Source organism: Prionailurus bengalensis, chromosome B4 (assembly GCF_016509475.1).
Source record: "Prionailurus bengalensis isolate Pbe53 chromosome B4, Fcat_Pben_1.1_paternal_pri, whole genome shotgun sequence".
NCBI lineage: Eukaryota > Metazoa > Chordata > Mammalia > Carnivora > Felidae > Prionailurus > Prionailurus bengalensis.
The window spans coordinates 4732576-4802544 of NC_057358.1; the positions used below are offsets into that span (position 1 = coordinate 4732576).

The 69969-nt window shown below is 55.0% G+C and overlaps 2 protein-coding genes and 2 long non-coding RNA genes across 4 annotated transcripts; 3 read left to right on the forward strand and 1 right to left on the reverse strand.

Annotated features, from left to right (window-relative positions):
- Positions 1-216: 216 nt before the first annotated feature.
- Positions 217-5991, forward strand: LOC122473167. Its single transcript, XR_006294602.1, has 3 exons — positions 217-2434; positions 2990-3149; positions 3570-5991. It is a non-coding gene; the product is annotated as an uncharacterized LOC122473167 (long non-coding RNA).
- A 4879-nt stretch (positions 5992-10870) lies between these two features.
- Positions 10871-11791, reverse strand: LOC122472667 (calmodulin-like). The gene has a single exon (XM_043562437.1). The coding sequence runs from the start codon at positions 11779-11781 to the stop codon at positions 11128-11130; it is 654 nt and encodes a 217-aa protein (XP_043418372.1). The 5' UTR covers positions 11782-11791; the 3' UTR covers positions 10871-11127.
- A 16452-nt stretch (positions 11792-28243) lies between these two features.
- Positions 28244-29544, forward strand: LOC122472197 (calmodulin-like protein 3). Its single transcript, XM_043561487.1, has one exon. It carries the CDS (start codon positions 28446-28448, stop codon positions 28893-28895), a length of 450 nt encoding a protein of 149 aa, XP_043417422.1. The 5' UTR covers positions 28244-28445; the 3' UTR covers positions 28896-29544.
- Positions 29545-36855: 7311 nt separating this feature from the next.
- On the forward strand, positions 36856-46993 carry LOC122472198. The gene is made up of 3 exons (XR_006294380.1): positions 36856-38665; positions 38974-39176; positions 44760-46993. It is a non-coding gene; the product is annotated as an uncharacterized LOC122472198 (long non-coding RNA).
- Positions 46994-69969: the final 22976 nt, after the last annotated feature.

A 69969-nucleotide genomic window follows, 5' to 3' on the forward strand; every position in this document is an offset into this window, starting at 1 on the left:
TCCGCCATTTTATGTCCTAAAGTCAACCCAGGTACCGTCAGTGGTCAGGTCCCAAAGGTTGGCCACCAGTGAATTCAAAGATCTTTGGGGTCCCTTTTCTCTGTCTCTCCCCCTCCCTACCCCCTGCCCCTCATTCCTTCCCAGCGGTTTTTTGTAACCCCCTGTGATAATCACATGCACGTAACACAATCCTCTGGTCTAAAAGTACATGCCTGAAAAGACTTTTTTTTTCTTTTTTTTTTTTTTTGCCAGCCCGCAGAACAAGGGACCAGCATTGTTTTGAGAGAGATAACGGGCTCTGTTTCCACCATTTCTCCCCGCTGGCCCTGAGAGATACCACGGTGGTTCCTGACAGGAAATCCCCTTGTGCCTCATGGAAAACCCAGAGAAGGAAGTGGAGCAGCCCCTGTGGATGGTTCAGGCTCCTCCCAAAACTGTACAAGCAAAGAAAAGTCCACCACGGCAGGTCTGGGGCCCACGGCCCACAGGCCCTGACCAGCCCCGGCAGGGACACGGAAGCGTGAGGGAAGGCACGTGCACACCACGGCTCACACCGTGTGTGAGCGGCTCCAACGTGGCCTCGACTCTAACAACTTGATAAAATCTGCAGAGAAAGAGGCATCACTACGCCCTCGTTTGCAAACAGAAAAACCAGGGCCAAGAGACTGCCCAAGATCTAACTCACGGTCAGCACCAAGGTCGGCCTACTCCCTTCCCCGCCACTGCCACCCCACACACCGTCGGCACGAAGGCTCCCCACATGTATTGCCTGTTCCTTCTAGAACTCAGAAACTGAGCTCTCCGAGGCCACTCGTGACGTCGGCCTGAGTAGCTGGAGTGGGGGAAAGGAGGGAAAACACGAAGGTGGCAGAGTCCGGTCTGTTAAAGGCAGGTCTCCTCTGCCTGGAGGCTCCCAGTCCCTCCCGGGCCTCCTGTCCTGGCCACCAGTGGCACACGCCGACCTGCGAGGAGCACGCAGCCCCACAGTGCAGCCGAGTCCCGGTTCCGGAGCAGGGCGCTCGCGGCCGGCACCACCACCCGGCCCGTCCCAGCCCACCCCTGCCCGGGGAAGGCAAGGACCTGAGGACGCTGATTGCGGCGCCAGCACTTTCTTCGGGAAGTACAGGAAGCCCCACCCCTCGCCCCGCCCCGTCTCGCGGGAAACTGGCAGGTGGAGCTGGGCTCCAAACCCCGCCTGGCCCTGCGGTGGGTCCGCATCCCCGCCCTCCGCCCAGGGCCTCCCTTCTCCCAGAGCCACCTCACAGCTCTGGGGCTTTTAAGAGCCTCCAGCCGAAGCCCTTTTTACCAAGGACCCTTGCTTCCCAAAGCGTGTTTTTACCAACCAAACTGAAATTGCTGAGCCGCGGTTCTTTCCTTTTCCGGGTGGATGTGGGGCGCCCCTCGGAACGCGCATGACTGAGCTGCACTGAAGAGCCCGTGGGAGCCCCTGCGCCCCTCTCTACTCCTCCGTGAGTAGCTGACATTGTTTCCCCACCCCCACTCCTGCTGTGACCGGTCAGCCCAAACATGGTGGCCTGAGAGCCGGGAGCTCACTCCGGCCTCTGCCCCACTTCACATGCTCCCCGCCCCCGCCCCCACCATTACAAGGTGTCCTTCCGGAGGAGGCTACAGAGGTTGTTAGAGTTCTGGGTAGGGGGGAGGGCACGCTCATTATTTCCAGTGAGACAAGGATCTTCAGACCCCGCGATGGAAACCAGAGAACCGTTCGTTGAACGTCAGAAATCTGACGGCATCATCAGTGTCCATCCAGCAAGCCCCGCAGGATGGACGAGGCCCTCCCGAATGTCTTCCCAGCCTCAGAACCTGCACCAGCACCTTGAGCAAGTGCGGAGCCCGCGTGGCCCTACTCGAGGAGCCCTGTCCTGAGGAGCCTCCGCTCTGGGCCCCGAATTGTAGCCCTGAGGCCCCACGGAGCAGGTCTGAGTCTGAGGATGTCCCTCAGGTACTCAGCGAGCTCGGTTCAGGCCTCCCCTGCTCTAGCAAGGGACACCCCCCTGCAGCCCGCCGGGGCAAACACCGCGGGGTCTTCTGGATCCTTCTTCTCTGATCTGGTCCCAGCTTGTCTCGACCCGTCGTTGAGAAGGGAGGTGCCCGGAACTGAAAAGGATGGCCGTCCGCATGCTCATCGGTCCTACAGAATGGAACCCAAATGCCAGGCTGACGACAAGGAGCAAGACAGACCCCGGCCATCATGAAGCTCCCGTCCTGGTAGAGGGGCGGGGGATGTGGGGAAGCGGACGAGGACAACATCAGACAGTGACGCTCCGCAGAGCGGAAGCAGGTCCAACGAGGCATGACCAGAGGTCAGGTGGCCTCCGTGAGGGGCTGACATTCGTGCTGAGATCCGAGTGACGAGAACAGCTGAAGCGAAGTCCCCAGTGCAGCAGCAGACCCCCTTCTCTGCCGCCTTTCGGTAAGCCTCCCCTTGCCCCGCGTCTCTGCCCTCCTGCACCACCCTGGCTCCTTGCTGGGGCAGCTCAGCAGCGTGGGGCCCACCCGCCATGGTGGCACTGGGAAGGAGGTCCATTCTCAAAGAGAAAACTTCCAGAATTTCAATGACCTTCAGCAAAGTGAATGGCGTGGCAGTTCGGGGAGCCCATCCCCCTCCCCGCAGGGAAGCATTCTGGGTGGTGGAGGGCCCTTCTCCAGGGCCTGGGTCTGCTTCCAAGAAGAAAGAGCCGGGATCCAAGAGACAGGCGGAGAAGGGGCCTGGAAGGGGGTGCTGTGCAGTGAACCCAGAGCTCTCCCCTGAGCCCACAGTGCCCTCTGCCCAGTGGTCGGCAAGGCCAGCCAGGTGCTGTGTGGCCCTGCTGAGATGGCCCGTGTTCCCATGGCAGGATCAGTCCCTAGGCCAATGTGGTGACAGCGCCCCCAGTGTCCCTGATGGGCAGTGCTGTGGGGTGGGCACTTACTTGACCACCAACACTGGTGCCTGGAATAATCCTGCTCTGCATGTGTTTGTTGACAGAAGAGGGAGAGGCGGAGGAGGAAGGACTCAGCGAGCCTCTTCCACACCCGTCCCCACAAGAGCGGGCCCCTTGAATGCTCTCTCCCTCCTCGTGTCCTAGGGCAGGTGGCTGAAGTAGCCCGGAAGTCCCCTTCCCCACACCTGAGCAGCTGGAATGGAGGTAAGACCCTCTGGCGGGGGGGCGGGGGGGGATTGCACAGGAAGCTACCTCTTGGGCCCCACAGTCCTGGCCGGAGGGCGTTTGGAGCTCTCCTCCCTCCATTTCTGGACCAGGCCATCGGGCACCGGGCAGGTCCCGGGAGCCTTATGAGCCGCACACTCTGCCCTGTTGCCCTTGGAGGCTGAGGCTCTCCGGCTCCCTGCGGTTCTGAGAACTGAACGTGTTTTCCCCATCTGATGTGGCAAGAGGCCACTCGTGTCCAGCGGTAGCCGGCCCTCCGACCGCAACAAGAACAGGGGTAACCCCCTGGGTGGAGTAGACCGGGTGGGGACCCCCCTGAGAGCCAATGACTTCTCCCTCCTGACCCACCCCCCCCCCAATCAACTTGGCTCAGCTCATCAAAGCGGCCTCCTCCTCCAGGCCCCTGGCTCCCTGCTCTGCTTCCTCCAGCATCTCGAAAGAACCTTCCCAGAGCACAGATGGGACCGTGCACCTCCCCTGATTTAAAACCTCCCTTTGATCTTCTGGGGAAAAAACGGTGCACTCAGAACACACAGATGATACTCCTTATCGAAAACAAGCTGTTCCGGGCACCACTGCCTTAGCAGAGAGCGTAACCGACTTGTCCAAGGTCACAGGGCTAGTGACTGCCTCCACTGGGATTCGAAAAGAATTCCAAACTCATGACAGTCGAGGCCAGCTGTCACGGGGCCCCTCCAGCATCTCCCCTGCCTCCCAGGGAGTGGGGATGCCCCAAAAGGCAGGGCGCGTCCCGCCATCATGCTTTTAGCCTCTGCCAAGAACGCTTTCTCACCTGTTGGAGCTTTCCCCACCTCCAGTACCCAGCACGAAGCCACCCCTCAGCGTCTCATGACCCTGGAATCCATCGACGACACACCTGCCTCCCACTGTCTTTGCATATGGTTGTTTCTGCCCACCTCTCGTCCCCCTCAGAGGGCAGAGGCTGGTGCGACATTTCCCTCCGTGTCCTCACAGACCCGCGTTAAGGTGGTGGCTCCAGGATGGGTGTCCCCACCACCACCTCCGTCTCCACTGTGCTGTCACGACCACGAGGCTCTGGACGCGGGAGAGCACGGCTCCCCCCAGAGCACGGACAGCCCCCTCCCCAACATTTGACTTCCCTCTGGGTCAGAGGTCAAGTAGGCAGAAAGGCAGCAGAAAGCCGAGTTGGGGAAGTGCCTGGCACCAGAGTCTCCGGGTGGCAGAGTGGGTCCTGGGGCTGGCAGGTCACCAAGCAGAGCACCATTTGTTCCCAAACAGAGTGACTCAGACCTGATTCGTGCCCCAGCACCTCCCACCGCGGGGACCCGTGACGACCAGTGCCTGCTTCCTGGGATTCCTGTGCACAGGCTGTGCCCGTCTGCCCCGTGGAGCAAAGGAGGGGTTGGGGGTGTGGGCACCTGGAGAGTCATGGTTTCCAGGGATGCCCTGGGGCAGTGCTCCTTACCCTTGGCTTCTCATTCTTGGCCACACGAGCACCTGGGAGCGCAAAACAGGTGGTCAAGCCTGGGCCCCCGGACCGAGTTGGGGGTCAGAACATCAGGGGACCCACGTATGGCCTTTCTCAGCAGCTCTCTGGTGCTTCAGTCGTGTGGCTGAGACAGGAATCACTGGGCTCTGGGGGCGCCTGGATGGCACATCGTGGAGCCTGCTTGGGATCCTCTCTCTCTCTGCCCCTCCCCCATCCCTCTCTCTCGCTGTCCCTCTCTCTGTCTCTCAAACAAATACATTAAAAAAATGAAATAAAATAAAAGGGATCACTGGGTCCCAGCAAAGGGCAGGCGCAGGCTGGAACGGTAGAGGTGAGATAGAAATCGGGTGCCAGTGCCCTGGGCGTGAGGACGGTCTGCAGCAGGGAAGAGGCGAGGGTGCCCCGAGGTGGTAAACAACCGCAGATGGGCAAGAAGGAGCTTGCAGAATGGGGCACCTGGGCCCTTGCCCAGATACGGTAAAGCCAGAGAGAAGGGCGGGAGGAGCAGGGGAGCTGGCATGCGGGCTGGGCGGTGGCTGGGAGGCAGGGGCAGGCCTGACTCCGGGGTGCGAGGCTGGGAGAGGCCAGCTCCCCTCCGGCTTAGAGGGTCACCGAGCAGTCCCAGTGAGTGAGGGGTATGGCAGCCATACTGTGGACCCTCAAACTCAAAATCGGGACTGGTTTACGGAGGAAATGGGACACGATGTCTTATCTAGATTTTTCCTGAGAATCTGGCCCACAGAGGCCCTGTGCCGGGGTGGCGGAGGGGATGTGCCCTGTGAAGAGCACTGATCTGAAACCCTATAAACTGGTACAATGGCATCGATGTCCCCGTCTGTCCTGTGACTCACAGGCCCTGGAAACTCCCCATTTCTACACCGAGAGCAGGCGAACTTGCGGCCGTTAGGTTTTAGCATCCACCCGGCTGGACTGAGGGACACCCAGATAGCTGATGAAACATTCTTTCTGGGTGTGTGTGAGCGGGGTTGATGGGGGGGACTGAGTCCAGCAGGTGGCTCTCCCCAGTGGGGGTGGGGCACCACCCAGTCCATCTAGGACCCAGATGGAACAAAAAGCCAGAGGAAAAGCGAATTCGATCTCTGTTCTTGAGCTGGGACACGCCTCTTCTCCCCACCTGGGGACATGGGCGTTTCTCGTTCTCGCTTTCAGACTCAGAATTTATACCCGAGCCCCTCGATCCTCAGACCCTAAGACTCAGGCTGAATGACACGGCAGATGGCGGGACTTCCGGGCCGGTTCCTATAATAAATGTCCTCTTACGTATCTCTATGCGTCCCATCGGTTCTGTTCATCTGGGGCAGCCTAATACAGGATCATTGGAGTTTTAAATCTACGCGCACTGTTCTTGTGTTTCGCGGGGGACAGGGCATGAGCGAGGTCCTCTCTCTCAGTCACATCTCCAGTCTTGTTGAGTAGACATTGCAGAGATCCCCTGTACTCCTGCGGGCATCTCTCAGGGGTAGAGGTGATGCCTCGTGGGGGAAGGAGCCCACTCAGTCACCCAGCATCTAGCGCGGATGGGGGGAGGGTTTACACTAGATCAGCCAGAGCCCTGGAGTCCTGCGCTCAAGGAGTTGACAATCTGGTGTGAATGTTGATGAGTCATATTATTATTTGGGGTTCTGAGGAAGGAGACCAGGCCTCGTTCACAAGGCCTCGTAATACAAGATGCACCTTGATGGGAATGGTATAAAGAGGGAGAGATTCATTCACTCCAAGGTGTGTATCTGCCTATCTGGAAAGCTTCCTGGAGGAGGAGCCATTTGATAGGGACCTTAAAAGAAAGGCCTGTCTGGAATAGATATAAACGAGGATTTTCAAAAATCCAGGGGCAATTCAGTGAAAAAAAAAATGTATTATTTAGTATATGGAAATTAAAATATGTTTTGACCAGAAGTTGAATAATTTGTCTGCAATCAATGTACTGATTAGTAAGATCTTGAAGGATTTGAGGGAAACTTTGCTTTAGTTCAGATTAGTTTTGTTTTCACCAAAGCTGTCTCTCCCCAGCTGGTTCCAGTAGATTTATTAGCTCAGTTCTGCTCGGCTAAATGTCAGTTTTGTGGATGAATCATGCTTCAGACACCGAGAGCCTGTACCAAATACTGCCTGAAACGCACACAAAATATCCTCTTGACGGAGACAGTTAATACATCCGTGAATTAAAAGAAGTACTAAAGCAACAGCCTATATTGAAATTCTATTAGAAGAGACTTAATTTAATCTATAATCCACAAGATCCTTGACACTGGAGACACGTACAGCTACTTAGCCTCGAAATGGCTCAGTTCTCCTTCCCCCACATGACAGGCCCGATGTACCTGAAGAAAAAGAGGGGGTGGGGAGGGCACCTGGATGGCTCAGTCGGTCGAGTGTCCGACTTCAGCTCAGGTCATGATCTCATGGTTCACGAGTTCGAGCCCCACATCCGTCCAGCTCTGTGCTGACAGCTGGGAGCCTGGAGCCTGCTCAGATTCTGGTCTCCCTCTCTGCCCCTCCCCTGCTCACACTCTGTCTCTCTCTCTCTCTCAAAAATAAACGTCAAAAAATTTTTATTAAAAAAATTCACATATATAAAAAAAACAAGAATAAAAAACAGAGAACGTTCATCTTTATCAGATTGTGGTGTGGGGTTCAGGTGAACTGATAAATAATTTCCCGAGCCAGAACACTGAACAAAGCTAAGACTTTAAACTGGATGAGAGAAACTCCAGAGAGATATTCAAAAAGTCGTCAGTCATCTCAGCCCATATGAATCTCTGCCATCCCCACAGAGTGTTTTTACCAATAATTTTTTTTTTTTTTTTTTTTTTTTTTTTTTTTTTTAGTAAATTGGGAAATACCGGCAAGTTGGCCATTTGTGGAACCAGTCTTGGCAAACGGATTTTCACAGAAGTGGCTTTCAGAGAACTGAGTTTCCTGAAGTCACTGAGAACCCTGTGGGCTCTCGGGACGCTTCTTGCCTGCTTCCAGGTCCCCCTGGAGTTCTAGGCTGGGGCGGGGCTGCTGCCTGAACCCCGGGGGTGTAACCGGACCCCACCCTCAAAGATCTTCCGGGAGATCGGCAGTCCACGCTCAAGTTGGTTCTGTGTCAGGTGCAGCCGGGAAGTCCCTAAAACCCAGAGTGCCGGCTTCCAGAAGATGCTCCCCCACCCCGTGGGTCCTGGCTGACCCTCTCCGCCAGCCCTCCAGCCCCCAGGGGTCAGTCCTCCTCGGGGCCGCCTGGGTCTCTTCTCCGGTGGAAGAAGTTCTGGGTGGGGGAGGTAGATGAGACACTGCTGGAGGGGCGGCCTCCGGGGCCCTTGAGGTGGGGGCCGCGGTCTGTCCCTCACCGGAGACCCGAAGAGTCCCTTCCTTTCCCAGACCCTCAGACTCCACGCTTGCTCTCCTGGGGCAACACATAAAGAGGGGTGCCCGCTGCTTTGTTCCTGCCTCGTGGTCCCATCGAGCCCTTTCCAGGAGCACCTAGCCCACCAGGGAGCAGCCCCCTCTCCTAGCTCCCGGGGCTGCCCCTCTACGAGCTCCGGTCTTTCGAGGGCCGTGTGCTCTGTGTTCAGTATCGTGCACCGTAGATGTGCAGAGATCTGGGGAGGGGAAGAGCCAGCGTCCCTGGAGCCACAGCCAGCGTGAGAAACACGACAGCACGGGCGCCTGGGGGGCCCCGGCCGTTAAACGTCCGACTCTCGATTTCGGCTCAGGTCGTGATCTCACAGTTCGTGGGTTCAAGCCCCGCGTCGGGCTCTGTGCTGACAGCTTGGAGCCTGGAGCCCTCTTCGGATTCTGTATCTCCTTCTCTCTTTGCCCCTTTCCTGCTCATGCTCTGTCTCTCTCTGTCTCTCAAAAATGAATAAATGTTAAAAAAAAGGAAAGAAAAGAGATTTTACACTCCACCCGCACCAGCAGTGGGCTCTCAGACATTTGGGGCCATGGGACAGTGAAATAGCAAAATTAATTTGGGGCACTGATAGGACTTTTCATTTGTCAGCGGAAGAACATGAAAAAAACATCCCACAAAACTATCATCTGCCATCACAGTGGCTTTGTGGGAGAAAGGACATTTAACACCGAAAATACAGAAAGAGCATATTCTCAGAATGTTAAAAACTGAACACACTTAAGCTGGTCAAAAAAGGTCTTCATTTCTCTTGTTTCCATACAGAGCCTGGAAACCTTCATCTCGGACCAGCTTGGTATTTAGGAGTCACTAATTTAGAAACTCAGATTTCTGTGACCTATGTGTCTAAGGGGACGGGGACTTTCTGGAAGGAAGCACACCCAGCCTGACCTCGGGGAGAACCTCTGGCTCCCCACCCCTGACCACACCAGGTCTGGCAGCTGTCTTGGCCCCACCTCCTTATCTCCACATCTTTACCTCCAGGAGATCCCAGCTTCCATCATCTTGTTCCCCCCCCTCCCCACCCGCCCCTCCCCTGCCTGCCTCAGAACCTGGTGTGGGGGGGACCTGAAACTCTTTCCCTGTCTCAGAGCCCCCAGCCCATCGGCCAATTCCCAGCCCCCACCCAGGACCTCCCCTGCTGTGTCTGACACCTGCTGTGTTGGGGGGGGGGGGTCTGGGCCATACCTGGGGACTTGTTCTGCACACAGGACTGAGAAGAAGGAGGCAGCAGCGTGTGAGAGTCACAGGAGACGGGAGTGATCCACTGAAGGTGTCAAATGGGGGGAAAAAACAAAGAAAAGCATCATCTGTGTACCAGCCCCTCCCATCCGGTGACCTGGCCCTGCCCCTCCCACGGGGGGACAAGCTGGACAGGCTCTGTCACTCACCCACCACCCACCACCCATGCTGGAGTGAGGGGCAGGCGGTAAGGGCGGGCGCCTGTATGTTGCAATAACCCCCCAGGTAAGCCGGTTCTGACTGCCCCCCCGCCCCTGCCCCCGCCTGAGCCAGAGCCACGGACCTGCTGCAGCTGAGAGAAAATAAAGTCAGTCATCACCAAAAACCAAAGAAAACCTCGTTTCACAAAGGAGAAAGGAGAAGCCCGCCGTTGAATGACGCCCAGAACAGCGCGGCTGTGTGCAGACAGTGCTGGAAAACATCGTGTGCTTCCCGAATCCTGAGTCCCCATGATCCTGACACCCCTGCTGCCCAGCCCCCCGACTTCATTCTTTTTTATTTTATTTTATTTTTTAAGTTTATTTATTTTGAGACAGAGAAAGCACAAGTAGGGTAGGGGCAGAGAGAGAGGGGGAGAGAGAATTCCAAGCAGGATCCGGGCTGTCAGCACAGAGCCCGATGTGAGGCTCGAACTCATGAACCGTGAGATCGTGACCTGAGCCGAGATCAAGAGTTGGATGCTTATCCGACTGAGCCACCCAGGCGCCCCACCCAGATTTCATTCTGAGGCCACCCTGGTCCTGTTTCCTCGAGTGCAGGGTGCCCTTGAATGAGCCATCTCTGAGGACCAGGACGAGGGAGCCGTGGGAACTCCAAGCTGAGGCGGGCAGCCTCCAGCAGGTCCAGGTGTGGGGACCACACGGCAAGGCCACGAAGCCCCGTTCGAACGGGGTTGGGGGACGGCAGAGGACAGCGGCTTCTCATGGGAGAGCGAGATGCCGTCAGCCAGGAAACGCCTTCCGCCCTGAGCCGGGCGCCCCAGGACGCGGCCGGACCCTGGCCCCACCCCAGGTGCTGCCCCCGACACACAGTGTCCAGCTGGAGCCTCTGGTCCTGCCCCGTGAGGCCCCTCGAGTGAGGTGGGTCTGATCCCCTGGTGTCCCCACCTTTGTTTTTTTCACCTGTAAGACCCTTCCTGCATCTCACGTGTAGGACACACACACACACACACACACACACACTTCTTTTTTTTTTTTTTTTTTTTTTTTATTTGAGCCTACAGAACAGTTGGCTAAATGCAAGGAGTGATGACTTTATGGTTTGTGGTGTAGACAGTGTTTCTGTCCCAGGCTCCGGGCTCCAGCCTCCGGCCTCCGGTCCTGACCAGAAGCTCAGGCAGACCCTTGAAGCAAAGAAATGTGCCTCTTCTGTCCCCTCCCAGCCCTACACGGCCGCCCGCACCTGATGTCCTCCTGGGGCATGCGGGGGAGGCCAAGGCAGACCATCTGGCCCACCCAGGTCTGCTCCCCCACTAGGCCCGAGCACAGGGCGTAGAGGCGCAGAAGAACCCCAGATGCCACCGCTCGGGGCCTTTGATTTTCCAGTTTCCAACCAGACTTGCAAGCACCGCTCTCGGAGTCCAATTGCTTTTATGTCAGCCATCACATTGCTCTGGGGTCCCTCACCGCAGCCCAGTGAGGCAGGGGGCCTCCCCGTTTCTCTACAGGAGCTGCTCCGAGGGCAGACAGGGCGGAACCCAGGCCCTCCCTCCAGTAGGTAATTTCCCACCCCCCACCCAGACTTCCCCTTTACATCTGTGCCACGGAAGCAGGGGCCCCGAAAAGGCACGAGGACCAGAATCAGGCAGGAGATGGGCCCCGGGCCGGGCCTCACTTCTGAGAGAGGATGCGCACGAACTCCTCGTAGTTCACCTGCCCGTCCTGGTCCACATCGGCGCCCTGGATCATGGCGTCCAGCTCCTCCTGGGAAAGATTCTCGCCCAGCTTGGCCATGGCCTGCTTGAGCTCGTTGACGCTGATGTGGCCGTCGCCGTCCAGGTCGAAGGCACGGAAGACTTCCCGCATCTCCGCCTTGCTGCCCGAGGACTTCATGATCTCGGCCATCTCTGCCAGGAACTCGTCGAAGCTGATATGGCCGTCGCCATCGGTGTCCACCCGGGCGATGAGCTGCTTCAGCTCGGCTTCCGACAGGTTCTCACCCAGGGCCTGCATCACGGCACCCAGCTCCTGGACGTCGATCTTTCCATCCCCGTCCTTGTCAAAACTGGTGAAGGCCTCCTTGAACTCGGCCACCTGTTCTTTAGACAGCTGCTCCGCCATGTCACGTACACCTGTCACAGAGCTTCCGAGCCGGCTGCCACTTGGCTCAAAGGGCTCACGTCGGAGACGGGGACCGGCGGCTGGGACGGGAGGCTGTGTCTGTGTGAGGGCAGAGCTCCCGTGGCAGTCTTGCCAAGGGATGGAACCCCCCTCCTTTTCTGCATTCGGAGCAAAGGGAGGAGGAAGGCTCTCCGCCCTCCCCATGTCCTTGGGCGAAATCCTCCTCCCAGGGAGGGACGCACCAGCTGCAAACCAGAAAGGCCGGAATTTGGAGCGCAGGGCCCGCCCAGGAAAGCCTGGAGGGAACCAGCATGGGGGCCGTGGGAGGCCAGCCAGCCTCTGCTAGCCCCGATGGCAGACCTGCCACTCTAGAAGCTTCTCACCCGGCTGATTCTCACAGAGACCATGGCTGGGGAGGGAAGGGGAGCCTCCCTCGGTGGACACAGCAGGTCCCGGAGGAGTGGGGGACTGTCTGGCATTTCTATTCTTTTCTTGGAACTGTTGTCAGCTCTGGCCTAACAGGACGCCCTGGTGGAGGCAGATGGGTGGCAGAAGCGAGTGGAATTCTACCAGGGCGGAACCCTGGGCATCATGAAGTTCCCAGGCCACGGAAGATGCCCCTAGGTGCCCGCAGCTTCAAGACAGCAAGAGGCCCGTGTGCGTGCAGAGCGTGATGCATACATGCCAACTGTCTATCACGTGGTCGTCCCAAGTGTGATTTCGGGGGTGAGGAAAGGTCTTCCTGTTCCCCCCGGAATACCTCTCCTCCGGCCCCGTGATTCCTCTGATCCCATTCCACTGTTAGGTTCAAGCTTCTCTATGAGGGCACGGGGGAGGAATGGGGGGTCTGCTCCGTTCACGGGTGTCCCTCCAGAGAGCCTGGGGGGCGCCATGCATGCAGCACGGGATCCAGAGCGGGCCAGCCCCTGCAGACGCTAGGGACAGAGGGGTGTGGAAAGGGGTGGCCAAGACTGTGAACGTGGCCTAGCTCGAGGGTTTACTAAGGGTCAGCCCTAAGCACAAAACCCAGTCTGGAAACTCCCCCAGTCCGGTCTCCTCTGTCTTCTGGAAGGATGTCATCTCTGCCCACTGCTCTGAGTAGCAGATTTTAGACCAAGAGCTCAGCCCTTGGGGACTCTCCCCGGGTCCCTAGCAAGTGACACCCAAGGCCCTCAATTGGACATTTGCACCAGAGTCTCCACGGTGTCTTTCTCAAGCAAATGTCCTCTTGGTCCCTACAGACTCCCAGATCCTCCACCTGCCTGTGCCTTTGTGTGTGACGCACCAACTCCTTCCCTCTCCTGAGAAACTGTATACACCCCAGCCGTCTCCGTTTCAGCCCATCAGACAGACTACGGCGTCTCTCCTCCCTAGAGGGCAGCCAGGCAGACGCGTCCCTGGGCACGGCACAGCGCACCCCGAGCCAGGGACCCAGATGTGGAGAGACACATAAAGGGAAGGTTCCAGTTGTCCAACTTCTTGCATAAAGACGTCTTGAGGGGGGCGCCTGGGCAGCTCCGTCGGTTGAGCGTCCGGCTTCAGCTCAGGTCACGATCTCACGGTTTGTGGGTTCGAACCCTGCGTCGGGTTCTGGGCTGACAGTTCGGAGCCTGGAACTTGCTTTGGATTCTGCGTCTCCCCCTCTCTCTGCCCCTCCCCCGCTCATGCTCTGTCTCTCTCTCTCAAAAATAAATAAACATTATAAAGACGTCTTGAGGAAGAATTGCTGTTTCATCTTCGTGCTGGAATAGTACAGAGACCTCAATAAATATTGAGCAATCAGTTTCTCAGTGAAACCCACAACCAGTATTGGGTGGAGAATGTGGTCCCCCTGGGGCACTGGCACAGGAAGCTACCACGTGGTCAGAAGTGACAAGGGACGGGCGGGGCTCCTGACAACAAGGATATCCTTTTAAGAATATTTGAAGATATAAATCTATAGTTTACATTTTATTTTCTTCTTACTTGATTAGCAGGGCTTGTGATTAAAAATCCAAGATGGTTAACATTTTCTTATTTCTCCCTTGGTATTAAATGATGCGTCGTAATGAGGGAGGAGCTTTTCAGACGCTATCAGGAGATGAAGCTCTTGGTTCTGGCTCCCTTGCTGGTTTGGGAACTTAACTTGGGTCTCGGTATCTACATCTACAAAATAGGATAATATGTCCACCGTCTATGATCGGGGCGCTTAAGATCAAAGATCAAAGTATCTTTGATCATCAGGAAGTGTAATTACTCTATGACGAACCTCATCTTCGGTAGCAAGCTGGTTTGTGTTTGATGTGAACCGACACGCAAGAAAAGGAGGACCTCTCTCTCAATTTTGTCGTTACACCCTTCTGATGGCACTGATAAACTCGTCTGCCGGGAGGGTAGAGTCACGTCACACAGTCCTAGATTCTGACATTAGTCAACTTTTGGACATCAGCCTTCACCGCACAGCTCTACACAGTGCAGACAGACGCTTGTATTTAGAAAGACCATCTAGTGAGTGACCTCATGGGACCGGAAGGTGATAATTATTCGTTGTCGCTCACTGCGCCCATGCACAGATGGAGTCTCAGGTGATAGAGTCCAATGCCCAAGGCCACCCAGAAATTGAGGAGAGAGCCACCCTTCTGGTAAGTCCCTCCCCACCCTTGGCCTGCCATTTTGGACCCTGCTTCCTCTCTAACACGGTGTCTTCTCTTCTTGAGAAGGAATCCGTATGGAAGTCACTCCTTTACCCCTTCCCCTTGGCCTCCTGCCTAAGCAGGTGAGCGGTCGGTCAGCCTCATGGGACCGGCATCAGGGATCGCCGCTCCCCAGTGACCAACTCCACAGACTGTCTGACAGCTGAGCTCAGTGCTGGGAAAAGCGGGGGAACATGGCACGTGTCGCCAAAGCCTCGTCCAGCTTGGTCCAGCCCCTTTCTCCCTCCAGATCCCGGCCCAGCTCTTTGGAAGGAGCAAGAAGGAACTAGAGATGCCTCACATCCACGGGTGTCTCCTTACGGGGCTGCACCTCTTGCCGGGTTCCCAGTGTGATGGGACGAGGGCGTCCATCTGGGAATGAGCCTGAGGCTGGGAGACTGGCTGGCACCTGCTGGACGCCCCACCGCGGAGCCCTGGGGCACATAAGAAGTGTGCACAGGAAGACAAGTGAGAAGACCTCCACGTTAGCCCGTGTGGCGTCCCATTCCCCGCCGCCCCCACCCCCACTGGGTGTCAGGGAGACAAGAGAGGCTGCCTGCCTGAGTGGAGGACCTACATCTGCTGAGAAGGAGCCCCTGGAACCAAGCGCAACAGAGAGGCGGAGAGGATGTGGTCCGTCAGCACAGAGACCCAGGGGTTCCCGGACAAAACCTCGGGCCCGTGGCCGTCGCCGGTTGGAGGTCAGCTCTCCCACCCAGACTCATTCCCTCTCCTGCCCCTCTCAGTTTACCTCCTGGCCCTGCTGCCGGGGATGTTGGGACTTCTCCCAGTGACGGTTCTGGAGTCCCCGAGGGCGTCCCTATGGGCAACAGGCCCCCCGCGGCCCAGGGGAGGGGGATCCCCCTCTGGGGGGACACCCCTCTGTGAGTGTGTGCGTGTGTGTGAGTGTGGGTGTTGGGCACAGGGGTGTGGGCTGGCTGTCCTCCTTCCAGGCCTTCAGACCGATGGCTGCAGCCAGCCTGGGTACCCCAGGGACAGACACACTCTGTGGGCTCTGTGGGCCGGGTCTGGTGACAAACGAGTAAGACCGGTTTAGGACCTGGCTCCTCTGACTTGCCGGAACCCACGTGTCCCTCCCCCGCTTAGCACCCCCACACCCTGCCTGCAACTCCTGCGTGGGGATCACCCTGTGCCCACGTGAGCACATCTGCACATGTTGCTGCCGGAGCCCGCCCTCCATCGGGCCACTGTGAGCCACGTGCTGCCTTCACCGAATGCCCCCCCCCCCCCGCCGAGTCCCTGCTGTGTCCCCAACCCTAAACACAAGTCACATTCCCCCACGGAGCAGCGCAGCGGGTGGTTCCATCCCTGGCCTTGGAACCAGGAAGCTGTGGGGTGTGTCCAGTCACAGGTGGTGCAGCCTGGGGCAGGTGACTTCACCGCAGAGGAGATAACACACACCTGCCTTATCAGGGCTGAGAGTGCGGGCCATTGCTATCACCCCCTCCCCCGTGGGCCCAGAGCCAGCCTTCCGCCTGGGGCAGCTTCGGGCCCGTTTCCCTCCAGGCACCTTCTCGCAGGTCCAAGGACAAACGTCCCTGAAGCGGAGCGGGTGGCTATTCTAAGTTCTCAGAAGGTCTCGGGCTGAGTTAAACACCTGACCCCACTGATGCTGGGGGCCGCGTCTCCTCTTGCTCCCTGCTTCCGCTCCTAGCGCCGCAGAGCAGGTGCTCCGGGCGTCGAGTGAACTTCCATTGGACAGGAAAATGGTCACATGTTGAAGGCGCAGAAGTTGGAGATCATCTTTGCGGTTTAGATCCTTGTCCGAGCAAAGCTGTGATTCTTGGGCCACCAACGTGTCACGTGGAAAAGGGCAGAGGCCCTGCTGTCATGGGATTGTGTTAAAAAAGCAGGGTCTGGGGCGCCTGGGTGGCTCGGTCGGTTGAGCATCTGGCTTCAACGTAGGTCATGGTCTCGCAGTTCGTGGGTTCGAGCCCCGCGTCGGGCTCTGTGCTGACGGCTCAGAGCCTGGAGCCCGCTTTGGATTCTGGGTCTTCCTCTCTCTGCCCGTCCCCTGCTCACACTCTGTCTCTCTCTCTCAAAAATAAATAAACATAAAAAAAAAAAAAAAAAGAGCAGGGTCTGTGTCTGCCCTGCGTTCAACACAGCGACCTGGCAGGGGCTGTGGGTAGTCGGTGCCCACAGTTTGCCTAGACTTGCCGGGCACCTGGCAAGGGCGGTCCTTCCCACTCTTCTTGGTCAACGACACACCCGGGAGCTTGGCAGGACGCACATCTCTCTGCGTGCACTGTCCGCACACGTATGCAGCCCCAGTGACAATGGCACTCTAGCTACCCGGCACTTTCTGCAAGAAGGGCTTTGGGTACGGTATGTTTCCGGAGTCCTGAAATGGAGGCCTTCAAACACCGAGCGTTTTAACTGTGGTGGGAACCTTTCCAAGGCGAGTCACATGTTGTATTTCCTATCGCTCGGAACAAGGGAGAGGACCCTGCTTCCCATAGTTAGAGATGGTCTTGTCATCGTGTGCCGCTGCCCACAGGGACGTGAGCAGGTGCGTGGGCCAGGCGCTAGTTTGTCTGGACTTGCTGTAATTCCTCTGGCTGGCCAGTCCCACCTCCTGTCTGTGGTCAACTGTTACATTTCCGTGGGTCCCAGGCTTCGTTTCACAGCGATTACTGACCTAACTTAAGGCAGAGCCAAAGTTTGCCAGGGGGAAAAAAAAAAGTTAATCAAACTTGTAAAGCAGCAACTTTAATTTATTAATTAATTAATTTTTAATTTTTTTTTTTAGTTTATTTATTCACTCATTCATGTAGAGACACAAAGAACAGGGGAGGGGGGAGAGAGGGAGAGAGAGAGAGAGGGAGAACCCCAAGCAGGTTCTATGCTGTCAGCGCACAGCCCCACGCAGGGCTCCAACTCGCCCACCATGAGATCATGGCCTGAGCCGAAGTCGGACACTCAGCCGACTGAGCCATCCAGACGCCTCTAGCAACTTTAATTTAAAACCAGTAATAAATCAATTGCTCTGAGGGGGCACCCGGTGCTTCTACTGTATCTCTGACCTCAGGGCGATATCCTAAAGCGTCAGGACCGCCGTTGCCTGAACAGCAGCTCAGAGCAGGTGCTCGTTTCCACGTGGGCACAGCTGCCTCACCCCCTCCTCTCTGACCTCTGCTCGGGGCACTGCTGTTCTCCCCATCTGGCAAGAAGTCGGGGAGGGAGCAGACCAGAGGAGTGACGGCGGCACACCCACGCGTCCCGATGCGCTGCTCAGAAAGGGTGAGTTAGGTCACAGTGCTCCCAAAGCAGTGGCCACGGGATCCCGTCCCTACCGGCAAGACTGAGGCCTGTGGCCTGCAGCCCCCAGCGCCCCTGCCACCAGGGAAGAAGGACCTTTTCTGTTTGCGACAGTTGGATGGCTCCGGCCGCCAGGGGAGAGAGAAAGGAGCTGGGCCGGGAGGTCGGGCACTAGGTCCCGGGAAAGATGGCTGCAAGGCCTCACGCGACGTGTCTCGGTGGCCCTGTGGCCGGCCCGCCGGGCCCGAGAAGCAGCTGCCACTGTCTGAGCTTCAGGGTTGTCTGCTGTGAGAGGAGTGAATGAGGCCTGACTCTCAGGCCTCGCAGGCCGGTCCACGGGGCTGCTGGGCACAACAGTGCACACAGATGAGCGGTCAGCCCCTCTACCCTACCCTTCCTCCCCAGGAGCTGACAGGCCCAGGCCAGCCGACCACCCGCAGGTGAATCACGCGGAGGTCTTTGTGTTTGCGACCTCCCGATCCGGGGCCTGACCCAGGAGGCTGTTTTTGACACAGAAGGTGTGTGGAAGAGGCTAGTGATTCTTGGATGTGACCGGGGACCAGGGACGAGAGAAACCTCTGTGGTCGCAGCGGACAGGACCCAGGGCACTGTCAGTGGCTGCAGGACCGTGGTCCTAAGGAAACTGAGGATGGGGACTCCGTCTCCTCTGTGCCTGTCCTGGGAGCACTGACGTGGCAGAGACGGAGGGCGGTGGCTTACACCGGGTCAGAGCGGGGTGATGTGGCCTTCTACGTGCCCAGCGCCGCACTAAGGGCTGCGACGGGTGACCTCATCCTGGTCACCGGTCACCGGACCTCGTCCGTTGATCCATCCATCCATCCATCCATCCATCCAACTGTCCATCTGTCCATCCATCTGTCCTCCTGTCCTCACTCAACAGTGTATTCCCATCTTACAGGTGCAGCAAGGGAGGCTTAGAGAAGGCGCGGAACTCGTTCGCGGAGGAGCTACTGGGCTCCCAGTGTCTGCGGACTTCAGCTGTCCTTCCCACGCCACCGAGGACCGCCGCACGCAGCTCAGGCAAGTCGCGGAGCCGGGGACAGCTGGCCGCCCCCTGGGGGGAGAAGGGCAGGAAGGCAGGTGAGGCCACGGAATGCTCCAGAAGGAGGTGGCGCTTCGGCGGGTGCCCCGCCCCTCAGCACGGCCTGGCTTCACAGCACATGGACCTGAGTGGGGTCAGTTTCGCCTTTTAAATTGGATAAGTTGGCAAATGTGCTTGGGGCGAAGACAGTCCTCGTGCGCTTCCATGAAATCCTTGGAAACGGTTTCTCGAGGAGCCATCATTCGCGGTAAGCCCACGGCATCACCTCCGCTAGCCTGTATTTACCCAGGTCCGCCATTATCCTCCTATCCTCTGGAACATTCTGGGACAAGCTGCCCTGTTTCTCACTCAACTTTCTCTCTCCCTCGGTAACCTCATCTCCGGCTACACCCATCCCTTCGCTGGGGCTTTAACTCCCCTACTTTTAGTCCAGTCTTCATCTGTGGTTCTTTTCTTTTCTTTCTTTTCTTTTCTTTTCTTTTCTTTTTTGAGAAAGAGAACAAGTGGGGGAGGGGCAGAGGGACAGAGAGACGGGGAGGGAGAGAATCCCAAGTAGGCTCCACACTCACTTGGGGATTGAACTCATGAACCTCAAGATCATGACCTGAGCCGAAATCAAGAGCCAGACGCTCACCTGACTGAGCCACCCAGGCGCCCCCTCGTCTGTGGTTTTTAATGTCCCTGCTCCTCATTAAACTTGGGGAAACAATGATTTGTTTTTTAAAGATCTCTAGACTTTAACTCCTTCCCTAAGATCTTTCTTCACATTTTTAAAAGCGTATCTGACTTGGGTGGCTCAGTCAGTTGGGCGTCCCACTTTGGCTCAGGTCATGATCTCACGGTTCGTGGGTTCGAGCCCCGCGTCGGGCTCTGTGCTGACAGCTCAGAGCCTGGAACCTGCTTTGGATTCTGTGTCTGCCTCTCTCTCTCTGCCCCTCCCATACTCACGCTCTGTCTCTCTCTCTCTCTCTCTCAGAAATAAACATTAACAATTAAAAAAAAACAAAGCATATCTGACTAGTTTCTAGCATCTTGAAAAGAGGGCACAGCTTTCTCTCCACCCCTGCTCACCCCTCTTACTAAGGTGTTAGTAACTTTCTATTTTCTCACTAGAGCCCTCCTCATGCTCCCCCTGCCCCTCCCAGCACTTGAGCTGCATTCTTCAGCCTGACTAGTCCCGTGCGCCATCAGAGAGCGCAGAAGTTTTGCTTCTACACCTTACTCTCTTTGTTCTGGTGCGTAAATGCTGCCATTTATACTGGCTCATTTCCCTTCCTCGCATGTGTTCCAGGCTGTTATTTCCAGTGAAATAAGCTCCTTGTGCAGTTGAGGTGTTCTCAGCCAGTTCTAAATATTTGGGCTCGTGGTCATTTTTGTGTGTTTGTTTCCTCAAGCTACATAGCATTTTCCCGATGATGCATTTGAAATTTCTTCCTCCAGTTATGATAGATAGATGGATAGACAAATAGATAATAGATGATGGGTAGATGATAGATAGATAGATAGATAGATAGATGCCATAATTTTTCACTTCCCATCCCACCTTGGAAAAGGGTTGCGGTGGGCGGGGCTCAGCACGCAGAGCCCCGCCCAGCCCTGCAGGTCTTGAATGTTCCATCTCCCTTCCTGTATGGAAGCGGCACCCGCCCAGCGCCCCCCTCGCGGGCCCTCCACCCTGTCAAGTCTGGGGGTCGGATGCTGCTCACACCCTGACTCTGCAGGGAGTCCAAAGCTGCCGTTCCAGGCTCCGGGAGGCAGAGGAGGACCGGCTTCCTGGTGCCACCTGGTCGCACAGAGACCGTGTAAATGCTGATCTCCGCCCGTGTCTTCGAAAACATAGCCGTTCCCCTTTCCCCTCATCTGCCGAGACCTCAGAGCGGGCACGAAGCCGAAGGAAGTGTAGGGCTCGGGGGAGGTGGGGGGTGGGAGGTCGGGCCCATGGGGCAGACCTGATGCTGGGCTCACGCCCCACCCCTGTGTGGGCCTCTCGTGCCGCCTCCTTTTCCTTTATCCATTGAGTTCCACTCCAGCTGAGCCACCCACGGAGGAAAATCTCCCAACTGAGCTCCCCTAATCCTTCCTTCCCCCGCTGACTGCAGGGGACTTCGCCCTGGGGCTTCCCACTGAGGTCCCTTGGGTCACACCATATCCGCACCCTCCACCCCTTCCTCCTCCTTTCCTCAGTCGCCCCTTCTCCGAGTCCCCGAATCTGGCCTCTTCCAGGAAGGCAACGCTTGGTCCTGGGTGAGGTTTTTTTTGGTCACCTCTGTATTCCTTTAAAGACGAGGTCAGGAGGGGTCTCTTCTCTTCCTCCGACAGACAGAATCGCCACCGGGGTCGACATCAGTGGCGCTGAGTCAGGACTGGACCTCGAGGCTCTTGGGTTTGCTCTGAGACACTTGACCCCCGTGGTCGGTGACGCCAGCGTTGCGAGCCCCCCTGCCCTGTCCTCCCTGCCCACGGGACCAGGCCTTCCCGGGAAACCTGTGCTCTGGTCAAAGCCGCCTTGGTCAAAGCCTTCCTCGTCCATTCAGAAGTTTCTCCAGTGCCCGTTCTGTGCTGGGGCTGCACTGGAATCCCAGAGTCTCCAGTGAACAAAACGCTCTCTCTGCCTTCGAGGCACTTGAGGCTGACCAGAGAGTCCCTTAGTAACTGGCAGTGCCCCTCGGGCCCCGGTCCTCGAAGCATGAAGAGCCAGGAGACCACCCCCCACGCCCCCACCCCCACCGAGGCCCATATCTTGTGGTTCACTAAGTAGTTAACCAGATCCTTCAGCCTGATGGGTTATAACGTCCTTGTCCGGAAACGAAGGGGTTTAGACGGGGGGGGGGGGGGGGGGGGGGGGGGGGGGTAACTTTCACAATCTCATTAGCAGGGGAAGCCCCTTTTCACATGAAATCTTACTTGGATGGTGAATAACAGTTAACCTTTATTAAGCTCTTACTGTCCCAGCCACCCTTCGGAACCCCCTCATGTAGGAATCTGTAGTGCCCTGTGCTATGGCTGTGCTTCAACGAGCAAGTTTAAAACCATTGGGTTGGGGCGCCTGGGTGGCTCAGTCGGTTAAGCGGCCGACTTCAGCTCAGGTCATGATCTCACGGTCCGTGACTTCGAGCCCCGCGTCGGGCTCTGTGCTGACAGCTCAGAGCCTGGAGCCTGTTTCAGATTCTGTGTCCCCCTCTCTATGACCCTCCCCTGTTCATGCTCTGTCTCTCCCTGTCTCAAAAATAAATAAAAAATTTAAAAAATAAGAAAAAAAAAAAAAAACCATTGGGTGACGGGACACCTGGGCCGCTCAGTCAGTGAAGCATCTGACTCGGTCACGATCTCACGGTCTGTGGGTTCGAGCCCCACGCTGGGCTCTGTGCTGACAGCTCTGAGCCTGGAGCCTGCTTCAGATTCTGTGTCTCCCTCTCTCTCTGCCCCTCCCCTGCTCTCTCGCTCTCTCTCTCTCAAAAATAAATAAACATTAAAAAAAAAAGAGCAACAACACTGGGGGAATGACTTCCAAAGGGAGTTGTGCACTTTGCTAAAGCACTTTGCCTCCTTCGAATCACCTCCCTGGGTACAGAGCCCATGCCCCAAACACTCCTGCTTCCTCCACTCGTCACGTGCTCCCCGGCAGGCACACATGTGCTCACGTGGACACTTGAGCCCCACGCACACACAAGCGCGCACACACACTTTCTGGACTGAATGAAAGGTTTTCATCACAATCGTAAACTTCAAAGGCTTGGAACTTGGAAGAAACACTCTTCCTGCCTCTTAGTGAGTTCCAGACCCCTCGGGGAAGTGCGTGGTTCTCTTGAAGGTAATTACCACACCCTTGTGCTTGGGGGGGGTGGGGGGCTTAAACCCACTTAGCCAATTATCAAACGTAGCCGGGTATCAGAAGATTTGTTGAATGTAGTTCTAGCCCCTCAGCAACATTACCTCATTTAATGTTTACTGTTGGTCATTTTTTTTTTCAAAACATCAAATATCAAAAAAGTAAAAACAACAACAACAAAAAGAAAAAACATCAAATATCAGATTTGAAAGGCCGGTGAGTCATACAAAGGAGCCCTTCCAGAACCAACACACTTTCCTCCCTGCTCTGCTCTCCTCTACCCTGCCTTCCCCAAGGCCAGTCCAGGACGCTTCAACCTGCCCCGAAGTTCGTGGTAGGAGCAACCAGTGAGCTTGGTGAGTTACCTGGAGAAAGTCACCAATCCTGGCAGGTGTTTTAAAAAAAAAAATCATCCTTGGGGTGCCTGGGTGGCTTCGTTGGTTAAGCATCTGACTTCGGCTCCGGTCATGACCTCACAGCTCGTGGGTTCGAGCCCCACGTCGGGCTCTGTGCTGACAGCTCGGAGCCTGGAGCCTGCTTTGGATTCTGTGTCTCCCTCTCTCTCTGCCCCTCCCCCGCTTGCATTCTGTCTCTCTCTCTCTCTCTCTGAAAAATAAACATTAAAAAAAATCATCCTTCTTGCAGGAAAACAGGAAGTTCGAGAAGACATCTTAACTTGCCTGGTTGCTTTTCTTGTGGGATTTAGGACTAATTTGCTTTCATTTGGGGTGATCATTTAATACTGATTTAATCAAAGTGGCTGTCAGTATACAGGGCACTTTGTGTCCGTCCTGCTGCCTCTTCGTAAATGCACCGAGTGAGAGGTGCTCAGCGACACCGGAGGCACGGGCCTCAGCAGGTGAGCTGCTAAGGAGCTCGACGGTACCTAAGCAGGTGGCCTTGGTGCAGGGTGGGGCACCCGTGGAGGCTGACCTCAGGCGGGCTGCCTGGTCAAAGCAGTGGGAGTGGACATGAAGACCCGTTGACCCAAGGGGATCCAGGAAACTCTCAAAACAGTCTGATTGTTTGTTTCCTCTGCAGTGGACTTCATTCTGCAGGTGAGGCCTCAACTCATAAAAGTGAGCACTCCTGCACTTTATGACCCAGCGGAAGGCCATGTATGGTGTCTCATGAGCTCTGGGAAATGCGTTCTCACATCGTGCACAAGCCTCCTAAACATGATGTCACCGGTTACTTATCAGATTTCTCAATTAAACAACTCACGCTCTGATCCAGAACCGCCTTCTCCTCCCTGAACTCAAACTCCAGCCCAGCCTAGCCCAGGACAGCCCTGGTCATAAAGACTGACCAAAAGTCACTCCAAGAGTGACTTCAGGTTCATGCCCTGAATCTGGAAGCCATCCAGTTCGTCGTATTTTGTTATAGCGACCCAAACACATTACGACAACGTGTTTATATTCATACTGGAGGGCCGGAGGTAGACGAGCAAGGGTTAGGGCTGTTAATCGAGAGAGAGAGAAAGAGAGAACTCTCATGGCCACACTCAGCCTCACCCATTCTCGAAGGGCACAGAGGTATGAGTGGTTAACGAGACTGGGGAATCCTAATCTATATCTTCATAGCACTCAGCAAGAGAGGCATATCCACGAGGGTGCTGCATGAATTCTTTTTAACAAAAACTATTATAGTGCCAATCCAGAGAGAAGAGAAATACCTTGGGTTATCTACTCTTCAGAGGAAGTTGTTGCAGCAGGCAGTCCCTTGGATGTGTGTCTAGTGAGGTCATCATTAACACCATATTTTGTAGGGTCCACACTGTCCCTGCCAAGATTCCAGCGTCCTCAGTACCTCTTACCTCCAGCCCAGGGAGTCCTACACTCAGTTCAGACATGGTTCTCAACACTCCACCGTCGTGGCCCTCCAAGTGTGTTCCAAGGATCCGTGGGAGGGGAGGGTGTCCCCAGTACCCTTTCTGAGGGTCTGGGAGGCCAAACTATTCTCCTAATAATACCAAGACATTATCTGCTGTGTTCATTGTGTTGACGTCTGGCACTGGGGCCAGAGCAGTGGAGGGCAAAATCCCTAGCCCTTTAGCATGAATCAAGGCTCCTGTATTAGCAATCATCATACACTTCACTGAACTGAAAAAAACAAAAAGCCAGTTTCACTTAAGAATGTTCTTGGAGAAGTAGTGACATTATTATTTTATTAAGTTTCAACCCTTGTAGGCACATCTTTAATATGCTGCTAAACACTGACATACAGCATTTGCCATAAGAAAGGTGCCCTTGTGAGCCCACGTGTAATGGGGAAGCTTTTGTCATGGACCGCCATCTTTATTGGAAAGAACAGCTGATATGACACCATATGGTTGCTCCAGACTTGGTATTTGGCAGACATTTTTTTTCAAAAATGGATGAAGTGAGCTTGTCACTTTAAGAAAAACAATCGATAGTCTTTGTGGTCAATGATAAAATTTGAGCTTTCAAATAAAAATTAGAATTTTGGAAATTCCATACCTGTCACTGTGAGCTTGAGACTTTCTGATACTTTCCTAATAGGATTGTTGGTGACATGAATGAATGTGATATTTTAAAAAATCTTTAATGTTTATTTATATTTGAGACAGACAGAGAGAGAGAGAGAGAGAGACAGAGCATGAGTGGGGGAAGGGCAGAGAGAGAGGGAGACACAGAATAAGAAGCAGGCTCCAGGCTCTGAGCTGTCAACACAGAGCCCAATGCAGGGCTCAAACCTGCCAGCCGTGAGATCGTGACCTGAGCTGAAGTCGGACGCTCAACCGACTGAGCCACCAGGTGCCCCATGAGATTTTTATAATTTTATCTGCAACGGGTCAACATTCAGAAGATCTACAGAACTCAGTGAACCAATATTGTCCAAAGGAACAAAGCAGAGCATGACACAATCACGAAGCCCAAGAGTGACCAATGGATTTTAATGTGACAGTACGAGAAAGATCATTGATGTGGCTTCGGATCCCACACTGCAGCTAACCTTTGAGAAACCACCACTCGTCGAATGTTGATATAGTACCGAAGAAAAATACCCGCCAATACCTGAGTCATTTAGACGTTCTCCGTTTCCAGCTGCGTATCCGTGTGAAGCTGGGTTAGTCTGTACTTCATATCGAAACATCCTCCCACAGACCATAGCAGCAGAAACAGACAATGCTTCTACAAAACCAGACACACAAAGCGATTTGCGAAGTTGTTTTTATTAGTTTTATTAATAATCAATTAATAAATAATAATTAATAAATAATTTATTAGTTTTATTAATAATTAAAATTATTATTTTTTATTTTAGAAATAGATCTCTCATAAAACTACAGTATATCTGTTAACATGCAATGAGTTTTTTTTCTCCTATTTTTTTAAGTTACAAATGAATGTAGAAAAATATAGGGGCGCCTGGGTGGCTCAGTCGGTTGAGCAGCTGACTTCGGCTCAGGTCACGATCTCACGGTCCGTGAGTTCGAGCCCTGCGTCGGGCTCTGTGCTGACGGCTCAGAGCCTGGAGCCTGTTTCTGATTCTGTGTCTCCCTCTCTCTCTGACCCTCCCCTGCTCATGCTCTGTCTCTCTCTGTCTCAAAAATAAATAAATGTAAAAAAAGAAAAAAGAAAAAAAAAGAAAAATATATCTAGATACTTGAATTTTTTTCCGGTTGTAATTTCAACTCCAGAACATACTGGTTGGTGTAGCCCACATACACAAAGGCCTTTTGGCGTTCTCGATAATTTTAAATGTTTAGATGGGTCCCAGGATCAAAAATGTATTCTCGGGGAAGGCTGCAGGGAGAGGATGGCAGAAAGCCATGAAATAAGAGCGAGGTTCCTAAGCAGTGAGGCTGCCACAGCTTAGCCCATCCCAGCACTGTCCTTTGTGAGTCATGAGTACCATTGTTTAAAATCCTTACTGAGCTCTCTTTCAACGTGCCTTTTTGAAGAACTCGCTTAGGGCGAGGGCTGGATGTTGGAGCCACAGCACCAGGATCCAGAAACCTGCAGACACCCATCGGCCACTTACCCCCTTGCGGGTGAAGTAGGCAGGAAGCGAGAACGTATGCGTCCGTCACGGGGACTATCTCACAAGCTCTCCCACGATGCTAGCCCTTGGCTCTCCAGGACACCATGTCGCTTACACGCTTGTGCCCAGTGGTTCCTCGGCCTCCTGCTACTGTCCTCGTGTTATCTCATGACTACATCCCCCTGGGGGTGCGATTTCAGCTTATGAATTCTGGGAAGAAATACTCAGACCATAACATCCAGCTCATCAATTCTTCCATGGATCACGCCTTTGGCGTCCTATGTAAACCCAGCCCAGACCCAAACTGGATGAGCTGGGTATCATTGCCAAGCCCAAGGTCACTCAGACTTTCTATGTCATCATCTGGGAGGTTTGTAGTTCTGCATTTCCCATGCGGGTCTGTGATCCATTTTGGGTTACTTTTGGGAAGGGCGTAAGGTCTGTGTCCAGATTCACTTTTTTTTTTGCACATGGACGCCCAGCTGTTCCATCACCGCTTGTTGAAAAGACTACCTTGTATTTCCTTTGCTCCTTAGTCACTTGTGTTCTGCGAGTCTATTTCTGGGCCCTCTGTCCTGTTCCATTAATCTATGTGTCCACTCTTTGGCAGTCCCACGCCATCTTGATTACTGTGGCTTTACAGGAAGTCTGGTGGTGTCGTCCTCCTTTGCTCGTCTCCCGCCGTATCATGGTGGTTCTCTGGGGGTCTCTCCCAGTTTGGGTTTCCGTGGATTCCCACAGACAGCGTGGCCTCTTGTCACTAGGTGGGTGGTCATTTCCCCAGGCTCCCTGGGGGCAGGAATGTGTGCTCGGTGAGCATCCCATTTCGCGTTCTTGAGACCATCTCCTCTTAAAAGTACCCCCTTTCTTCTGCTCTTCTCCCCCAAAACCCAGGTCCAGACTTTCAGACATGCCTTTGCCTGTCTTCCCATTCATCAGAGAATAGAACGTGACTCCCCCACCGCATCTGAGGAGGCCTCTGTGTGCCCTTCCTCATGTCCTTCTCTCCCCTCATCCATCAGGCTGCAGCCACACTGGCCACCTTTCTGTCCCTTGGCCATGCCACGCCCTCTCCCCACCCACCGCGTGGGCTTTGAGCCTGCTCAGCCTGCCTGCCGGGAAGGCACCTCCTTCCCTTCAGGTCCCCCTCCAGTGTCACCTCTGAGAGAAGCCTTCCCTGACCACCGCTGTGGAGGCGACCTGTCCGTGCTCTCCCCGCCAGCACCCCTGTGTCTTCCTTCATGGCACCTGTCACAATATCCACGAATCTCATCGTTTGGCTTACTCGCCAGCTAGCTGTCTCCGGGAGGGAATACAAGCTTCTGGAGGCCTGGGAGTTGCCTGTCTTGTCCCTGGCTCTATTCCCAGCTTCTAGAACAGTACTTGCACACAGTAGGCCCTCGATACATATCGAGGAGTGAACACGTTGGAGGAAAACCTTCTCCATTCATGTTTCTTCCGAAGGTGAGAAGACAGTCTGCTTCCACCTGAAGGAGAAAGCCTTTGTTCGTTCTCTGAAAACCCTCTTGGGAAAGCGAGGGCTTTCAGGCTTTGGGAACCCGGACAAGGAAAGGAGTTCCCTTCAGGCCAAGGCAACCTCTGCCTTTCATCCTGCCCGAACTTTCCCAGAAGGGAAACTGCTTGTTTCACTGAGTGCAGGGTCTGGCGATGGGGCAGGAGGAGGGGACAGGGAGTCCCCGCGGGGGGTTCCCAACAGCTGCCAGTGGGGCGGGCGGGAGCAGCTCACACACACACACACACACACACACACACGCGTGCACGCACACGGGCGCTGGCCGCAGCCCAACCCTCCACCGGCCCGTTCCTGGTGCCGGACTCCTGTTCCAACAGCGCCCGGCCCCGGGCAACCGCGGGGCGGGGAGTCGGGGTGCCAGCGGAGCCCTGCTCCTTCTTAAGCGCCCGCCAGTCAAGCCCGGGCCAGACGGCCAGCCAGCCGGCGCCCCTGGTGCGGCCACCTGTCCCCCGGAGCCCGGCCGCTGCCACCGCTCCCTCCATGGCCGACCAGCTGACAGAGGAACAGGTGGCTGAGTTCAGGGAGGCCTTCTGCCTGTTCGACAAGGACGGGGACGGCGCCATCACCACCCAGGAGCTGGGCACCGTCATGCGGTCCCTGGGCCAGAACCCCACGGAGGCCGAGCTCCGGGACATGGTGGGCGAGATCGACCGTGACGGCAACGGCTCCGTGGACTTCCCCGAGTTCCTGGGCATGATGGCCCAGCAGCTGAGGGGCAGGGACAGCGAGGAGCAGATCCGGGAGGCCTTCCGCGTGTTCGACAAGGACGGCAACGGCCTGGTGAGCGCGGCCGAGCTGCGACACGTGATGACCAGGCTCGGGGAGAAGCTGAGCGACGACGAGGTGGACGAGATGATCCGGGCCGCCGACGTGGACGGGGACGGCCAGGTCAACTACGAGGAGTTCGTGCACATGCTGGTCTCCAAGTGAGGGGCCGCCCGGCTTGGCCGAGGGCTCTGCCTCCGGCTCGGGCGGGAACCTCAGCCTGGCATCGCTTCCTGCACCCCTCCCGCCCGCCTGGGCTCTGCTTCTCCCCCGCCCGGGTGATTCCACCCCGCTTCCTGCACCTCACTCTGTCCCCTTCTCTCCTGCCGACCCTCCCCCGGCCTCTTCTCAGCCGGAATGACACGGGCCACCCTCGAGCCCAGCAAACGCCAGGTGCCTCTGAAACTCAGGAGTAGCAGTGACGTCACTGCCCTGACGGTGACCAGGGGAGGGCGCAGCGTGGCGTCACAGAGCCCTCTGGGCTGGGACCTGCGGGCCGCTTAGCACTGGGGCCAGGGCAGCGGGAACCCCAGCGCCCGGGGAGGTTTCAGAGCCTCTGTGGCCGGGAGGCTCCCTCTGCGGGCGGGAGGGGCCCGGCCCGGGGAGAGAGGCTGATGGAGATATTGACACTTGAGCTCCGGCTTCCTGGGAGACACCACCTCTTTCCACCGGGCGCATGCTTGTCTGCGATTCATCCTTTGAGGCCGGGAGTAAAGCTGGGCTCAGTTGAAACATGTTCCTGTTCAGCTTCACGGAGGGAAATGTGAGCGAGAGGGAGAGGGAACCACGGGGGATAATAAAACGCTTGCGTTCCCGTCGTGGCTCCTTCTGTTCTGGCTCCGCTGAAACGATCCTTGTTGCTAGTCCAGGGTTTAAATGAGGCGGGGTCTCCATTTTTGTGCGTTTTGGAGAGGCGATGAAACCTAGCAGTGGGGAGCGTAATGAAAAGAGAGAAGCCCAAGGAAGGCAAACCTTGAATGTTTATTTCAAGTAAAATGGAGAAGTCAGTAGCAAAGAGCAGTTAAGAGGCAGCACAGAGCCCTGGAGACCCGGGCGGGTTACAGGTGGGAAGGCAGCCTGACGGTGGGTTTCTGTCACCTGCGGTCTCCGGGATGCACCGTGCTCCAACGGTACAGGATGGGGGGGGGGGGGGGATGCGAACCACCTGTCCAGCCCCTGAGATGGTTATTCCCGCATTTGCTGGCATCCCCCAGAGGCCACACCGGATCACCCCGGGGGTCAGAGGGACCTTGCCCAGGTTGAGGTGGTGTTTGGTACCGTGGATGCTGCCCTGAGGCTCTCATCAGCTCACGCAATGGCTGTCGGCCCTGGGAGGGTCACAAAGCCCCTGACCCATCTTGCCTTAAGTCCTTTCCCCCAACACCCAGTCCCCACCACGCGTGTTGCCTTGTGTGTACAACGAAGAACATGGGCACCGGGGCCGGACAGATCGGACTCTCCAGGCTTGTGCCTGCAGCTGGCTGCTGACGGCCCGGAGCACTCTGCTTCTCCGTGAGGCTAGCAGGTGTTCCCGCAGCCCCTCCTGGGCGCTGGGCACCGTCGTGAGCACTCTGCGGGCACAGGAGCCCACCACCAGCCTGTGCACGAGCTGCGTCAGCAGCCTCCCCGTCTCGCAGACGAGGAAGCTGAGACATGAGGAGCTTGAGAAATCTGCCGGATGCCCCACAGCCGGGAGGTGACGGGGCCGGGATCGCACGCGGGGCTGTGCCCTCGGCCACACTGCGCGGCCTCTCCATTGCCCTTCACCTCCGCCGTGACTGAGGACTCTGATAGTGCCTCTCTCGAGCACCTGTGAGCGTTACAAATCATCTCCTTAACATGCCCGGCATGCAGTAGGCGCTTAATAAATGACAGCTGCTGTTGCCATCGCCTTTAGGAGACCCCTGCAGCTCTAACTCTCCGTGTGGCCTGGCGACTTGGCCTTGGCCTCCACCGAGGAACTTCCGCCCCTGAGTCCAAGGGAAAAAACGAGGTGGGAAGGGGCTGGGGCCGAGAGGACACTGAGGCAGGGTCTGGGGCAGGAATGCCCCAACGCAGTGCAGCTGGGAAGGCCCTCCCGGCGTGGAAGAGGAGGGCGGGCCTGATTGCAGGCCCTTTTGGCTGGGCCGAGGGCTGAGCCTGATGGAGCTGAGCCTCCCCGCAGCCCCCGACTGCCGGGATTGGCAGAACGCCTACAGGTCGTGCACTGGCAACACGTCCACGTGCCGGACGGAGCGTCCAGATGTCAGGGCCACCGCTCCCTCGGGGCGCCCAGCCAGCCGTCACCGCGGCGGTTCAGACGTGCATGATGGTCCCACCTGCCGGAGGGAACACTGACGTCACCCTCCTGGGACCAAAGGATTCCACCTCCTAAATGCTTCAGGAAGAGAAGGGGCAGGTGAGGGACCGGCTGGCTTCAGAGGTCGTCCTCCACCGCGCTCAGCGTCAACCAGGTCTTGCCGTGGCGCGTGGGCCCGGCTGGAGAGTGGGCATTTAACCCCTGCTTTCCCGCTGTCGGCCCAGCTCAGCCCTTGCGAGTGTGGGGGACCTGTGTGCCTGCTGACACACAGCTAGAAGGGGACGAGGCGTCTCTGTGAGCCTTCCACCCAGCCTCCCGCTGATTCAGCCGAAGCAGGTCTTAGAATCACAGGCGTCTTGTGGGAACCGCCCTGCGGGCATTTTAACGGGCTTTGGGGGCTCCCGTGCGGAGTCCGTGGGCCAGCGCAGGAGCGAGCGGTTGTGCAAAGACCTCCTGACGAGCCCCTGACCCTCCTTCAGGTGTTCCCGGAGCCGGGCTGCGGGTGAGGGCCCAGGCAGGCTGGAAAGAAGGTGACAAGCTCCCCACCACCCCCAGAGACCCCCAGAGACCCCAGACCACCGCCTGCCGTTTCCATCACTTCCACCATGACGCCAAGCAGCAGGTAGGACACACACCCTCCAGGATCCCTCAGACGCAGGTCACTGATATCAATGGGGTTCTCTTCTGTTCATAGGTGGGAAACGGAGGTGGCAAGGTCAAGGTGGGCCAGAGCTGAGAACGTTCCCTCCTCTCCCCTCCCCTTGGTTTTACTCTCCTGAATACACTTTTTGAAACACGTTCACCATCGTCCCTTCTCATTCAAGCAAGGTCATCAGCCAGTTGGGCCACACGGCTCAGCCCCTCTCCCAGCCTGAGGGATTAGGGACAGGGACACCAGCCCGAGGGGACGCGGTTGGGCAGGGGCTCCCTGATTCTGTGGGGTCCCCTGCCTTGGCTGGTGGTCCAAAACCCACCGTGGGTGTGTGAGCCTCTGGCCGTGCCTGGAAGGCACACGGGGCTCTCCCGGCAGCCACTTCCATGCGGGACATGGCTCTGACTCAGTGCGTCCTGTGTCACTCCTCAGGCTCGGGCCCCTCAGTACACCTGCGTCTGTCTTCAGCCCCCTCCACACGTCCCCTCTGTCATCCTTCCTGTTTGTCCTTCCCACACGGCCAGGCCAGGACCTGTCTCGTGTCCCTGACACCAAGGTGGATATCTGTAAACTGTGGTCCCCATAATATGTAGGTCCCCGGCCTTGCAGGAGGTCAGGCAGGGGGCAACCTGGGCTCTGGAGCACCAGAGAGGAGCCCCTGCAAGGTCCTTGACTAGAGAGAGTCCCGGAGGGTGTGAGGACCCTGTAGACCAGCTTCCTTTGCAGAGTCTCTTAGGAACAGCCATCCCTCCCCCACATTCCCTGTTTTTTTTCAATCACTGAAGAATTGGACCTAACCTCCCTTCATCCCCCAAAAGGTGCTATCTGACCGCAGTTTCAGAAGAACATTCCATCCAGCCCTGGGGAAGGAATTTATAAATATTACCATAGGCTTCTCATACCAAGCCTCTCATAAATCAGCACTCGGGGCTCCTGGACCTCCCAGACTATATAAAACCACTCCTGTGTTTCCAATTTTAAGTCAAACACAGCCCAGCCCTGCTGGCCTCTGTTGATCCTCACGGATTCCTGGGGCTGATCAAAGGTTCCCCCAGCCAGCCAGCTAAAAAACGACTCTCTGGTGCCCGTTGGAGAATTTAAAATGAAAACGCATGTATGAGGTAGGGACTGCCCCGCGGTGAATGGAAGCAGTGGGGGAGACGGGGTGTGTTTCTCCCCAAAAGGCAAAGCACAAACAAAGAGAAGATTTCTGAGGAAGATCTGGGCCCCGCCCACCTGCAGACCTCCCACCATCTGCTTTTCTGGTGGTTGTTTCCCTAACAGCCAGGAGCCTGGACCCACCCAGAGGGGGCAGGGAGTCGGACCCGGAACCGGAAAGGACCCTCCCTGGCCCTCCTGCCAAGTGCTGGGTGCCGGGAGGAAGGGACAGTCGGGGATGTGCCATGGGAGCCAGGCTCGGATAGACCTGGGGAGGGCAACACGGTGTCCACACCCCCAGGAGAAAGTACCTACGGGGACCGTCAGCAACGAGGTTCTTGCACAGTCCCCCAAACACCTTCTCTCGGGTCTTCCATTGCTTTCTAGTGTGTTCCGAATTAGCAGGGAGGGGACAGGAGCCAGGCACTTGGTCCAGAAGCAGGGGAAACACCTGAGCTAAATGTGGGGCGGGTGCAGGCTGGCCACCTCGTGCTGCCCTGAAGGGCTGGAGTAACCGAGCATCCGTGCCCCCCCCACCCCGGCCCAAAAAACAGCCCGTGCAAGCCTGCCAGCCACAGGCGGGGCTCGCCCCTCTCAGTCCCCGCTGAGCTGGTCTCGTCTACAGGTCACTACATGCCCCCCAGACTCCAGCTTGGACGGCTTCCCTGTGATAGAGGCACGGCTCACTCTGAGGGAGATGCTTACCCCCCTCTCCCCACCCCGGGACCAGGACCCCGTGAAATGCTGCATGAGCGGCCCTGACTCATTTCCGCCTCAAAACGGGCGGTGTGGCAGCTACGCTTACGAGCCCATTTCAGAGAAGGGAAGACTGAGACCTCGAGCGTTCAAACAACGTCCCCAAAGTCACACATCTAGTACGTTCGAGTTCGAAGCTGGGTCTGACTGGCTCCAAGCTCCCCCTTCAGCACCGCCACCAAGAAGCTTCTCTGAGCAAGCAGCCTGAGACCGGGGGTAAGCTGGTCTTACGGAAGCTATGGGAGCTGCGTGGAGCAGGAAAGGCCTCAGAGAGACCACCGCCACTGGGCAGCATTTGGGCAGCCAGCACCTGGAGGAGAGAAAGACCTGGAACAGTGCTGAGGAACCCAGGAGCCAGGAGCCACGAGAGCCGCTGGGTCACAGTTCAGGTGGCCTCAGAGGGGGTGCCGTCAAAAGGTCCTGGGGGCGCCGGGATGGCTTCGTCGGTTGGGCGTCCGATTCCTGGCTTCCACTCAGGTCACGATCTCACGGTTTCGCGAGTTCGAGCCCTGCAGCGGGCTCTGTGCTGACAGTGCGGAGCCTGCTTGTGATTCTCTCTCTCCCTCTCTCTCTTTCCAAGAAACGTTTAAGAAAAGAAAAGAAAAAAAGGCCCCACAACCCAGGGCACCTCTTCGCCCTCCCGCCCCGCTGCTGGCGGTGAACGTGGGCATGGGCGCTGCTCCTCCTGGGAAGCAGAGGCAGCCACGTCACCAGGACAGAATATGCTCCGGCCGCACCTTTGTGACAGGAGATGTGCATCAGTACAGAGCTCTGTGCGGGTGTCTCTCTGGCCACAGCTGGGCCCAGGCCTCTGTCATCGTACAGAACAGCTGGGCAACGTCTGGGCCCGGGGAGAGCCCTGCCTCCCACCCAAAGTCGCATCGCAGGGTCCAGGTGATGGGCAATCAGAAAAGACACATGTCCTCTATTACAGGTTGAATGATGTCCTCCCCCCCCGCCCCCCCCCCCCCGCAAATTCAGACCTCAGAATGAGACCTTAGTTGGAGACAGGGTCTTTATGGAGACAATCGAGTTAAAACAAGGACATTAGGGTGGGTCCCCAATCCAATACTGTTGACGTCCTTACAAGAAGGGGACATCTGGAGACAGAGGGACGACCATGTGAGCACGCGGGGAGAAGACGGTGTCTGCGCGCCCGGGAGAGCAGCCTCAGGAGGAGCCAGGGCCGCCCACACCCGGATCTCAAGCTCGCGGCCTCCAGATGTGAGGTGTTTACGGCCCCCGGGGCCAAGGTGGCTTGTGACAGCAATGCCAGCAAATATGTCCCCAGAGGGAGGCTGGACGTATTCGCAGACCCCTTTCTTCCTCTGAGCCCCAGCACGGCTGCTGGGGGCCCGTGCGGAACTGACGTCCTCCTGGGCTCTGTGGGCAGCTCAGCCAGTCGGACGCCCCTGGCTCTGGAGAAGGTGCGGACAGGAAGGAGGGGGGGAGGAACATTCCACACGGTGCAGGGCAAGGCTTTCCATGCGTTCTGCCGCTGCGTCACAGACTCGGGAGCGGCTGTTGGTGTCGGAAGCCTGGCTCAGCACGTCGGGGGGTAGTCAGCGTGACGAGGCCCAGGGAGGCCCGGGGCGCGGCCTCTCCGTCCCTGTGCGCGGACACACACAGGCCCGAGGTGGGAATAGACACGTCCCCCTGTAGAGCCTTAGATCCGCTCACCGTCTCAGGTTATCCGGCCTAATCTCCCACCCGGGACCAAAGGCCTCAAAGGGACAGCATCCCGGAAAGGTGGCAACTTCGTACGTCCTCGGAATGCGTCCATCTAGGAGAGCTCGAGGCCAATTGTCCAGCGGTCGGGTAACTTTGATCCTTCGAAAGCGTTTCTTTGTGGGGTCTGAAATGTGCCTCCGTACAACTTCACTCACTCACAACTTCACTTCACTCCGTACAACTTCACCTTTCCTTCCTTCTGCCTTCGTTCTAGGCAGATTCCAGAGCAGGGGACAGTACGCGTTCCCACATCTCCGGGTGTCCATACTTCAGAGCGCTGCGGATACGATCGCGTCCCCGCCTGCAGCCTCCCCTCATCTCCAGGGTAAGCAGTACTAACTCCTTCAAGAGCTTCTTTGGATGACACGTGTTCAGACCCCCTCACCTCTTGACCCATGTCAGCTTGTCTCAAGCCCTCGTGGTGACGCATCGCCGGACCCCAGCGCCGTTGGACAGGCGCCCGTGGCGATGGGGCCACACGTCCCCATCCTGAACACGGCACTTCTAAGAATAAAGCTCCGGGTCAAACCACACTCGTGTTCCAACGCTGTGCCACTCCTTCAACCGATGTCATCGAACGCGTGTGCGCGCGTGTGCTAGGCTTCAGGGGACACAGGTGCAGATCAGACAGCACACGATTGCACGAGGGACGGATAGAGAAGGGGTCTGAGAGCGTAGAGGAGAGGGGGCCTGTAGTGCTGGGCGCGGAGGGGCAGGGCCCTGCGGGGAAGAAGGAAGCCACCCAGCCCCGCCGCGGCCGGTCCTGAAGGCGGCCAGGCAGATGCGGTGGGTGGGGAGGAGGTGGGCAGGCCTGGGTTTGCTGTTCCCCGGCTGAAGGAACAGCGTGGGAGAAGGCACCACGTGCTTCTGCCTCCTCGTTGTGCAACGACCTTCTAGGCGTCCTCGCAAACTCGGCTCCAGTGTCTCATCCCCTGGGAAGGCTGACTTTCCCATCCCCCACCCTCCTGGTGAGATCAGCACCTTCCCTCTGTCGTCCAGAGCCCTCGCAGCAGATCTGTGGCCTCTGCGTGTATCTGGTGACATCAGCCTGACCCGTTGGTCTCCCGTGTCCCCGCCGAGCGGCCACCCCTCCAGCTGAATGCCTGGCACAGAGCCCGGCCAGAGTCGGTGTCCACAGCGAGCAAGCCGCGTGCATGCGTGGTGGCCGAGTACAGCCCAGCGAGAGGCGTCAGCACCATCGTAGGAAGGTGGGCAGTGGAATGAGGTGATGAAAAGCTCCCTCTGTCGTTCCGGGGAGCGGGGGGTGTCTGGGCTGGATGCTGCTCGGGTCAGTGCTCTCCTGTCACTACCCCGAAATCCTGAGTGGCTTCTGAATTATTAAGAATGAGGGGCCCATGGGGCGCCTGGGTGGCTCAGTCGGTTGAGCGTCCGACTTCGGCTCGGGTCATGATCTCGCAGTTCGTGAGTTCGAACCCCGCATCGGGCTCTGTGCTGACAGCTCAGAGCCTGGAGCCTACTTCTGAGTCTGTGTCTCCCTCTCTCTCTGCCCCTCCCCCACTCATGCTCTGTCTCTCTCCGTCTCTCAAAAATGAATAAATGATAAGAAAAAATTAAAAAAAAAAAAAAGAATGAGGGGCCCACATTTTCCTTTTCGGCTGGACCCCATAAATCACGTAGCTGGTCCTGCGCATCGTGACATCCTTAGCTGGTGGTGCAGGGGCCTGCCACGCGGGGGACAGTTCAGCAGGTGCGTGGACTGTCAGGTACCCACAGAGGGCACGGAAAAGTGGTCAGAGGGAAGAAGAGAACCAGGCCTTAGCGGTACGGAGGACTCAGGAGGGGATGGCTTCGGAGAGAACCCTGTGTGCCCCGCGTTCTGTGGCCTAGGCCGTGGTGAGGGTGCCTGAGTGTTTGCCCCTGGGGCTCAGGGTCCCACCGGTTGAGGCCTAGATCCGCTGAAGGCCTGCTGTCCTCAGCCTGTCTCTGTTGCCCCTCAGCCCCTTCTATTCTCTGACCCTGAAGAGCAAAGCAGGATGTCCACACAGAGGCTGGTGTTTGTTTCCATGCAGCCTGCTGGCACATTTGCCTTGTCCTTCCGGCAGCTTCTTTCTCCAGAAAGCACTGCTGGGATTGCCAGGTTAGCATCGGAATGGGGAGAGGGCCACTCCTACAATAGCAATCCCCTGTGGACGGAAGAGAGCCGGACATCAAACGATGCCTTACCTTCCAACCCCGAGGCACGCTCCGCCAGGCCAGCCGGCTCGGGCCCCTCCACAGCAGGCTTAGAGCTCTGGAACTTTCCCGGGGCCTTCTCAGCCAAGACAGCAGATCTCCTTGGGGAAGAGGTCCTAATAACTAAGAAAGTGTGATCGGCCTGGCCTGCGATGGTAAATTCTCCCCCACCGACCCCGTCTCCGATGGCCATCACCACCACCACCGATGGAGGAAGAGAAAATGCTCCACAGTGAGTGGGTTAAGGCCTTTCGGTTCAGACAGGGAGGTTAGGCAGAAGCCGGGAAAGTGTTGGTTCTCTTTTCTTGTTGAGAACTGAACCACAAGAAACAGTCTGAGACGGCCACCGGGAAGATTCTGATTAGTTGTGGCACAGGTTTCGAGATGTCTGCAGAGATGAAACTGGAGTGAACGCGGCCTGTGTGAGAGCACTGATCTTTGTGTATATGGTGGTGGGGGCGGGGGTCGTTGCATCCCCGAAGCCCCATCCAGTGCTGGGCCCCGGGGGTGTACGTAAGCAAGTGTCTGAGGTGACGCACGAAAGGTTCTTTAGAATATCCCAAGAGAGACGGGCCCCATTTCCAAGAACCAGGCTATCCAAATAAAAATCCCATCCAAAGTCCACTACCTCGTTTTAAAAGGAAGCCCTCAGTTCTTCAGTCCCGGGTCTTTGTGGCCTTACATGAAGCCCAGACCCCGCACAGTCACAGCCTAAAAAATACAGCGGTATTTTTACAGGAGACGCTCCCAGAATGGGGCAAGACTCCACTTGTAACACAAAACCCGTGAGGAAACTTTACTTCTGTTGCCAAATAGAGGTTCCCACTCAAAGGGAACCAGAACAGCCAAAGAGGTTTTGCAAGAAGCAAGCCCTCTGTTGAAACCGCTGCGGGGACGTCAGGAAACTCCAAGGAATGGTTGAAAACAGATTTGTTCCACTGAGAACACAGGGACTTGAGCAAGGCGAGTGAGACCGGGTGTGGGAACCTGGGCTTGTCAACATTCTCATTTCTAGCCTTCGTCACCGTGCGGGGCAGGGGACGACAAGAGGACAGACCCCCCACGTGGGACTATGTCCTTGTGTGGTCTCCTTCCCTACCGTGAAGACAAAGCTATACGGATGGCATCTGGAGAATGAACAACCAGGTATTTATTTCAATGCAGCTTGTTTGTTCGTTCATCCGTTCATTCGTTCATTTGTTCATTCATCCATTTGTTCATTCATTCGTTCATTCATTCATTCATTCGTTCGTTTGTTCATTCGTTCGTTCGTTCATTTGTTCGTTCATTTATTCATTCATTCGTTTGTTCATTTGTTCATTCATTCATTCGTTCGTTCATTTGTTCATTCATTCATTCATTCGTTCATTCACTCGTTCATTTGTTCGTTCACTGATTCATTCATTCACTCGTGTAAGAGTCTTACAATCAATTACGTGTTGAATGTCTGCCAGGAGCCAGGCGCAAAGCTGTTTGCTGGACACGGAGACGCTCCCATCCTCAGGTAACTAATGCTGAGTGAACCACACACACACCGGGGAGCTGCAGACATCTGGGAACTCAGTGGCTCCAGCACTGAAGCGTCCCCAGGGGAATTGCAAGAGACACGTGGTGTCCTCAGGACGGTACGGGCTGTGTGACTGCATATTCCCAGTAGGTGAGAGCCTCGGGTTTGATTAGACCTCGACAGAAAGTAAATCCTACACTTCCTATTTTACATCTGGTGATCGCAAGAATTTCCCCGGCCCAGCTTCTGGCTCTGTCAATCCCAAACCTCATTTCTCTTCTGCTTCAGAGGGCCCCCTTCTCTTCAGAGGGCCCCATCCCTCTGGGGCCCTGCATTCATGTTATAGTAGCATCATGGGCTGTGTACCTCCGTGTGATCATGCCAGTGGTGGTGGGAATACTCCCGAAAACTCCTGTCCTAGCAGGACATCTGTGTGCACAGTGGCTGGTCACACAGGGAAGGGATGGTGGACGTGGCCGCACTTAAATAGCTGACCTTTGCAAAGTGTACAACATATGACCCTGCGAACAACTGTAGGGCCCCTCTCAGGCTAGGAAGGGGTCCCGGGAGAGAGGGCCCCTGAAGCAGAAGCTGGAGCTTGCTTTCATCAAGGCAGACACGTAGCCGGGTGAAGGACTGAGCCTTCAATATCCTTGACTCCTCTCGACTTATCCTGCCGAGTGCAAAGACAAGTCGTGATGATGGCCTGGAGGTTGCCTCAGGTCTGCGTCGAGAGGCACAGACACACATTTAAATCAGGCTCTTGACAAATGCCAATAAAAGGTGTGGTGACACTAGACCCTTGCTTCTTCTGTTAGGTCTGACCTCTTCTCTGCCTCTCCACGGTCCTCCCCCATTTTCCCGACGTGCGGACTTCTCTCTGCCAGACCACTCTTTCCAAGGCTTGCTGCCTTCAGTTCTCTTGGTAAATCTAATCCTGGCTTTCTTTCCATTCACAACATATGTTGACCTATATTGTTCTGTCTCCTCCCCTCTGCCCTCCTCCTCCCTTCCCCTCTGCCTTCCCCTCTCCCCCTTCCCATCCTCCTTTTCTCCTCTCCCCCTGTCTCCTCCCCTCCCATCCTCTCCCCTCCCATGCCTCCCTTCCTCTCCAATCCCTCCTTCCCGCTCTATCCCCAGCCCCCTCCCCTTCTCATCCCCTTCCCTCCCCCCCCCTTCTCTTCTCTCTTCCTCTCTCTCCTCTCTCTTGCTTTCTTGGTCATCTCTCTATTCCAAGATCTCTGCCCCGCTGTCTCTTTTCCCCTCCTGGCTTTTACTCTAACCTTTCTCTCCATTACTTCTGCCTCTGTGTGTTCAGATCTTTCGTCTTGGCTCTTTCCCCCAACTTTCCCTGCTGCCTGCCACTTCTTTCCAAATACAACCCAACCTCCACTCTGTCCTAAAATGTTTTTTTTTTTTTCCTATTTATTCACTCCTTGTTTAAGAACTTGATCTGGAGACAGAGCCTTACTGCAGATTGGTTTTCCTTCCTGAGGCATGAGAGCCTTTGAGCAGCCCTTCCCTTCTGGCTACAGCACAGGGAGCAAGGCCAGAAACAGTCGGAGCTTGTCCAGGGCCCTTTGCTGTTGTTTTTTCAGGCATGCCATAGAGGGGAAGGTCTCTCGGTACATCCTGTATCTCAGACGCAGTGGGGAAGCCAAGAAGAGAAGCCCATGGCAGTTGTTTGGGAATCCTTCTCAGCACTTTCTTTTTATTCTGTTGTCTGACTTTCTACAGAAACCTACAGTTGTATGTGTATCACTCAGTCAAGTTCTGCTGGAATGCCTTCTGTGAGCTGTGAAGAGCAAAACCAGTCCTTGTCCTCAACAAGCTTATTCTTTAGTGTCTGTGGGCACAAACCTATTACCTGTAAACAGTCAGAGGACATGTAAGTAACAAAATGTATGCTGCTGACCATAAATGCACCAACTCAGAGAGAGAGAGAGAGAGAGAGAGCCTAGAATCAAAGAAGATTTTAGGAGGGGTGGGGCTGGTGTTGCCCCCACAGGGGGGGTGGGCTTGGAGTCTGCAGAGGGAGATGTCTGCAGAGGAGGATGTCTTATAGGAGGAACAACAGCACGAGCAAAGCCACACCTCGGGCACTAGCCAGCATCCAAGGAGAGCAGGAGACAGCCGGAAAGAACAGTGATGGTAGATGCAGGGGTGGGTAATGTGGGGCTTCCACAGGGTGGAGACAAGGCATTGGGGACTCCTAGTCTGCCTGAGTGGCTAGAACAAAATACCAAGACTATAGGACATAAGATCAACATATAAAAATCAACTTTATTTCTATGTATACTAGCAGCGACCACCTGGACACTGAAATTAAAAATAAAATACCATTTACAATTGCTAAGAAAAATAATAACAATACCTAGGTGTAAAACTAACAAAATACACATAGGACTTTTATGATAAAAACTGCCGAAAAAAAATCAGAGAAGATCTAAACAAATGTAAGGACATACCATGTTCATGGATTGGAAGACTCAACATCTTAAAGATGTCAATTCTCCCCAAACTGACAGACAGGTCTAAAGCAGTTCCTATCAAAATCCCAGCAAGACTTCTGTAGATATGACAAGATTATTCCAAAGTTGGTATCGAAAGGCAAAGAAACTACAAGAGCTAAACAATTTTGAACAAGAATCATACAGTGGAGAAACACAACAAACGAACAAAGAAAAAAGTAGGCAAACCGAAAAAACTGACTCTTAACTATAGAGCACAAACTGATGGTTACCAGAGGGGAGGTGGGTAGGAGGATGGGTGAAATTAGTGAAGGGGATTAAGAGTACGCTTGTGATGATCACTGAGAAATGTATCGAATTGTTGAATCCCTATATTGTACACCTGAAGCTAATGTAACACTGTATGATTCCTATCCTGGAATTAAATTTTTTTAAATAAAAAATTAAGAATCATAAAGTGGAAGACAACAGTACACCCAATGTCAATACTTACTGTAGAGCTACAGGAATCAAGACAGCAGAGGATTATTGGCTGAGGGACAAACACATAGATCAATGGAACTGAATAGAGAACCCAGAAATGAACCCACATGAAGATACCTGAGTCATATTCCGATTCACTGGAAGGCAGAGAGCCTTTTTAAAGAAATGGTGCCGGTGCGATTGGGTCAGAAAAAAAATTACTTCAACCTAACCTAAGTCACACCTTATATAAAAATTAGCTCAAAATGGAGCACAGACGTAAAAAAAAAAAAAAAAAAAAAAAAAAACTTTGGGACCTAGGACTAGGCAAAGTGTTTCTGGATTTGATACCAAAAATATGATCAAAAAAAAAGGAAAGAGGGATACACCAGACTTCATCAGAATTAAAACCTTATACTCCACAAAACATCCTGTTTAGAGAATGAAAGCACAACCTATAGACTAGGAGAAAATATTTGCAGACCACCTATTTGACAATAGACTACTCACTGTCTAGAATATATAAGGAATTCTCAAAATGCAACAGTAAAAATAAAAAAGAAGAAGAAGAAGAAAGTTCCAATGAGAAAATGACAAGCCAAAGAACCTGAGACATTTCACTGAAGAAGATCTACAAACAGAAAATCAACTCAAGAAAAGGTTCTCAACATCATCATTCATTAGGGAAATGCAAAGTAAAACCACAATGAGAGCTCACTGTCTCCAGAATTATTGAAACAAAAAACAATAGCGAAACCAAATGCTGGTGATGAGGTGGGAAACTGGATTACTCATGCATTAGTGATGGGGATAGAAAATGGTACAACCACTCTGGAAAGGAGTTTGAAATTTTCTTAAACAGACACACACACACAAACTAAACGTGCAGTGATCCAGTAATTACACTCCTAGGCATTTATCCCAGAGAAAGAAAAACTTATAGTCACATTAAAAAAAAAAATAGTATACAGATGCTTTACAGTTGCTTTATTTGTAATGGCCCCCGACTGGAAACAATCCAGACATTCTTCAATGGGGGAACCACAAATGGTGGTTCATCCACACGTGGAAAATTACTCATCACGAAAAAAAAAAAAAGGAACTGCTCATACACACAGTAACCTAGATGAATCTCCAAAGAATTATGCTGAGTGAAAATAATCTAATCCCGAAATGCCACGTGCCATATGATTCCGTTTAGACAACGTCCTCGAAACGACACAGCTATAGAAATGGAGGACAGATCGGTAGCTGCCAGGAGTTAAGGTAGAAATGGGGGCTAAAGTGGGCGTGGCTGTCAAAGGGCTTCAGGAGGGATCCTGGCAACAATGGAGACATTCTGGACCTTGTGTGCCAACGTCAGTATCCTGGTTGTGATACTGGACTTCAGTTTTGCAAAATATTACCACGGGGAAAATTGCTGAAGCGTGCACTGAATCCCTCTCCATTATTTCTTAAAGTTACACATGTGCTGCAAACTTGTATATTACGAGCTGAAAGTCTGGGTAGTCAACAGGCAAATTTTACACTCAGGGTGCCGAGAAATTGCTCCCCGAAAGGGAAGCCATTCTTGGGCCGGTTACTTGCAGTCACAGGCAATGCAGCCACAGACAAACGCACAAATTCTGTCATTTTACAGATGTGCCGGAGGGTGGAAAAGGTGGAGAAGCTTTGAGCGAAGGCATCGAGAAACTCCTCACCCCCCCAAATGAAAATAACGAAATAAGAAATGAAATACGATTACTTCTTTGAGATTAAAGACCGGAATGCAATACAGTATCTCAGTACTATTCAGTACAGTAAATCCAGTGAAACCAGGTTTCTTTTTCCTTTTTAAATATTGTTTTTTTAATTTTAAAATAAGCTTCATGCCCAACGTGGGGCTCGAACTCACGACCCTTAGATCAAGAGTCACATGCTGTACTGGCTGAGCCAGCCAGGTGCCCCTAAAGCTGGATTTCTAAGCCTCAACATATGGTCAGTATTTAATGTTAATTTTATGGAGAACTGTGTAAATATCTCCGAAATATGTGTTTTACTAGAATCCAGCTAGGGAGAAATATTAATAAAGTACTTACTACAAATTTTTTTATTTTTATTTTTTTAAGTTTATTTATGTATTTTGAGAGAGAGAGACAGAGCGTGAGCAGGGGAGGGGCAGAGAGAGAGGGAGACACAGAATCTGAAGCAAGCTCCAGGCTCTGAGCCGTCAGTGCAGAGCCTGATGCGGGGCTCGAGCTCACGAGCCGTGAGATCATGACCTGAGCCAAAGTCGGACACTTAACTGGTGGACGCTAAGCCACCCAGGTGCCCCAGGATTTGGATTATTTTAAGTAGTTTATTATTTTTTTTAAATGCTGAGAATAACATCCTGGTGTCCATTTTTTTGGAGACACAAATAATAATAATAATAATAATAATGCGCCCATTTAATGTGTATCCTGTAGGGGTGCCTAGGTGGCTCAGTCGGTTGAGCTTCCAACTCTTGATTTCGGCTCGGGTCATGATTTCAGTTTGTGAGTTCAAACCCCGCCTTGAGCCCTGTGCTGATTGCATGGAGCCTGCTTGCTATTCTCTCTTTCTATTTCTCTTCTATTTCTCTTGCTATTTCTCTCTTTCTAGCCTTTCCTGCTCACATGCATGGGCTCTCTCTTTCAAAATAAATACATAAACTTTTTTTTTTAAGTGTGTCGTTAAAAATAAGCAGTTGCTTAGGAAAAGCACATCTGATCAGAGACTAAAGAGAAAAAAAATTAATTAATTAAAGCGTACAGGTTAATGTTTGTTCGTGTGTTCACAGAGCCGTGAAACCATCACCACGATCTGATTTTGGAACGTGTGGCAATCAGTCTCCACCCCACTCACACACCCCTGCGCGCACCCCCAGCCCTAAACAACCACTCACCGATCGGCTTTCTGTTCCTATCAATTTGCCTCCAGAGACGAATTCTGGACATTTCATAGCCATGAAATCAGAAATGTGTGGTCTCTTAGGACCGCCTGCTCTCACTTAGCACAACGTTTGCAAGGGTCATCCGTGTGGCAGCGCGTGCTAGGACTTCATTTCTACTTCTTGCTGGATAACATGCCATCGTGCGGATCTATCACAGTTCGTTTATCCCCTCGGCACCTGATGGACATTGGGTCGTCTTCACTTCGCGGCGATTGTAAATAGTGCCGCTAAAAACATTCACGTAATTTGTGTGCGCGTGGATGACGCTTTCATTTTCTTGGGCTCGCGCCTACGAGTGGACTTTCTGGGTCATATGGTGGGTAATGCTATGACTAACTTTAACCTGATGCCCCTTGGTGATTATTTAAGATCCTTCCTGTTAGGAAAATAATTGGTCAGAACATACGGGCCTCTTTGAGGATTCTGATGCATGGTGACAAATAACACGCCTCAAAATTATACCAGCTTCTGCTGCCTTAACCGTGAACATGTGGGGTCCAGAGGCTCTTTAGGGCTCAGACCCACAACCATCCCATCTCTGTTTGGACCTGCAGGGTCTCCCACGGCAGCCCGCTGGACAAGGCTTAGTAGAAGGAGCCAGAAGGTCTGGGTTCCTCTCCCAGGCCTGCTTCTCGCTGCTGGACGGGCCACCCGGAGGAAGTTATCTCTTCCTTGGCCAAAGGAAGAGAATCCCAGGAAGCTCCTCCCTCCCCTGGGATGAAAGGGGCCCTCAGTGCTGCGGCCACGGCCTGTGGGCTTCTCTCTCCTGAATGTCCCCCCACCCCAAGGCCGGTGTCTTCCTGGAGGCCGAGTGGACAGGCCGCCCCACGGGTCCGCCCGGTCGGCCGGCGGTCCACGCGCTAAGGGGCTGAGGGGAACCCGTGTCTCTGGCCCGGTCCACGGTGCCCGTGCCTAGACGGTGACCGGGGTTCAAAGTCTCTACCGCAAGCCCCGCGGAGCATCTGTCCCAGGGTTTATGGGAGATTGCACCTGCCTTCAGGGTGCTGAGAAAGTGATCAGAGGCCTGGAACCGGGAATCCGGCCTGGGGCCTGGTGTCAAGATTCCAACAGAATGAGACACGCGTCCCAACCCTCTTGTGGGGGCCACAGGGCGGACCGGGCCAAACGGACACACCCCTCGTCCGGAGAGACACCTGTTCCCACCAGAGGAGACCTGAACGCTAGCTCGATTTCCCTTGCTAGGCACAGAGGGCTTATTCGAGAGATGCAGATACTTAACTAGGATGTGCTGTTAGGCGTAAGCGTCTGCCACGTCCTGGGCACGTGACACCCGTCACTGGTAGTCCTCACAGCAATCTTGAGGGTAGGCCTTGCGCCTATTTCCCAGGTGAAGAAACTGAGATTCAGAGAGGTTAAGTAACTTGCCTGGGGCGCTGAAGCCAGAAGGCAGCAAAGCAGGGCTCAAAGCCGGGTCTGGCCCGTGCCGACATCCGTGACGCTCTTTTCGTTTCGTGACCACGTCGGGGATGTGACCCGGGACCCACCGACGGGTCTTTCCCCGGGCCAGGAAGGACCCGCCGTGGGCCGGGTGGTGAGCGGCGGGGAGGAGAGGGCGAGCGTGCTGAGGTCCTGGCCCCACCAGAGCCCGCAGGGGACCCACCCGAGCGCCCTCCCGGGCCCTGACGTCTGGCCCCCCTCGTGTCGCTTCCCCCTCTTCCCCTGCAAAGCGCCTTGTGAAATGGGTTTCGCCTTCCAGCTCGGCTCTTGAGCCGAGGGAAGCTCTCGGGCCTCCTCGGGGTGTCTGTTGCTGGTGACAGGAACCGCTCGTGATGAGTCACCCCCAGAGCAGTGTATCAAAGAGCGGGGCAGACGCGGGTGGGTCTGGAGAGCGGCCGGTGTCAGCTCCGGGAAGCCGGCTGCTGGCGTGAGTCTGTGTGTGGGACAGAGGACAGTCCCCCAGGGAAGGAGCCTCGGGTCAGACCACTGGCTGAGCAGAAGGCAGTCACGCGGCGCTGAAGAAAGCAATCTCCATCTGTGTCTGGGAGGTCAGGGCACCGCTCCTGACCCACGAGGCCCGGCCGGGGGCCCCCGGGGGGGGGACAGGGCCGGCTGCCGGTGGTGTCAGCGGGCTGACCCCCCAGCGGGTCTGGGCATCTCTGGGGGACGTGCCCGAACCCGCCGGCCTTTAGGGAGAAGAGCAGTTGTCGGCGTGACCACCATCAACATCGTCACCGCATGCAGACTGCCGTGGCCCCCAAGCCTGCGTCCTCCCCAAACCCACGCGTTGAAACCCAAGCCCCGCCGTGATGGTCCTAGGAGGCGGGGGCCTTTGGGAGGCGATGCGGTCCCGAGCTGGACGCTCCGCGAGGGATTAGTGCTCCTGCAAAAGAGACCCCTCCCACCGTATGAGGACACATCAGGGGGACGACGTCGTCCTGTGGGCCACGAAGAGGGTTCTCACCCGACACCAGAGCCGCCGACATCTCGATCCTGGACTCCCAGCCCCTGGAACTGTGACGAATGAACGTCTGTGGTGTTTGTTCCAGCAGCTCACCAGACAACAGCCTCACGCTTGCCCCTCATCATTCAAAACATTCTCCCTGTGGTGTGGACCACGGTTCTCTCTACAGCGTCTCGCTAAATTAATACTCACCTATTGGATGAACTGCTAGCCTTAGCTGAGGGTCCGAAGATATGGCGGAAGGCACGAAGAAGCAGGAGACAGGGTTCCCGCCCTCAAGAAACTTGTATTCAACGCAGGAGTCAAAATAGAGACTCACTGAGAACGATGCCCAACACCACACTGTGAATTGTAAGACTGTGTGGTTACAGCTCAAATAGTATTGGGGGTTTAGAGAGGACCGAACACCACAGCATTTAGAATCCTAGTTAGAGTAATCGGGGGAGGCTTCCCGGAGGTGGTGAGGCCCGAGTGAGTCTTTGAATGATGGGTTCAGAAGACGGAAGATGAACATTCGAGGTGGGAGGACCAGCATGAACTCAGTACTGAATTCAGAGCTGGCTCTACGTGTGTGGCTTATTCACTCCTTGGCCCCACTACGATCCTCTACTCAAATAGTAGATGGTGGGGTGATACCATTTCTTGAGTCCCCACTAAGTGCCAGGCACCTGATGTAAATTACCTGCTTTAATTTTTGCAACAAAACTGATCATTATCCCCAGCTCCCGAATAGGAAAATCGGGGCTGACAGAGGTTAGGGAACTTGCCTGAGATCATACGGCGGAGTGGCCGAGAGGATTCCAACCTGGCCGTGCTGGGGCCCTTCCGTGGGACTCACTGTCCCCCCCCCCCAAACCCCCGGCTGGCAGTAGCCAGCTTAGCTTTGTGCTCTGCCAGACGCCCCTAAAGGATTTTCCCCTATCCCAGCCACCACTCCTTGAAAGGCTGCTTCCACCAGGAAGCCTCTCCTGACCACTGTTCAGTCACACATGCTCACTCCTCCCTTGGGTTTAAAGCTCCCTGGGGTCACCATGCATCTTGTGATCGAAAGTGTCTTTAAATTAACATGGCGGTGGGGGGGGGGGTTGGCACCTGGGTGGCTCAGTCGGTTAAGCATCCAACTCTTGATCTTGGCTCGGGTCATAATCTCACGGTTCATGAGTTCGAGCCCCACGTCGGGCTCTGTGCTGTCAGTGCGGGATTCTCTCTCTGCTCCTCCCCCACTCGTGCGCTCTCTCTCCCTCTCAAATAAAATTTAAAAACAAAATTTTATTTATTTATAATTTTTAAAAATGTTTTTATTTATTTTTGAGACAGAGAGAGACGGAGCATGAGCAGGCAAGGGGCAGAGAGAGAGGGAGACACAGAATCCGAAGCAGGTTCCAGGCTCTGAGCTGTCAGCCCCGAGCTTGACGCGGGGCTCGAACTCACAGACTGTGAGATCATGACCTGAGCTGAAGTCGGACGCTTAACCAACTGAGCCACCCAGGTGCCCCATTAAAAACAAAAATTTAAAAATAAACATTGGCAGCGGCTGCCCCCAGGGGCAGAGACAGGAGAGGCACAAGGAAACTTTGGGGGTTGATGTTTGTGTTCATGATTTTGTTTGGGGTGATAGTTTCGTGGGTGTAGTCACATGTCAAAATGCCCACTTTAATTAAATATGTTCCGTGTCTCATTTGTCAATTATACCTGAACAAGGCTGCTCGAAAAAAATTCCAACTCCGGGCTATCTTACTCCAAAAAAAAACCCAAAATTATGAGGGACAGGATATTTCCTTAGTGCCCCCAGAAGACTGGTGTGGTGTCTACACAGGGCCCAGGACGGAGCTGGGCATGGTGTCCTGCTCCTCAGGTGCAAGCTGGGAAAGGCTCCCCCACCCCCCACGTCTCAGCACCAGCTTCACGCACAGAGGCATCAGGCACTGTGACATTAGGCTGTGCCGCAGCGACACGTCAGGAACCCAGCCTGTTCTTGCTATCTGTCCTTCAGAGCAGGTGTGGGCCAGGCACGGCACTGCCCATTTTTGAACAGATAAGGAAATGGAGCCGGAGGCAGGAAAGGTCATAAACTTTCGTCACCTGTGGGTGAAGGTAGAGATAACTCACTTCTTCCTTCTCTAGCTGACTCAGGACAAAACCTGGCCTGAGGTCTGCACCCCATCACAGCACCCCCCCAAACGCCCTCCTGACTGGCCATGCACTAACAGCTGCTCAACTCAGCCTGCTAAGAGCACAAGGCCTCCTCATGCAGCCAGGGTGTCCAGCAGTGGGAGGCCTTTCCTTTTTGTCTACTCCCCTGTTTCTTTCAACACAGCTGGGCTCAGTTATACTGGATTATGCACATTAGGACCATCATTCTTAGGACAACGGCATGATTTTTCCCCACCAGGGCATTGTTCCTTGTGCTGGAGGGATGAATTAATACTGTTGGGTTAACTCTGGATGCAGGGCTGCCATGTTCGGTGTTACAAGTTGTGCACTGCACAACTGAGGAGCTACCCACTGCGCAGTGACATACCAGGAGGGATTTATGATTTAATGGGAACACAGAAATCATAATACAGGTCTCTCTTTGCTATAGATGAAGGGCTAGGAACAAGCACACTTGTCCACTCCAGTGACTAACGACAAACGGTATAGGACACGAGGCTAAGCCCAGGTTGAGGTCGGCGTGAGCTGGTTGTGGCCCTAGCCTAGCCAGGAACCAGCTGTTTCACCTTAGGCAGAAACCCGTAGTTGGGTCACTCCCAACAACATAAAACATGCCCCGGTTCTGTGGAAGGTATGTAATTTAAGGATTAGGCGTCATTACTTTAAAGATTAAAATCCAGCTGGACTGAAATAGCAGGGAAGCGTCCTCTGGCTGGATCTTTCTACAACTCTCTGCTGCGAGAGATAAGATGGGGGCCAATACAGGCTTCCGGGACAGGGGCGCTGGGGAGGAGAGGCCAGGTGGGGCCAGTCTTCCCTACAGGCTCCCAGAGAAGCAGGTGCACGTGCCCCCTCTGGCCTGTGTTCTGTTTCATCCGGGCTCAGGCTCAACAAGGAGCCTTTCTGCGAGTTGAGTGGGGCCTGGCTTCCTCGGGGAACTGTTCTGTGTCCTCGCGCGTGAGAACGCAAGCCAACCTTCCCATCTGGGTTTGCTAGGTTCCTTGGGAGGGCCGGGCTGGGCCGGCCTGCTGCACGAGTTCCAGAGGGGACAGAGACCTTGGAGTGGGCGGTGGGGACGCGCCCCAGAACCGGGGAGGGGACAAGGAACCCCACGGAGCCCGACCCAGGGGTTGCTGGCCGGACGCTGCTGACGCAGGGCTGCTTCTCGTGGTCGCTGATTGGAACCCAGCGAAACTAGCCGGTTAGTTCTCTCCACCGCTCAGGGCGGTTGTGGGACTTTGCGGAGGCCGCGGGGGTCGGTGAGCCCCCCCCGCCCCGTGCTCCGTCCCCTGTAGCCACGGCTGCGCCCCAGAGCCTTGGCCCAGCCTGCCCAGGCCCCGAAGCCGGGACCCTCCGGGCAGGCGGCTTGAAAGCCGGCCTCAAATCCGTCTCAGCCCCTGGAGAGCCCCCCAGCCTGGAGGACAAGTTCACCTTCCCCGCAAGCTCCCCGTCGCCTCTCCTTCTCCCGTGCCCGCCCGGGCCCCCCACCTGCTGCAGGGGTGAGTCGGCGCCTCCCCATGCTGCACTCCACACCCGCCACAGCCACACTCACACCTGCGTGCACCCCAGTCAACCCCCCACAGCCACACTCACACACCCATACACTCGACCTCACACATATACACACACACGCGTGTGCCCCCAGCACACCACAGGGACACGGCAGCAGGCACCTTGCATGGGGGGGGGGGGTGGTTTGTCTCCAGTTCAGAGTGATGTCTGCCCCTGTAAACAGTTCACCAGTCACTCGGGGTGACGGAAAGTCCGTGACAGGCCCTCCAGCGCCGCGCCTCTGGGGCACCCCGAGAGCCTCTGCTATGAGGACCTCCAAGGCCCGGGACCAGCGCCCTTGGCCCGGTCCCTGGCTGTCAGCAGCCACATCCCGCTTAGCTCGCGTGAAGCCTCGGTGGGCAGACCCCCCTTCCAGGGCCTTCTCCGGCCAGCGTCTCACAGATGCGGGCTGGGGTGACCGTGGCCGCCGCCAGGGTGAGAAGCCAGAGACCCTGTGAACGCGTCCCCTGGCTGACCTCTGAGCGAAAGCCAGGTGTGGTGAGTTAGCGGGCCGGAGTGGCGAGGCCGGTGGGGCCGGACATCCCCAGATGTCCTCACCCTAGTCCCCAGAACCTGCAAGTAGCCTGCCTTACACGGCAAAGGGGACCTTCAGATGGGGTTGAGTTTATTTTTATTTTTTTTTAATGTTTATTTTTCAGAAAGACAGAGACAGAATGCGAGTGGGTTAGGGGCAGAAACAGAGGGAGACACAGATCTGAAGCAGGCTCCGAGCTGTCAGCACAGAGCCCGACGTGGGGCTCGAACTCACGAGCTGTGAGATCATGACCTGAGCTGAAGTCGGTCGCTCAACCGACTGAGCCACCCAGGCGCCCCAGATGGGGTTAAGTTCAAAGTCTTGATCTGGGGAATGGCTTTGAATTAGGTGGGAGGGGTCCATGTGATCACAGGGTCCCGGGACACAGAACATCCTTCTCCCCTCGCCCCCGGACACCAGCCCCCTGGTTCTCAGGCCCGTGGGTTTGAGTAATACCGCCAGCCCTTCTGTATAGGGGGCAGGTGGGAGGTCACTGTCGGCAGTGGGGGTTCATGGAAGGCAGGGGACTCTGAGGAAGGGGCCGGGAGCCATGGGCGGCCTCCAGCAAAAGGGAACGAACTCCCCCCTGAAGCCTCCAGAAGGAACAGCCTGCCCAAACCCGGGTCTCGGGCTTCGGACCTCCAGCGTCATGCAGGAATGCGTCCCCGTTGTCCTAAGCCGCCCCTAAGTTTACGGTACTTGCTTAGCATATTTCCTACCGCATTAGGAAAGTAAATGGAGGGAAACGGGAAGAACAGAGGATTCAAATCCCCTGGAGAAGACGCTGGGGGCCTGTTTTCGCCAGCTCGGGCTGCCACGACAAAATACCACACCGGGGGGCTGACACAGCACACGTGAACTTCCCAGTCTGGAGGCTGGAGGTCCGAGATGAAGGCACCTGAGGGCTGGTTTCCTCTGAGGCCTCTCTCCTTGACCTGCGGACGGCCGCCCCTCTGTGCACACACCCTCCCGGGGTCTCCGTCCTGATCCCCTCTTATGGGGCACCAGCCAGATTAGGTCATGGGCTCCATGTTAACTTCGTGTCCTCTGTATACACCCTGTCTGCAAACACAGTCACGGGCTCAGGTGCTGGGGCTTAGGCTTCAACGTGTGAATTTGGGGAGGGACAGCCCAGGACAGGGAGCCTCCAGGCTGGCCTCGCTCCCATCGGGATCTCCCTCTCCCCAAAGCTTCTGAACCTCCGGAGGGCCCATCTGGGGCCGAGGCCATCACGACCGACCGGTGGAACTGGTTGCAGCTTGCCTGGAGAGCCGGCTGGATCAGGCCAGGGAGTCGTCTGTCCGCAGAAGGACCCGAGGATCCCCGAGGAAGGACTCAGGTAAGGACAGACGTTCACAGGCACTGGGGATTCTAAGTTGGGTGTGAGGGAATTCAGTTTCTCTTCCAGGCCGGACCCTCACAGCCTGCTCTGCTCGTCCTCACAGGGCCCCCGGGGAAACACCAGCGAACAGGGGCCCTGCTCACAAAGCAATGGCAGGCCGCTGGGCCCCGTGCTGGGCTTGGGATTGAACCCCGCACGGGGCTGGAGGGCTCTCTGCAGGGCAGGGGCGGTAGCAGTCCCCACCTGCCCCCGCAGGACCCCCGTCTCCCTGAGGGAGGAGGCTGTTCCCAGAGCCACCTGGCCCCTGACTCACACCTGGCCCCGGGCAGGACTGTCCCAGGTGACTCAGAGCCGCCTTCAGAGCTCCCACCCCCTCACAGCCTCCCCCAGGCCAGGGAGGAACCCCTCGCTCCCACTCCCACCGACAGGGAAGGCACTGGTTCCCATCCAGACGGATTGGGCCAAGCTAATGACTTGAATAGAGAAGGTTGGATGCAAATACTCGTGTAGATACAAAATGGCTAACTGGGTGACTAAAAGGTAAAAAACGGAGGCTGAGGGAGCCAAGGGAAGAGGCCGGGATGTAGAGAGGGGCCAGGGGCCTGGGACCCCAACCTCGGAGGAGGGGGCCCCCGCCGGTGCTGGTGTGTCTGAAGTGGGGAAAAGCCTGTCACCTCGACCTGCTGCCTCTTGGATCCTGAGTATCTCTGTAGCATCTTCCTGAGAACATAACTCACGTTCGCGCTGAAAGAAACACATGCTTTTTCGGTTCCTTCACCCTGCATTTACAGCAGACCCTGCCAAGGGTGAGAAATCTGGGCGCCCATTCAGATGACTCTAGAACCCGAGTCTGACCTTTCCCGACTCCTGTGACTTCGCCTTGTGTGATGGTTAATTTTCTGTGCCAGTCAGGTGGGGCCGAGGGATGCCTGGATTTCCTGGTGAAACATTCTCTCTGTGCGCGTCTGTGTTTCTGGAAGAGCAGAGCACAGACTGACTACGGCAGGCCACTTTCCCTGGTGTAGGCAGGCCTCATCCAGGCCTCTGAGCGCCTGGACAGGACAGAATGTGGAGGAAGGAGAAATTCGTGCTCTCTGCTCAGAGAGAGAGCTGTCGGATATCGGTGTTCCTGGCTCTTGGGGTTTCCAGCACGCAGAGGTATGATTCTGAGACTTCTCAGCTTCCATAACTTTGCAAGCCAGTCCCTCAAAATAAATGTCTTCCTATTTATCTATAGATCCTATCAGTTCTGTTTCTCTGGAGAAATCTGGTTGATAAACCAGCAGGGTCTCGCTTTGGTCTGGCATCCCCTGCCTGTGGCCAGGAAGCTGGGTTAAATATAATAATCAGGGCTGGGTCCCCGTGGCACGGGATTTGCATTTAGTTGCCGGCATTTGATGAGGGTCCTAGGAGACAGTGGGAACTCCCGTCCTTACCCACATCTCTGTGAACCGCTGGGGGTCACCTCGCCCTGACACTCAGCCACAGCTGTAAGACCAGTGTGGTGACACCAGCCAGTGGGTGTGGGCCAATACTGCGGATTACTGTGGCTGTCCAGCACAGGTTATGAGGAGCTTTGTTTTCAGACAATGAGATTGTCAAAACTCGCTTTATAGAAGAGTCCAGAAAAGATGGTTTTCCTGCTTGGTGGATCAGAGACCCAGCAGGAAACAGCACAAACTCCAGTTAGGATAGCGGAGGAGGGCGTGCTCAAGGGGCTGGTTCCAAAGGGGGCATATGCAGAGTGGAGAAGCCACGGGCTCATGTAGCGTCCTGCACTCACAGCTTCAGAGACCCCGAGTTGCTGGGAGAGTGGTCAAGCGGAGGAAGAGAAAAAAGGCCGAGAGGTCCTCTGCCCAGTTTTTAATCGGATTATTTGTTTTTTGGTGTTGGCTTATATAAGTTCTTTATGTATGTTGGGTATTAACCCCTTATCCCAGACGTCGTTTGCAATTATCTTCTTCTATTCTGTAGGTTGCTTTTTGTCTTGTTGATTGTTTCCTGCACTGTGCAGAGGCGTTTTATCTTGATGAAGTCCCAATAGGTCCTTTTTGCTTTTGTTTCCCTTGCCGCTGGAGACCTACCTAGAAAAATGTTGCTAAAGCCACTGTCAAAGAAACGACTGCCTATGCTCTCTTCTAGGACTTTTATGGTTTCAGGTCCCACATTTAGGTCGTTAATCCATTTTGAGTTTATTTTCGGGGATGGTGTAACAATTGTGGGTAGTTTCATTCTTTTGCATGGAGCCGTCCAGTTTTCCCGGCACCATTTGTTAGAGACTTTTTTCCCATTGCATATTCTTGATTCTTTTGTCGTAGATTCATTGACCAAATTGATATAAACGTGGATTTATTTCTAGGCTCTCTATTCTGTTCCATTGATCCACGTGTCTGTTTTTGTGTCAGTATCTGCTGTTCTGATTTGTAGTACATCTTAAAATCTGGAACTGTGATGCTTCCAGCATTTTCTTCTTTCTTGACGGCTTTGGCTATTTGAGGTCTTCCGTGGCAAACGGACGCATGAAAAGATGCTCAGGCTCACTAGGGAGGTGAAAATCAAAACCACAATGAGATCATCGGCTCACACCAGTCAGAAGAGCTAGCATCAAAAAGACAAGAAACAACAGGTGTTGGCGAGGATGCGGACAAAGAGGGAGCCTCTCGCACTGTTGGTGGGAATGCAAACTGGTGCAGCCGCTCTGGAAAACAGTATGGAGGTCCCTCAAAAAAGTTAAAAATAGAACTACCTTATGACCCAGTCGTGACACTACTGGGCATTTACCCAAAGAAAATGAAAATACTAATTGGAAAAGATCTGTGTACCGTTGTGCCGACTACATTTTTTATAATATCCAAGATAGGGAAACAGCCCAAGTGTCCGTCGACTGAGAAGGGATAAAGACAACGGTGTATGTATACAACGGAATAGTATTCAAAAAGGAACGAAATCTTGCCATTTGCCACGACAGGGTTAGACCTACAGAGTACTATGCTAAGTGAAATCGGAGAAAGACAAATACCATATGATTTCACTCGTGTGGAATTTCAGAAACAAGACAAACGAACAAGGAAAGAAGAAGAGAGACAAACGAGAAACCAGACTCTTGAATACAGAGGACAAAGTGGTGGTCGCCAGAGGGCAGGTGGGTGGAGGTGGGGGGAACACAGATAAAGGGGATTCAGAGCACGCTTATTACCGTGGACACTGAGGAGCGCAGAGAACTGTTGAATTATTACATTTTACACCTGGAACTAACAGGACACTGTATGATCACTGCACTTGGATTATAAACAATAATAACGAAGTTTGAGGAGATGTGTAACTTCCAGGTAAGAGCTCAGCAGGGAGGGGGAGAGAACAAATATCTCCTCCCTGTGAGCTCCTGCGGGGGGTCCCCGTTTTCTGTTTTCTGCCCCAACCTGGAGGCAGAAGTAAGGGGTCCACCGACATAGCCATGCAGCACAGTGCTGGGTGAGGGAGCAGGGTGAACCTGGGCGGGGGAGAAGGAAGGCACCAGGACACCCCAGAGACACCTGGTCCCCCTGGAGAACACCTACCTCCCTGGAAAAGACGCTCCTTGGAAGACGGTGAATGAATCTACCTCCAAGGTGAACCTAAGAGCTCTTACTCAGAAGGGCCCGGTGGACACAGGCACAGCCCCAGAGTCCTGAAAGGAATTCTAGGGTGACAAGGACGTTTTTAGGGTGTGACAATGTTTGGGCCATTCTGTAGAGGCGCACGTATCCTCAGAGACCCGAACTTCAGGGTCGCGATCCCCTTATCCCCTCTCTCTCCAGCAGATTCTCTGAGGAAACCCGGGAACTTTGATTTAAAGCCAAATCTGAGAGGGGCGCCTGGGTGGCTTGGTCGGTTAAGCATCCGACTCTTGATTTCAGCTCAGGTCATGATCTCACGGTCTGTGAGATCAAGCCCCACGTTGGGCTCTGCGCTCACAGCATGTGGAGGCTGCTTGGGATTGTCTCTCTCTCTCTCTCTCTGTGCCCCTCCGCCGTTCTCTTTCTCTCTCCTTCTCTTTCAAAATAAACAGACATTTTAAAAATAAAATGTAGGGGCGCCTGGGTGGCGCAGTCGGTTAAGCGTCCGACTTCAGCTCAGGTCACGATCTCGCGGTCCGTGAGTTCGAGCCCCATGTCGGGCTCTGGGCTGATGGCTCAGAGCCTGGAGCCTGTTTCCGATTCTGTGTCTCCCTCTCTCTCTGCCCCTCCCCCGTTCATGCTCTGTCTCTCTCTGTCTCAAAAATAAATAAACGTTAAAAAAAATTTGTTTTAAATAAAAAATAAAGTAAATAAATAAAAATAAAATATAAAGCCGAATCTGAGATGATTCAGGGAGCCCAGCCACTTGCCCTGCTCTGTGCTGAATTTCTTCCTAAGGACCCCGAGGCTCCCCGCTGCAGCTCCTCTTCTGTACCACATCCAGAGCTGTAAGTGATGCAGGCCCCATAATTTGTGGGGTTCCGCTCCCCCACCCACCGCCCTGGAGGTGGTTTTCTTCCGAAACCACTTTCCTCTCGGCTGGCACTCCACGCCCACAGAGAGGTGGGACTTGCCCTAGAAGGAGCCGCCACGAAGCACCTGGTCCGTGTGGCTCCGCCCCCGAGCTGACATGACCCAGGCCACTCGGCCCTTCGCCGGAGACTCCACCGAGCATGCGTGGCACTGCCCATCCAGGGAAAGCGGGGTCTGGACAGGCCACGGGTCAGCCTCCGCTGGGCCAGCGATCGGGTCAGAGTTGAGCACCACTTAGTTCAAAACCAAAAACAGTCCTGCAGGAAAACTCATCCGGCCCGGCTCTCGGCCAGCCAGTTAAAAACGGACCCGGATCCCTCGGAGCCTCACGCAGATCACTTCTGCTAGTGAAACAAATATTTTTCCAGGTTTTCCTGTGTTTCCTCTGTTGCTGCTGGCCGGGGTGGCCGTGCCCTGAGAAGCAGCCACAGAAGGGGGGACAACAAGTGGAGATTTGGAGCCGCAGCAAACACATGCCTGTGGAGCAGAGGGGGTCTGAGTCCAAACAGAAAGACAGAAGAGGGAGGGATCACGGGTGCCTCTGAGTCACAGACGGCTTGTAAGTGCCAGCTCACCGGCACACACACGTGCGCGCGCGCACACACACACACACACACACACACAGCCGAAGAACGATTCCAAATTTGGAGGCTGGCATGTAGTGTTTGTTCCTACCCAGGAAGAAGGACCGGGGCGGCTAACGGACTTACTTGGGAGAAACAACTTGACCACACAGGTTCAAGGTCTCCACGTGGCAACCGTCAACAGGCTTCACCCCTTCGAGAGTGTAATTATCACAAACTCGCCTTGCCTCCCCGACGACCTTCATCCCAGAGAGAGGCCCCCACACAAGGTGTTGGTATAAGGTCAGGACGTTTAGGACTTAGGGAAGCCGGCCAAGAGCGGGCCACAGGACTGTAGGTCTGGAATGCCAGGGCCAGAGAAGTCAGGCCTGCACGGAAAGCAGAATCTTCTAGCACAAGGTTTGTCCCTCCCCCGGCATCCCAAAGACCCCTTGACGGGAACCACTCAGCGTGGTGCCGCCTCCCGCTGCCATGCGCCCCCCGCAAACCCTCAGGGGCCCTTCTAAGCTTGGGGCTGCTGGCCATTCTCAGAAACGGTGCCCTCCTCCTGCACAGAGCACCCCTGCAAACTGCCAGCCCGGCCTGGCTGCACCCGAGGCCCCAGCCCGGCTCCCGCATGCACGTAGGAAGCGATGCATGAACACCTCTCCTCTGCTGAACTCCAGGCTCTTGTCTATAACGTCAGAAACGTGGGCTGCAATAGCTTTTTAGCCACGAGCCCTTGCTAGGCCGCCTTGTAAAGCACAGCAGATGTGCTCCAGTCAAAGAGGGAATGGGAGAAGACCCCCACGGACCCCCAGGCGTCTGGGAAGCACAGTTAGAAAATGCTGGGCTAGCAGATCCCTACAGGGCCCTGCAGTTCCGGAATGTTATGATCCTGGGCCTCCTTGGGGACCCCAGATCTAAAATGCCCGCCTCCCCACCATCCCGCCACCCACCGCACATGAAACAACACTCCGTTCGCTAGCTGTGCATTCCTTCTTTCCAGGTCATTCGGTTGCAGGCAATCTGAAGAACTAGCCATTGCTTCAGGCTTCAGATGGCATCGCTGGGTTGATGAGTCGGCTCTATGCCAAAGGGGGCCGAGCTGTGATGGGGATCACCCCGGACCAACCGAGCAATGTTAAAACAGCCGTTTTTAAATTTCAAAAGTAACGTGTGAATTTTATAGGCAACTGATACACCATAGAGATACATTGCAAAGGAGGGGCAAGCATCCCCCCCTTTTCCCCTCCAAAGCCAAGGCCTTGAGATGAAGTGCTCCTTGAATGACAGACTGTGGCAGCTTGGGTGAGCCTGGCAATAACGAGGTGCAGGGGAGAGGTCTCTGGCCAGTCAGAGCCTTTCCCTGGACTCCAAAAACATAGGGGAATGTGAATTTGAACACACGCTCCTCTCAGCTCCTGCTACCTTCCTGAAATAAAGGGTTCGCCCCCCACTGACCTCACAAGGCTGGGAACAAAACCATAAAAGATTCAGACACCCCCCGCCCCACCCCGTGAAGTATGATGGCCGAGCTCTCTTGGTAAGCCAGAAATGATCCGCATTGGGTCACAGTCTGAGCTTGCAAACCACCGGGGGGCAGGGGGTGGTCTGAGGTCTCTTCAAGTTGCTTTCAGTCTAGCAGGACTGGCAAGAAGCTTCAAGTCTGGCGTCACACGGCTGTACAGACTGCTTGAACACTTCTGGTGACGGGGAGCTCCCTACCTAGATTTGGAAGAAGATCCCTGTAATTAGGAAGTCCTCCCTTCCAGGGAGCCCAGACCCTCTTCCGCTGCTAGGCACACCCCTTGGGGCCTCAGCTGGGCTCCCCACGTGTGGAAGCATCCGGCAAGCCCAGGGGTTCCCTGCTCCCCACGCTGTGCCCGACACTTCACTGAGTGAAAAGTTCCCACCTTACATCAGAGAAACGTCCCGGCATTATGAGGACACGCGTGTCTTTCAGGCTGGACTTTTGCTCCTCTACCGGCCAGACCTTCTTCCCTTGGGCTCAGCTGGGCACGGTGTTTCATGGCGCACATCCTGTTTGTGGACCAGGGGAAGCTGTGGTCTGCCACCAGACAATACATCAAAGGCAGCTTCTTTCCAAAGTGGGGACTGTCTTGTTACTATTCCAGAACAAATGCAACCTAGCATTCCAGAAGGAAATCTCAGCCTGAAGGGCCCTCTCCCTGCCTGAGATCTCCGCGCTTCCTCCCGGGGCCTGGTCTGTGTTCCATGCCTTTGTCAGACGCTCTTTCTCTTGGGGGAATCTGGGTACACAGGGCATCTCTCCTCCTTTCCCTGGAGGGTCCTTCCCCGGCCCCACGTTCTGACTGCAAGCTAAGTGAGGGTCGCAGAGGGCTCCCACTGAGCTGTCTGGCTGAGGGGCCCCCAGAGACCTCGTGCCCTAAGAGTCTCCTGGCAGGACCGGGGGAACAGGTTAGCATCAGTCTGGCACCGTCTCTGCCTCTCTTACCCTTCCCACAAGCCAAGTGGACAACGCAGAAGGGCAGGCTCTTCTAGAAGGGACACGGGTCCCTGTCCTGCGGTACAGCAGACCCAAGGGCAGGAGACCAGAGACTGGCTGGAGCAGGGCTCACCCACGTCAGGGATGCAGCTGCGCTGGTGGGACCCTGTGTGCAGGGGACAGTGCACCCCCTGGAGAAGGCCAGCGATGGTGACTGGGGTGACAAAGTCACTCCAGAACCCACAGCACCTTGCCCCCTGCATGCCTCTTCTTTGTCCGGGGCCAGACGGCTGTGGCCCAGAAGCTGGGAGGGCAGCTGCCTGGCCGGGCCCCACTCCCGCGCTTCTGGGAACATTGCCCTCCACGCACGCGCTGTCCGTGACTGGTGCCCACAGCTCCTCCCAGTGTGGGGAAGGACACGGTGCCCGCTGGCTGCCTCCTTGGAGGCGGCTGCTGGCCGGAAATGGGGGCAAGGGGGGCGGTCTGCATGAAGACCCAGGGAGGAGCAGCACCCACTGTCCTGCACGCCCGTCTTGAATGCCACCTGTCCGTGCAGAGCCCCCCCACACCGTTCTCTTTCGAGCCCTTACAGCAACAGGCTTCCCCGAGGGCTGTCACACGCATCTGGGAACGCTCCGTTGTCCTGGATGGGCAGACTGTCCGGCACAAAGAAAGTTCTCCAAACTATTTCCCGAACTGGGTTTCCAACAAGGAGCCCCCTGCCTGGGGACAGCTCTGGTATCTTCCGTCCCATGGAATCAACCAGCTGCTTCCATTGTCCTCTATAAGTGATGAGGCCATCCTGTCTGAAACCCCTGTCTTGGAGACGGGAGAGATGTTGGAGAACATAGTTGTTCCCACTCAAGATTATCACATGCTTTGGTGTCTTCGGGCCCAGAGAAATAACAGATGATCCCGTCTATAACTCTCTTCCAAGCGTTCCTTATATGGAAGGGAGACTCATCTTGTAGCCATAACTCAGCTTTATGTGGGTGCACTTTTTTTTTTAAGTTTTTACGGGTGTTCCCTTCCAGAGACAGGGCTCAGGGCAGTGCTTCATACATCGAGAATAACGTGTTAGTAAATATTTTAGCGCATCGACCCTCCACAGTTAGGCACCTACCGTTGCTGTCTGTGAACTTGGGATCTTTGATCAAGTGCCTTGGGCTTTTTGTCTTCTTCCCCCACCACTGGGTGACCTGGACCGTATAAGTATTTAATCAAATTGTTCTGCATGGGAATTTCAAGTATGAATGACGTAATCTCCTGCATAAGAAAAACCACATTGACCTTGATCTTGCAGTCATGTCTCTGTCCTCCGGACCCCCGCACACTGCCCCCTTACCACACACACACACACACACACACACACACACCCCGTCTGGAGAGAGCGAGCCGGGAGTCCTCTCAGGGAGGAAACTGTGAACGAATTGGATGTCTAAATAATGTCAAGGGTTCTCTGAGCCCTTCTATAAAGCACACCTTTCCCAGGGGCTGGAGAAACTCACAGGCAGCTAGGCCTAATCAGGCATACACATCCATAAATATCTTGTCCTCAAGCCAGCTTCTAAATTAACTGCAGTCGTGGGGGAAAAATGTGAGGAATTATGAACTATAAACAATGACACATAACCAAAACCAACGGGTAGGGCTTAAAGGGGTGAGTCGTGCTTTCTCCTAAAATTACGTTTGGAGTTCTGTGCAAACCTCTAGCTCGGCCACTCAGGGTCTTGCCTGAAATAGATTCCAGTCTTTGCCTCTTTGTCTCGGTGCTCCTGGCTTTGTCTCCAGGCCGCATGTGCGAGACAGCAAAAGGTCCACGTGGGCGCTGAGTGTGGGGGCGTGACGGCAAGATCAGGGAGCAGTAGATTGTTCTTGTCCGGAGATGCTTCGCAAAAAGTTGGAAATGATCTTTGAGAGATTTAGATGTCTTAAAAGAGGCATAATCTATTTTATTTAAAACAGTCTTGCAGGTCAAGCGATCCATCGATAGCTGTTCATCGAGAACAGCGGGAAAACTAAAACCGAGTATTGGCTCTGTGTCCCAAACTGGTTTAGGATACAGTTCCTAGAGGGGAGGAGCCAGGCCACCCGGCACGACTGGTGAGGCACAGAGGTCCGGCCCTGCCACTTCCTGCCAGCTCCGTCGCTCTGGGCTAGCTACCGAACACCTGAAGCTCTGGTTTTCTCATCCATAAAATGGAGATAGCAGTTCTTGCCTCGGGGCCTGTGGAAGGTGAAATGAGGAGGTACCCAAGGGGCCTGGCACAGGCAAGTCCTCCATGAAGGCGGGTTACCACCGTTATCTGTAAAATAACGCCCCAAGGCACCACGAGACGCAGCGGGTTCGCGGCACAGTCCGCAAACTGACGGAAGCTCAGAGAGAGTCTCTGATGGGCGGGGGTCAGGGCAACACAGAGACTCTGGAAGAAGATGTTCACAGAGGAAAATGTTGAGCAGGAACCATGTTCTAAGAGTCCGGTCAAGAGCCCGGAGATTAAACATCCCCACCATGACCCTCACCCTTCTTGGGCTTGGTTTATCCCAGTCTTGGCCAGACAGGATTGCTTTCTCATAAAGGGTGAGGTTTGGGGCTGTCTGCTTTCATTCTGCTGGCCTGCCTTCCATCCTGCACACCACGTCCCACTGAGCGACTCCTGGCGAGAGGGCGTGGTCACGGTGCTCCCGGGGTGAGTCTGCAGAATACCTCCAGTGACCTGAGAGCAAGATCCCTTCCGGGAAAAAGACCCACCCCTTTTCCTTCCAGGCGAGGTAGACCTGGAAGGGCGAAGGGCAGACTGGGGGGACTACAGGTCACGTCCTACACTTAGAATTCATTCTACGCACCCGTCCCCACCATATGGCTGGCCTTGGCCCAGACCGGGGGGGAAAAATGCCAGCAGACCCTTCTGGAGCCCCCACGGTTGCCTAAATCCTGAATGAAGGGTTGGCCAAGGGTCAGGGTGCATGGGAGTCTGTGGAGAGTCAGACGAAGGCTACGTTGGGATAATTCCTCATGCGACCTGTTTATTGATCATGCGCTGATACAGACGGTGTGCCTGCTGAAGGGTGCAAAAATTAAGCAGGAGTTCAGTGCTCTGGGTTCTCCGAGAGCTTGACTCACATCTCGTTATAGTTCAATTACGTCGCCCTGTAGTTGTTGACTCATTGCTTTCTCCGCTGGACTCTAGGAACTGGCTGTGTCTTTCTCATGTCGAATCCCCAGCACCCAGCCCTGGGGCGAGTGCACAGCAGGCCCCCAGCTTGTGTTTGTTGTGTTCAATAATGTTGAGTCCACGACTCCGGGGCTTACAGTCCTAGAGCATGGTCCGCACTGGTCCTCCAAGGCTCATGGGTGATGAGGGACGGCCGTGGGAGATTGGGAAGGTGTGAACTTCATGGACAAGGTGACTCTTGACAGGGTTAGAGATAGGACTGGAGCTTCGGGGGCGGAGGGGAGAATCCCAGGTAAAGGGAAGGACACAGAAAGGGGCACAAGGGCGCTTGGGAAGCAGGAAGTCGAGGTCTGCTGGCACGAGCGGCATGTGGGAGGAGGCTTGGGACGACCATAGAGGCAGGCCGAGCAGGTGCCGAGGCTGGGGACGGTGCTCCCATCCCCCATCCTCGTCACATCCTCCCAGCCATGATCATCGTAATAAAAATGACACTTCACATGGGCAAGGCACGTGATTTTACCTGAATGGCCCCTTCAGTCCCCACACTCTGCAGAGAGGGCCTTCTGCTTTCCAGGTGGGGAAACCGAGGCACAGGACACTTAAGGACGTTTCCCAAAAGCTCAAAGTGGCAGGGTGAGGATTCAGACCCTGGGGTGTAGCTGCAGAGCCCACATCCTGCCTCTCCTTGACCTTTCCCTTCCAGAGATCACGGTCGCCTCGTGTTTCCCCCGCTTGCTCCTGACCACGGCCAGCGTCCTGGCCACAGGGTATTTGTGGCACAGCCAGCTCTCAGGGTTGGGAAGCAGTCTGACTGCCACAGCCCCGGCTCGAAAAGATATGATGTGTCCCCAGGACCTCCTGTCTGCTCTCTCTACCCCACGCGTCAGCACCTTGGTCGTCTTGTTCCCAAAGCCCTTGGCTGTCTTCTGCTCACACAGCCCTTTGGAGCATCTTCCCACAGCCGCTGCTGCTGTGCCCACATCCACAGAGCACGGCCACCCAAGGGCACCCAGAGCTGGGGGTCACTTTGGCAAGCGGAACGCCTGTCCCCAACCTCAGTGCCTGCCGGCCTCCACACGCACTGCTGAGGTCTCTACCTGGAAATCCCATGGGCTCCCATGGTCCAAGTGGGACCACGTGGGGGGCCAGTTCCCTGTTAGTCTCCATGTCTGCCCCGGGAACCTCATTGCTCCCCACCCATGCACGGTCAAGAAGGATGGGCTGGGGTGCTGGAGGCCCCTCTCCTAATCCAGCCTCAACAGAGACCACCCTGCCACCACTGGCCCCTTGTTTATATGCAAGTCTTTTATTTTTTTAATTTTTTTATGTTTTTTATTTTATATTTGAGAGAGAGACAGAGAGAGACAGAGCATGAGCAGGGGAGGGGCAGGGAGACAGAGACAGAATCAGAAGCCGGCCCCAGGCTCCGAACCATCAGCACAGAGCCCGACGTGGGGCTCGAACTCACGAGCTGTGAGATCATGACCTGAGCCACCCAGGTGCCCCCATATGCAAGTCTTCCACATGAATTGTCATCGTCTATTTCTCCCCTTGTCTCTTCTTTTGAGACCTGACTAGACAGAGTCAAAGTAAAAGTCAGATGGTAAACTGCCCCATTTCCTCCCTACCTGGACATTCTAATAAAAAGATCTGGTCAGAGTTCCATACTGAGATGTTTAAGAACGGAACAGTGTGATGTCGGGATTTGCTCAGAAATGGCACGGGGGGGGGGGGCAGGGGAGGGGTCAGGGGTATGGGTGGCCTGAGGCTGGTTGGGAGTCGATCATTGTCGATGACGGAGGCGGACAGAAGCTCGTTGCCACAACCTGATGACTCTCGTATGTGTACAAATCTAGTCCCTGTAAAATCCTCCCACGTAAAGCACAAGACTCATAAAACGTTTCAGAAGTGGGCTGGATAAGCTGTCCAAACCCGTGGCCATAACACCGCCTCGAAGCTTCTCCCGTTGTTTCGCTTCCCCACATAAAATCGGGGGCCCTGTGAGCTGGGGACGGGTGGGACGCGGCTGGCGGTGTGTTGCCAGTTCAACAAACCAGACGGAGTTGGAACTGAAGTCTGGGAGGGCGGTGCGTCCAGGCCCCGCCGGCCACGGAGGCCCCCCCCCACCCCGGCTGGGCTGCCCCACAGGCCCGACGTTGGCAGTTCCCTCGGCAAAGCTGCGGCCCTGGTCTGGACACACGTCTGCAGAGTCCATGCTCTGGCTCTTTCTGAGTCAGCGAAACGCTGACGTCAACAGTGAGGCCCGCGACACATCTCAGAGGAGCGAGGACCTGGAGGTGGCCCGCCAAGTGCAGACGCCAAAAACAACAGACTGCCGGAGGGCGTCAAGATGGGGCGCTGAACAAATGGTGTCGTGGGAATTCTCCCTCCACCTTCGGACAGAGGAGCCAAAGGGATGTCTGGAGGCTCTGTTTTGAAGGAATTTCAGGCTCCCCGGGGAAGCCAAGACATCTTAATTCTGTAGCTTCCTGTTCCAGGCCCGGCCCCTCGTCCATGATCTGGCAGGGTGACTCTGGAGAAAGATATTGCTGGCCTTGGGGCGATCTTGGGGTTGGCTCAGGATCGTTTGAGAATGCAGTGCCCCCAGTCAGTTTCCCGGGGGGCAGCCTGTCGGGAGGTCGCCCTGCCCCAGCCCCTCAACCCACCCTTTCTGCCATCTTGGTGGTCCGGGAATCATGGGTCTGTGGTGCCAGTGCCTGGCCTGGGCTGGACTCCTCCCCACTCCTGACTCTACATTGAGCCCAGGGGGTAGCTGGTATCTTCCCTTTAGTTCTAAGGGAGGTTAGTGGACACGGCCTCCCTTCTCCATTGACTTCCTTCTGAAGACCAGGGTCCAGGCTATCCCCTTCCATCTTACAGAGGCTGGAAGAGATTCAGAGCTGAGAGAGCAGGCTGAGTGGGCCCAGGCTGGACCCAGGTGGCGCTTTCCAGCAGGGGTGTTGGCTGCCACGACTCGGTCCCCTCCCCTCTCTCACCTTAATTCAGCCCACCAATGGCTGTCGCTGGTGTCCACAGCAGCAGCCTTTTTGTGACCTCCATGTGTCATCTTGGCTGCTCCATTCCATTCCCACAGAGCCTCCAGAGTGAGCTGTCTCAACCACACATCTGAGTGTGGCACCCTGTTTCTGCAGCCTCAGTGATTAAACCCGGGAAGCGGTTAGGTCATGAGATGGAACCCTCGCGGATGAGAATAGCGCCCTTATAAAGGAGACCCCAGAGAGCCGCCTCGGCCCTTCATCCCCGTGAGGACACAGCAAGAAGACACCGTCTGTGAACCAGAAAGGGAGATCCCACTGGACACCGAATCTTCTGGAGCCTCGATCGTGGACCTCCAGCTTCCAGAACAGTCCGGAAATAAATGTCTGCTGTTGATAAGCACCCCCAGTCTATGGTGGTCTACCAAGGCAACCCAAATGGCCCCCCCCAGACTAAACTAGGAGGGCCGGGACTGTTTAATTCACCACTGTGTTCCCCAGCACAGTGTCTCGCACCCGGTGAGTACTCACATACAGAGGGCAGATGATTTCTTGGTGTAGACAACATGCCCCATTTGAGAGCGCCAGCCCTGAAATGGCTTCTCAGCGATCCTTACTGTTTGTCTTTGAGACACATAAGTAACTGCGCCCGCACCGTATTCGCTGCTTTCCCTACACCTCTGTTCCTCAGAGACACGTGTCCACCCTCAAGTTTCCTCCCCATCCGGAATTCTTTTGTGAAGGAATGAGAATGCTCTCAAGAGATAACGCCCCACCTTGGCAGCAGAAAGGCCTTGTCGTTGCCACCTTTGTGGCCCCAGCTACTGAGGCCGAACCCCAGGAAGAGTGAGGCCTGGACAACACTCACTGTGTGTCAGCATTTCCCTGTTTGGTGCAGATGACATCTCAATGAAGTGCACATCGAAGGCAGTAGCCCAGAGTTCCTGAAAGGGGATGGCCTTTGAAGGTGGGCAGACTGGAGTTCAAGTGCTGTTTTCTGCCATTTGAGTCTGATGTAAAATGTGTGTGCTGTATTAGAGTAAGCTCAGCTGCTACGACAAACAAATCTCAGTGACTAAGGGCAATAAAACACTTCTCACACAAAGCTGGGTGTGACTATGGCTCCCTCGGGTGGCGCATCTCCAAGCCCAGGACTCCGCGTTTCCCCCGCGTGTAGCTCTGCCCATTGTGCAGCCTCATGGTCCCGATCCCCCACGGGGGGACTTGGTCGGCCGACGGGTGAGGAGAGGGGGCACAGAGGATTGCTCAGGAGGTGTAGGCCAGCTGGAAGTGGTGTACATCCAATGGCCCCCATCTGGAAACCAGGGCAGGTGGGGCAGGAAATGTGGAAAATTAAATATTTTGGAGAACGCTTCAGGTTGTTTCTGCCACACCTACCTGACAGAAATGTTGCGTTTAATGGAACGACACATAAAAGTGCTTGAATGGGTCATGGCCCATGGTGGATACCAAAGTAATGAGTTTCCTTCTTTCTTTGCCTTTGGTGATGGTGGGGGCTAGAAGGTTTCTAGAATGATCTCTGAATGTCAATGGGCATCATGTCTGTCTGTCTTTTTTAGACACCTACTCATGAGGCTTTTTGAGGCACTAGGTAGTTATCAGAGGCTCAGGAGAGGCTGAGAGGTCACCCTGATTTTCCAGAACATTTGGAAATTTCTGCAGGAAGTACCATGACAAATATGTGCCCCCCACACCCACATGCACACCCATCATCCACAAATACACATTCAGTTCCTCTCTGAAGAAGACAAGTTCAGGATGACTGGGTTCTGAATTTCCTCAATGCACATTAAAGAGGCTTAAGGAGTCTGTGGGGACAAAGCCACAGAATGGGGTGCCTCTGTCTGAGAAGGTGTGACTCAGAGTGGAGTCACCTGTTTAGACAGGCTTTTGGAAGCAGGTGGGATGAGACAAATGGAAGGTGAGAGGCAGAGGCTAAGACTCTCTTCCCAACCTCTCCCCACGCTGTCTTCCTGCCCTTGCAGAGGCTCATTGATGTGCAGGGGACAGGAGCAATGGAAGGGGTGTTGGCTGATGCCCCTGTATCTTGGGGGCAGAGTCAAACTGCTAAAGAGGATGTGAGGATGAGAGTGCAAACACTTAGAGTGATTCAGACCAGGCTCCAGGCAGTAAAGGAAGCTCAACATCTGCAGACAAATCAGCACAGAAAGGAAAGGTGAGGCAAGGAGAGATCACTCAGAGGGGGCCCCATCCCAACCACAGGGAAAGATTGCTTTGAGGGGGCCCCATCCCCACCACAGTGCGAGATCACTCAGAGGGGGGGCCCCATCCCCACCACAGTGCAAGATCACTTTGGGGGGGCCCCATCCCTACCACAGTGCAAAATCACTCTGAAGGGCCCCTCTCCCCACTCCAGCCAGTGTTTAGACATCTCAGAGTTTTCCCTCAAGGATTGATGGACCCTCAGGGTGCCTGGGTGGCTCATCAGTTGAGCATCTGTCTTCAGCTCAGGTCATGATCTCACAGCTTGTGAGTTCGAGCCCCGCGTCGGGCTCTGTGCTGACAGCTCGAAGCCTGGAGCCTGCTTCGGATTCTGTGTCTCCCTCCCTCTCTGACCCTCCCCTGCCCGTACTCAGTCTCTCTCTCTCAAAAATAAACATTGAAAAAAAAAAGGATTTATGGACCCTCTGTGAGATCATGGGTTGCTGGTTGTGATGTCCAATAGGAGCCCCAGTACTCTCCCACCTTGGTTTGGGAGATCCTATTGCTAATGTTACTACTGATTAAGGCAACACCAGATTGTAACTGTTCAGTGGTGACAATTCTTCAGGATCAGGAAAGATCCCTCCTTCTCCCAGCCCAGCCCCCCATCCTCATCAAGGCTCCATTAGGACACACTTCCTGCTAATCCCTAGACCCCTGGACTTCTCAGTGACCTGTGCTCATCAGACCTCCAGACCCCTCAGATACCTTCTTCTCACATCTGCTTCTCACACCTCTGTCCCCCAGAGAAGGAGAAGAGCAAGGAGGACAGTGTCGTGAGAATCCGTTCTTCTTTGGGATGATTGTGTTCCCTTTGTCTCTTACAGCTGGGAAGGAGAGAAGGCTCAGACGATCTTAAGCCTAAGAGGCAGAACATGATGCCTCTGGTCATGAGAATCCAAGTGTAGGGAGAGCTGACTTCCCATGGGCAGTCTTTCCCCTCATAGCTCCAGAAAAGCCATAAAATGGAAACACATACGTATTCCAACCCAATCCAGACAAAATTTTCAAGGATCCTAATACAAAGTTGGGGACACGCCAACTGATTTCTCACCTAGCTTCAGGGCACCATCTC

What these genes read in the sequence shown, in the direction of transcription:
- LOC122472667 (XM_043562437.1), bottom strand. Translation starts at nt 11,781, where the DNA reads ATGGGGAGGGCGGAGAGCCTTCCTCCTCCCTTTGCTCCGAATGCAGAA.
- LOC122472197 (XM_043561487.1), top strand. Translation starts at nt 28,446, where the DNA reads ATGGCCGACCAGCTGACAGAGGAACAGGTGGCTGAGTTCAGGGAGGCC.